The sequence below is a fragment of the Condylura cristata genome, unplaced genomic scaffold, assembly GCF_000260355.1.
Source record: "Condylura cristata isolate star-nosed mole 26May11 unplaced genomic scaffold, ConCri1.0 scaffold00026, whole genome shotgun sequence".
NCBI classification, from domain to species: domain Eukaryota; kingdom Metazoa; phylum Chordata; class Mammalia; order Eulipotyphla; family Talpidae; genus Condylura; species Condylura cristata.
In genome coordinates this window covers 17,504,316-17,576,404 of record NW_004567127.1, presented here as the reverse complement: position 1 = coordinate 17,576,404, position 72,089 = coordinate 17,504,316, and positions in this window count along the sequence as shown.

The following is a 72,089-nucleotide window of genomic DNA, read 5'->3' as shown; positions in this document are numbered from 1 at the left end:
AGAAATTATGACATGGAGAATTTTGATGGTTTACCCAAAGGCAAGACAGGTTACGAGACCTGACCATTAGTTCAGTATTTATTCAGAGTAGTTACAAGTGCTTCAAGTAAAAGAAGGTCAAGATTTAAAATCTCACTGGGCTTATAAAACAGGCCGTATACTGAGGTTTATATTACTATTTCTCTGGCCCTGCAACTTCATATGCATAAAGTGTTATTTTCTGACATTATGTAGCTTATTTTTAGGGTAAGTCCATTGTAGAGTTTGATACATATTTAAACTAGAAAAAGGAAATTAAATCTTAAAAGATCATTTATATAAGATTAGAGAGGCTATCCTAAATACACACATGTGGATAAGGGAAATGTTAGCTAAACTGTATTTCATATTGGCATCAGATTCTCTTCCTGCTCTCGGTCTGAAAAGCTTTTCAATCACTGTGTTCTTACTGAGGCAAAAATGTGTTTGGTTCACTGTTTTGAGTAGGCCCTGAAACACTGGTGATGTTTTACCACGTGCAAAACAATTCCGTAGTTCACAGATACCCAGGGAAGTTCTTGATGTTTAAGAACTTTAAAGATACCTGATGGATATGCATACATTTCAAAGACATTTTTTGGTCAAGCACCCCTGAGACTTTATAGCAAGGACCTCAGAGAAAATTATTCTTTTTATTGTTTACTCCTCCCCTAGCACCTACTTTGGCTAGATGAGATCCTTGGCCATGGAATTTCACTGGGTTCACATGTGACCCATTAGCTTTGGTCCATAATAAGCTGGTTGGGAAGTTCTGGCTTTGTTTGATAAGGAGGACTCATTTCTCAGAGAGTAGACCATCAATATCTAAGCGATAGCTTGAACCTTAGCACCATCCAAATTTGCAGCACCTTCATTCAAGTTTATCCAGATTATTCCACTTGAATTCCTTCCCCTTTCTTTCCCTCTCCTATTAGTACTTTTTTTGGGCCTAAGGCTATAAACCTAAGTTAATAGCAAAAGCATTCAGTAAACCTCTTAGGCAGAAAAGCTGATAGACTCTATTCTGAGATGAGAAAAATATATCTCAAGTGAGTTTTCCTTCAGAAACTAATGCCTTTTGTCTACATTTTACTGAATCATGAAATCCATTTTTCATCTCAATATTTTAGCCATGTTATAGGCCTACATGGAAGGATTCTAGAGAAAGAATAGCAATATTAGGGGGACTTTCATTCCTGAACTTTTTTACATTTGGTATTTTTATTCATGTTTGCAGTAAGGGGTCACAGATTTGAGGCAACAGAATTGTGGCGATAGATACTGTTGGAAGTATTTGTTTCCCTCTGCTATTTAGTGCCTAATTACTGTCAGTGATCAGAAATATTTTTCTCTGAAAGTTAAAGGTATACATTGACTAGAGAAAATGTGTATTAAGTTATAAAGAGTAAAATCTTGTACTCATTGCTTCAGCCTTAATTATTTATTTAACTGTAATAATACGGTATATAGATTGACTATAAAATAATAAAATAATCTTTAGACTCTGGCCATCTCAAAAATACATTTTCTTGTTTACTTCTTTATTCTGTTCCTTTAAATCTTGATATTTGCTGAGTAGGTTTCAACCAGAAATTTTTGCATCTCCCTCCATAAGAAGTATGAGTGTATATGTGTTTGGGGGTAAGTAGGGTGTCAGGATAACATCTATGTTTTCTTAACTTTTGAACAGAGCTTTCTGGAAATAAGGTAACTTCCCATTGTCTTGAATATTGATTTCTCTACATAATGTGAAGACACTAGATGTGAAGAAAGGACCCAAGAATTAAGTTATACATATGTCAACACAACAAATTGATATTTCCCAGACAAATGCCACAAATACCCAGGACTGTGTTGGCAATGGCAAAGGAAGAGTCAGGATTTTATTCCACCGTAAATAGACTTGTTTACAATAGCAATAAAAAGACTAAGATGGTAATATGAAATGTAATTTTCTTGTTTTGAATAAGGAAGAAATATCAGAACCATATCAGACTCTAGGGTAGATTTTGGCCAATACTGTAGCAAGTAATTTTATGTGGATACTTAAATTTAACTTCACTTTTATAAATTCATAGTTAATTTATTTTATTAAGGGAACATTTGTTTATAACATTGTTTATGATTTAGGGGAATAGGGTTACAACTCCTACACCTCCTAATGCATGTCAGCACGACATACCTACCATAAAAGTCCATTTATCCCATTGCTATAGTTAAAAGTTTACTTAGGTACCTTAATCACATTTGAAGTTTTATTTTTAAAGATTATTTATGCAGACAAGAACTGGGGTACAGGCCAGGAGTGGGGGTGAGGGTGAGATGATTCACCAGAGACAGAATGGGGAGCAGAATAGGCAAATCTATTGAAATACACTGCTGAGTGGAGCAGCAGGCAGGTCAAGAGAGATCTGCTGCACCATGTCAGTCACCTCCTTGGCCAGAGATTGAACTTGTGCTTCAATGGCTGTGGATAGCTTCATAATGCTGAGACTTAACCCCCTGCACCATCACAGAGACTGCTTTCAAGTTTTAAATGTCATTTTGCTTTGTTGGATAGCAAAATATAGAATATTTCTATACTTGCAGAGAGTTCTGTTGGGGTACACTGTTAAAAATTAATGGTAGGTAAGAAAACCATAGTCTTTCCCATAAAATATAGTGGCAAAAGAAAGCTATTTATTTTTGCAAAGTAATGATACAAACACTATGTTCTAGACTGTAATAAGAAATGCATAACTGTTGGAAAAGAGAAGAGTAAGATAAACTAGGAAAGCCTTTTTCAGGGTATATTTATCTTGGGTCAGATATCAAAAAGCACTTTCTCTGGTTGCTAAAGAGGCAACAGATCTCTGCAAGAGGCAGTGTTGCCTGTGTTAACAAGTGGGGTGGGTGTGTCTTAGCTGCTCAATAAAGGTACATGAAAAAGACACAGAAAATGCCATATTCAGTTGCAATTATAGACCATCTAACCTAGTGAGATTTTGCTATAAAATGTTTGTAAATTTGGAGACCCTTTTGGACTCTACTCCTGTTTAAAGGAGTAGAGTCAAGAGATGAAACAAAAAAAAATCTGAGTTTTGAGAGGTTTATTTGGTTGCTTATCATATAAAATTTCACAAAGATCATTTATGAATGACATATACAGAACATTACTTAAGAAATGCATATACAGGCCCTCCCTGGTGGCACAGCGGGTTAAAGCACAGCACAAAGAAGCTTAAACCACTTTCACATGAGTTCGATCCCTGCCCCGGAGGTGACCACATGGCGTGGCAGACCTCTCCTGACCCGCCCGCTGCTCCCCTCAGCAGTGTACTTCGTCGATCTGCCTGTTCTGCACCCCACTCTCTCTGGTGAATCCTTTTACCCTCCGCATCTCTAGCCTGTACCCCAGTTCTGTACAAATAAATAAATCTTTAAAAAAAAAAAGAAATGCATATACATATTCTCTAAGAGATGCTGTGAGAAGATCAAGAAATAATTGTTTTAAATAATTAAATATCTATTGTAGAACAGACATCTACCAGGAACAGAGCTCCTAATAATATAAAGGATGGTGTCTTTGAGCTTGATGAGAGTACATAGCCAAGGAAGGAAGTTGAGTGACTTAATGGACAAGGTAGGTTTTAAGTGAAAAAAAAAGATAGCTAACTATTGACAGTAAATATCACATGAAAAAGCTTTTCAGGTAAAGAAAACAGCCAGAAATAAAACCCAGAGCAATTGAGTTCATGAAAGGAACAAAGTGAACTGGAAAACACACAGGTATTAGAGGATCCATGGGGGGACGTGCTGGATCCGAAGCAGGACATGGCATTGAGTTCTTTTCATGGGAGGAATGAAGGAACCATCTGAAAATGAAGGGCCAGAACACATAATCATGTAAGATGGGATAACACTAATTGAAAGATCAAGACAGAATGTTTTTGCATTCAGAATTATGTAAGATGGGATAATACTGATGAGAAGTCAAGACAGAATGTCTTTTGCACTTAAGGGATGTAAAAACTTTGAAACCTCCGTGTTAGCAAGACTACAGTACCTATAAGCAAGCTTTATGGATGGATATCTGCTGTGTACCTAGCTAGCTTTATCATTGTTATTGTTAGAATTAAAGTATAGCAAACATTTTCCAACATAATTTATTAGGTCCTCTCAACTTAAACTTTCTATTATTTTATGCAGCTCCTGTTAGCATCACTAAAATACTGAAAGAAGGGCTTTGTTGTATTTAGATCATATTTTAATTGTTTTACAATGTCTAAATATTTTTTTTTAAAGATTTATTTATTTGTGCATACAGAACTGGGGTACAGACCAGAGGCTCAGGGGCGGTGAGAGGCTTCACCAGAGACAGAATGGGGAGCAGAACAGGCAGATCTATGAAGTACACTGCTGAGGGGAGCAGCGGGCGGGCCAGGAGAGGTCTGCCTCGCCATGTGGACTCCTCCGGGGCAGGCGGGAATCGAACTCATGCGGAAGTGGCTTTAGATTCTCAGTGCAGTGCTTTAACCCGCTGCGCCACCAGGGAGGGCCATACAATGTCTAAATATTTTATAACAACTAATACTTTGTGATGGATAAGTAGTCATTTATAACCACTGTTTATTTTTAGCAACATGTTACAAAATCAGAACACAGAGATATTTTTGCATTGAACCTCTTTAGGATAGCAGCAAGATGTCAGAATGAAAACCAAGCTTTCTTTCAGATAAAAGTTAGGGAGATGACATTATGCCTGGATGTATCTTCCAGAAACTAGAGTTGATTAGGACATGCTTTTTTTTTTTTTTTTTTTTTACTGAAATGGCAAGAATTAGTGTCACTGCCCTCTAAGGTCTCCCTACCTCTGCAATATTTTGCTAGCATGCAAAACACTCAAGGTTTGGAATTCAGTTTTATCTCATGCAGTTAATAGTACTTATGTTCTTGTATCAGTTTATGTCATTTTAAAATTAGGTCTAATATTAACTATATTGAAAGATGCTAATAAAACATAATAGTACTAGTATCTTATATTTTAGGACAGAAGAAATATTAGTTTTATTTTTTCTTCCCAACATGAACTTGACTTAAAGCTTTTCCAGTAGAGTGAGGTTGTGGAATCAATCAATCCAGGGTTCATGTCTCATTCTGCCACTTCATAGCTTTGCAACTTGGAAAAGAAAATCAACCTTTCTAAGTGATGGATTCTTCATCTTTTTATTATAATAAGATGGTGCAAAGATTTATTAAACTAATTGAACTAATTAAACTAATTTATTAAACTAATTGAAATAAAATACATAAAGTTTTAGCACAACATTTTCACATGTAATCAGCGTTCTCATAGTACCTGTTATTTTTAATAATTACCAAGCAATACTATAAGGATGAATGAGGCATGATCCCAGCCTTTAGGAAAAACAAGTTGGATAGGGATATGAGGCAGATTAACCACATTGTTATGCGGAAGAGAAAGTGATGGAAGACAACACAGATAGATACCTGGGAATTGAGAAGGGTGCACTGTGTTTGGTGTTTGTGCCCTTGACCTTAGTCAGTGGTCTAAGACCTACTGTCTCACAGCTTGTCCTGTGGTCTTGCTTCTTGTTTGCAAGATGCATAAAAAGAAAGCAGCCTCTCTGCTACTCTGCTTCAGCAAAGGTAAGGGAGTGGGATTTGGAAGCACTCAGGTCATATTCTTCCAATCCTGGGCCGTTGTTAGAGTTCAAGAAATGCCGAGACACAGAACCGTTGCAAAAGACAAGTACAAGCCTTTATTGCTAGCCCGGGCCAGGGTCCGATCCCCGGAGTGTACGACACAGCGGTCTCGCCCAGATGGGGTGGACCCCGAGCCTCTGAACAGAGGGTCTTATATAATGAAATTCGCGGGCTGGGAAATTTCCAAAGTTTGTAGTCCATTAGGATGAGTCACTCTCGGATCCTCCTTTGTGCAGGTGGTAACTGCAAGTAATGTCCTGCTGGCGTCTGGGCTTCTGATAACATCCAGGGCCTTCTGACAAAACCTGTTAGTGTTTAACCACAAGCAACATACCAATATTTTAACACTGGGTGACGCCAATGTTAAAGGAGAGAGCTCCTGGGAAAACAAAAACCCAAATTTGTACCTCTAAAAATCTCACTTACAAAAATATATGATTTTCTTGATTCTGATATATAGAAACCATACCATTGTTTTAGTAACTGTGTGGCATGAGAGGAAATGTTGTGAGGTGGGAGACCCACCCCAATTGCACAAATCACTTTATTTAAAACATTATAATGTCAAGCATTATATTACTTTATTTAAAATATTATAATTTCAGAAATGTCATAATATTTGACGTAAAAATGCATAGAAAATTAAAGAAGTATTGATTGTCATGAAGACGCTGTTAGAATACACTACATTTATATGTAGGGTAATTCAGTTCTACCACCAGATGTTGATGGCATATAAAATATTTACAGTGAGTATTTCTTTTCTTCCTATGTCTCTTTGATAGGCAGCTTCTGTCAGGGAAATTCTGTGGTCTGTAATAGAAGTCACAGGAGATTTCTCTCACAAGTTTGTTCAGGTTTGGCCTCCAGAACATTACCTGGGTAACTGGCTGAAGGACAGTTAGATATTTCTTCATTCCCTGAATAGGTGACTCAGCCACCTCTCTGACTTTTCTGACGCTTGCCTGGTCAAGGGTCAATCTGTACCCTGTGGCTGAAGCCAAAGACTGTTACAGGGGTGCTGGTGAGGATAGATTGTCTCAGGGAAAATGTGAACAAAGTATCAGTGCAGGTGGAGATTGCTAAGGAATATAAGGGACTGCAGAAGCAGCCCCCCATCTTCAGTGTTCAGGATTCAGCTTTTGGGATTTTAGTGTTTTTTAGATCTTCAGTGATTCCTAGGTGAGCAATTTCTGCTCCTGCAATGTTGATCTTCCAGAAGGCTGTTGTAGGCCTCAAAAGATGTGGACAGGCCCCCAGCAGCCAGAGGAAAAGTTCAGAGGCCTGGAGTTCGGTAGCTCCGTGAGTGAGCTGTGTGAGTGTTGTGGTTTGTCAGGTGGTTTAGCTGCCATAGCTTCTGTTTTGATGCTGTGTTGCGGCATCTCGGCAACTCCTGTTGTGTTTTTTGCTACCTTCATGAGTTGGAACTCAGCCTGTACTCTGGCCGCCTCATTTTCCAGATCCTCAGTGGCAGGGAAATTGCATCTTGGGAGCATTTGTGTTTAGCACTTTAAAACACTGGACATTGCTTTGTTGTGGTAAATAACCATGTTTGGTCTTAGTTTTTCTCTGATTTGTTGTTAAAAAAAAATCCCATTATTGTTGGTCCCTGAGCATGAGTAGTCTTGCAATTGTACACATGGATGAAAAACTCAGTCAGTGACCAGTAAACTATTTAGCAGTACCCCTGGCCAGTTTTAGTGCCCCTTGGTGTCTTGTATCAAATCATGAGGCTGTTTTGACAGTCTAATGTTATGTGGGGAGTGGTTGCCATCCCTGGCTGATCAAGTCTTTTGGAACTTTTTATTAAAGTGTGTGTGGTCCTCCCTGGTGGCACAATGGCTTAAGACACAGCACTGCAAGCTATCCACAACCATTTCAATGTGAGTTCGATCCCTGGTCCTGGAGGTGGTCCACATGGTATAATAGACCTCTCCTGACGCTTCCACTGCTCCCCAGTAATGTACCTGTCAATCTGCCTGTTCTGCTCCCCACTCTGTCTCCGGTGAATGCTCTCACTGCTCCTGCATCTCTGTACCCCAGTTCTGAATGCATAAATAAATAAATCTTCAAAAAAAAAAAAAGTGTGTGTGTGTGTGCAGATAGAATACTGGGATAAGGGGAAGACAAAAAGAGGCAAGGAAAGTCATCAGAATTTATATATGCTTTAGTTCAGAGCCAAATGGTATAGATGGTATTTGTTTTTGTTGTTGTTTTCTTTGTAGTGCCTAAACAATGCATTTTTAAAATTTCTGGTATTTTTTTTCCTTCTGGCTAATATCGGCTAACATATAATCCCTTCTAGCTCCATCCATGTTGCCACAAATGGCATGAGTTATCATTTTTGATCACTGAATAATATTCCATTATCTTAAATATACCACAACATTTTGATCTATTTGTCTATTTTGGGGCATTTGGGTTGTTTCCATATCTTGGCTATTGTAAATAGTGCTACAATAAATACAGGAAGACAGGTTTCCTTTTAACTTAGTGTTTTTGTGTCTTTTGGGTAGATTCCTAGGACTCAAACAAATGCATCATATGGTAGATCCTTTTTAGTTATCTGAGGAGCTTCCAGACAGTTTTCTATATTGGCTAGATCAGTTTACATTCCCAGCAGCAGTGTAAGAGGATTCCTTTATCTCCACATCTTCTCTAGCTAAATGGTATAGATGGTATGCAGACATTTATCTTATTTTTTAATACTTTTTCATGACTATACAACACATTTTTGTTAAGATGTATCTTGCATAAACTAGAGGATATACCAGTTCTTTCTCTTCTCTCCAGCTTACATGGCTAAGAGAAGCACTGTTCTCTATGAAATGTACAGAGATCGATTCCTGGTCCTAAGTGTGGTTTCACTGGCCTGGCAGACAGAAGAAGACATAATTCAAGAAGTGAACACCTGTTGTAAACAAGAGTACTTGGCTTCAAATCCAAGAGCATTCATGAGGTGCAAGGGTAAGAAACCAGAGCTTAAGGCAACAGAGACAGTTTGGGAGGAAAACATCAGGCTGCTGATTTATTTCTAACAGTATAAAGCAGCTAGTAAGGCATATAGTTATTAAATGCTACCAGAATTTTTCCATAGGATTTTAGAAATCACGTGTGTAATTTACTTAATAGAAATTACCTTGGTTTATTTTGAACCACAGAATAATTGAATCATACATCTTCACGACCTGAGAAAGGGAGAATTAATTCAATTAATAGAACTATTGCCGGTATTCAATCAACTTTTGAGCGTCCAAAATGTTGTAAAAATTTATTTAACAGCAAACTCATTCCCTCTTGAACTATTTAACTTTTCTAACACGTAGAGAATGTTAGAATATTCCATTGACTTCATATTTCCATCCATTTACCTTATATTGCTTTTCAAAAATCATGAGGAAAATATCTTTTACCTCATATGGAAGTTGTATTATATATAATCTGCTATGTAGTTTAGCTAAATTTATTTTATCAATGTATTTCAAGAAGAGTTTTTGGGATGAGGTAGGGGAAAGTTAGTGAAATTCAGTTTATTCTCCCATTACTACTGTGCAATATTCCTATAATAAATTAATGAGGCCAGCTAATATAAAATTAGTATAATTTCTTCAGCATTAATTTCACATCTACATGCACATATACATATAATTGTACATATATATGTTTTATATATATGAAACAATTTCCCACGGGAGATGAAAACATCATCTTTAATGTAACCATCATGGAGGAATGTAAATCAAAATAAATGATCATTTCTAAGTCATTGAATTCATAGAACTTTCAAGTTGAGATGACTTTTTTATAGTCTAGTTTCCATAAGGCTAGATTTACAGTTGCCTGGTCCTAAGTAGCTAATTGTAACTGGACTGATGACATATGCCCATTTTGAATGCCTTTTTCTATAAATCTCTGTGATGGGCTAGGCACCTTTCCTAAATAATTCCAATGCAGAGGTGTGTATTAAAAACAGCTTGTCAAGTTGACTAAGAGGGAAACTCGATGTTACCCAGTCCATCTCCCTACACAGACACATTTTGACACAGTGTATTTGAGTGCTAATAATGACATTAGAAGATGTTGGAAAGAGATCTAATTCAGCATGCAGAAGTGACTTTGCTGTCATCTCCTATTTTCTGTGCAATTGACAGCAGATACTTGGGGCTGCATTTTTATTTCAGGTCAAATTTCCAAGGCATGAGGCTGTCTGTTAGAAACAGATAAGACCAAAACCAATACGAAAGAACTTGTTGGAAGTGTCAGTGGTGCTGAGAATTTGAAAGGGATGCTTCAGCTTGCTGTTTAGGACATGACACAACAACATATGTTTTAGCATCAAAAATAACCAACCAGCAGCTCCCTGTCATTTTTCCATGGTTCCTACTGGGATGGTTAAAGTGGAGAAATATGATTTCTTTGAGAGATGAGATGAGATATTAAAACAAGAACAAAATAAAACTAACATTTTGTCATTTGTGTTTCCCTAGTCAATGTTTTTCAGGATATTTCAAACAAATCCAACTAACCAATATTTAATTATTTTAGCACAGTGACTTCAGCCATGCATTCAGATGTTATAGTTAAGCAATAAATAAAGCTCCCTGTGTCTAGTAGAAAAAAAGGTGGGAAATCAATAAGCTGAAAGCTTATATAATCATCTAGATGTGTTGACTCTCTGAATTAAATGGGAAAACAAAGGTGTGTTTTAAAAGTTACTTGGTGTATGGATTAGACCCTCTATATTTGCATTCCTCTGGATGGCAAGCTACTCCTGCTTCATTCAGCTTGTACTTACTAAGTTAATATTCACCTACTTGAGTTGTAACTAATGCCACCATTTTATCTCTAAGAGCGATTGATGCTTGGGTAAGCTTTTGTCACGTCAAGTTTAAATTTGTACTACTTCCGCAAAGTCAAGCATTTGTTTTATCAGTGATCCAGAAGCTTCAACATCAAAGTTAAAATTTAGAACATGTTCACAATCCTAAATTGACAAGATCCTCTCTTTCCTGAACAGAATTCCTAGTACCCAAGGGCTTCCTGTATTTCTAACACACACCCTGAACTAGAATGAGTTTCTCTTTTCATTTTTTTGTGCTTGCTTTATTTTTATTAGTGCTGCTATTTAAACATTTCCTGTGGCATTGAATTAAAACTTGTCATTTTATTTTTCTCCTCAAGAAAGAGTGATTTAAAACCTATTCATGCACATAAAGATATGATTTGATGTAATACCCTCAATCATTTATCATTGTAGATGGTTTATTCCTTAACATAGAAGCCTGGGGGAACCCTAAATTCCAAATGTTCAAACCACCTCACAGGAGACCTGATTTGCAGTTTGTAATAGAAGTGAACACTCCTGGACTCATGGACCTCAGGAGACTCGTGGCTCTTATTATTCCATTTCCAAACAGCTTTGCCTCAAACAGCAGTTTTCCTTTTTTTTTTTTTCCTCTTTTGCGTTATTTCTATGTACCTGAATATATAGTACTTTCAGTATTCTACATAAGGAATAGACTTTCCATTATCATCATGAGGTCTTTTATTAGCAGATTTCTTTCAAGAGTTTGTGAAATTAGCATTGCATTGGTCTATATTTATTCAACTTGCATAAGGTCAAACTATCAATTTATGGCTTCTTTCTTTTAAATATGCATCAATTATTCCTGCAAATAAAAGTTGTCTTTTAAGCATAATGTTTATTGGAAATGCTGTACCATTTCTGGGATTTCTGCCATTGCTCAAACTTTTCCAGAAAGTTCTCCATTTGAATTTCCTTTGGAGTCAGAATGCAATTAATTTTTAAGCATTTCCTTGTTGTTTAAATTATCGACTGATAATTTATAGCCACTTCCCATTGTTTTCCAATAACACTTACCCTTTCTATTAATTATCAGGTTTTAAGAATTAAATTCAAGTGACAATTCCAAAACAATAAATTACTACTGTGGACCATTAAAGAATGAGTCCATGTTCAAAACTTAGTTCTTAAAATGGAGAGACAAGATTATTTTAACCCATGGGACCATCAGCAGGGTAAATGCCTCTATGGTTTTGTGGGTCTAATGTATAAATTGCTAGATAAACTTTGTATATTTATTTACTACATGTATATATCATAGAATTTTTCCTTTCCAAATGCAAAAACTTTTGACCTTTCAGTGAGTACTCAGAGTTAGGATATTACAAATTATCTAGTATTTCTTGTTCCATTGAAAATGTTTTCAATAAATAAATTATTCCCCTAGTAGGTTCAGAACATGCACAGATATTCAAAAGCATTCTACTCATCAGCAAACCCTCTCATGCACTTTAAGTCACTTGGTGTCTTCCATTTCACATTGTTCTTTCCCAGTAGTTCTGCCACTAGTATAGAGTAGGAGACCGCCTCTCTGTAGCCACAGGAAGCCCCAGATATCTATAGTCAGAGGATGGCTTTTGTTCTAGGAGCTTGGTGTAAACATATACATATGATTCTCTATATTTTAATTCACTCTACAGACCCTTTTATAAAATGGTCATTTAATAGGATCAAATATTCCCTCTTTTGGAGAAGAAAACAATGGAGCAGTCTTTATTATTTGAGGCAATGGCTTGCAAAGTCTCCAAATAGTTAGCAGGTGGTTATGCAACAGCGTAAAATATAACACGGCCTCCCTGCAGTTTTGTCTGCCAGGGTTGAGAACCAGGAGGGGCCAGTTATTTGTTCTAGTAGGACTGCCTGCCCCTTCCCTCCACCCTCAATGACAAGGAGGAACAGACAGTGCATAGGTAACATGAAGGCACAGCAACATCATCTTCTAACTAAAACTGTTTGAAAACACTTCTGGATGTCTTAAACACTGTTGAGCCAGGGATTAAATCTGGAGGGATTTCTATGTCTCAGATTCAATACTTGTAGGCACAGAAGGGATAAGCCTAGTGAGAAGACAAGAGTAACCTTGTAGAAAGAGGTCAGATATCCCTGGATGAATCCCTTCTTTACTGCACACTGTAGGTTGCTGCTAGGAAATTCCTTTGTATGGAGTAGAGTGTCTGATACCTTTACCTCAATATTAAATCTCTGAGAAAAATCTGATTTTAGTTCAAGAAACTCTATTGTCCATGGAGACACTATGAAAGTGTAAACGTTAAACAACTGATGCCATTTGTGATTTTTAACCAGCTAGAATGGTTTCTTACAAAAGTTAATATTTATCTTGCCATAATATTTACCTCCACACAGTAAGTGCTACTATTTTCCCATGACTGCAATGAAGAATTGTGGTAAGATAAACTCACCTCTATAAGATAAATGTCAGATGTTTAATGAAAATCACTGGATGAGCATCCTGGGTTTACTTTGAATTTGTTGAGGTTCTGGACTTCCAGTAAAATTTAACTCGCAAAATTTTCCAAAATATGTCTCTGTGTTCAGCATCAGGGAGTGCAAGAAATGAATTCTGAGAGCATGAATCTTAGCAGAAGGATGGCTGGCCTGGGATGCAGAGATGCAAATTTTCTCCACTGATCAGACTTTGATGGGTTGAAAGATCCTGCCAGCCTCAATTTCACTTGTAAAATGAGCTAATTTAATTATGTGTTCTTCAAAATACTGTTCTGTTCTTGAAATCTGAGATTCTGTGTTATTATTGCGACCAGGTTGAAATCCTTTATCTTTTTTAAATATCATACTCTGATATATTTTTAAAAAGATTTATTTATTTATGCATACAGAACTGGGGTACAGGCCAGAGGTGCAGGGGCGGTGAGAGGATTCACCAGAGACAGAGTGGGGAGCAGAATAAGCCTACTGATGAAGTGCACTGCTGAGGGGAGCAGTGGGCGGATCAGGAGAGGTCTGCTGCGCCATGTGGGCCACCTCTGGAGCGCGGATCAAACTCATGCTGCAGTGGCTTTAGCTTCTCAGTGCTGTGCTTTAACCTGCTGTGCCACCACGGAAGGCCCCATACTCCGATATTTTAAGCACAAGACATTGGTTATGATTTTTAAGAAATCTGAGTCAGCTACTAACATGAATCCACAACATATTTGAGATAATTAGATAGACAAATGGAAAGTTAAGTAAGAGTTTATTATTTAAACTTAGGTATTTTCTTAAAACAAACAAACAAACAAACAAAAAAACCAAGTAGTACTTGGTTATTCTTAGACAATTTGATTTATCATTACAAGTATTAGGTGTGTTTTTCAGACAGGGCCCTGAAGGATCTCTCACCACTTTCTGATGAGGCAGTGTAGAGCTGAAGTTCTGGAGTGGGGTGAAGAGTCATTCATCTTAGCTTTAAGGAGAGCTACTCTCTGTCTAATGTACTGGATGTCCTTGTCAAATCTAATTCTAAGCTAAGAGTCTATTTCTCTAAAATGTTTCAGAGACTTGGGTTAGTCAATATAATTTCTTATGCTTTAAACACACCTGAACTAGCATCTCACTTGCCATTGAATCTAGATCTTTCCTCTCTTTATTCCAGACCTCCCACAAAGCATGCTTCATATAGAACTGCTATGTTCTGACTTGTGTGTTCCCCTGAGCATTTGTATGTTGAAGCCCTAATTCCCAGTGTAACTGAACACAGAGTTTCCAGGTTAGTATGATTAGATGTAGGGTAGACCTCTCCTGTCTATCTGTGACTAGCAAGTGCTTTTCTTCACCAGCCTTCTCCTTTTGCAAATCAGCAGAGGCAGCTCCCCATACCCCCTTTCCCCCAAGGCTGCCCACCTATGACTGTCCCTTTCTGGGCAGCTCTTTCTGCCTGCTTGTGTCTGTGTAAGTGTCCTTTACTTCCCTCCCCTTTTTATAATACATCTGCCTTTTGGGATAAGACCCAGAAAGAAAAAAAAAAAAGATTAGGTGCCATCATAAGGGTCAGGCCCTGATCCAATAGGATTAGTGTCCTTCTAAGGGGAAATACCAGGGAGCTTGTGCTCATTCTCATCCTTTCTCCCTCATCCCTCCGCCAACCTCATGTGCAGTATGTGAGGATGTAGTGTGAAGACAGCTAGAGAAAACCAGCTCATCAGAAACCAAAGCAGCCAATCCAGGACTTCCAACCTCCTGAACAATGAGAAAACCATTGTTCATTCTGTTTCAGTTACCTGCTCTTTGACATTTTGTGATGGCAGCCTGAGCAGACTAGACTGCTATGGTCTGAATTGTCTTCCCCTCAGAACTCATATGTTGAAGCCTTAATTCCCGGTGTAACTGAACATGGAGAATTTCCAGGTTATTATGATTGGATGTAGATCAGAGCTCCCACATGAGGGAGAGGCTTCTCTTCAAATCTTTTCAGGTATAGAAGTTTCCCCAGAGCAGCCAGTTCAACGTGAAAGATGGAAATAAAACCAAGCAAAGCACCTAACTAATCTCTAGCAACCATTGCTGTGTGTGGTCTTGTGTTGATCTGCTGTTGTGTTCAAGACTGAGTTGTGAGGTGACTGTGGGGATATAAGCTCCCAATGTGAACAGCAGTGCAAACACTGTGGTGTGTGTGTGCCCCCTGTATATTAACTCACCCGTGAATTGAAGCTCTGGAGAGCAGAAGTGCATACTCTCCCCACATCACACAGGTGGGGATGCAAAAGAAGAATCAGAAATAACAAAATTGTAGAGAGATAGGTGGCAAAATATTATTATTTTATAGAGGAGCAAAACTATGCAGCAGAAAGGTCAAATATGTTCAAAGTGACACAGAATAGTGGATTTCAGTCCTGGAATTATTAGCTTCTGATTTTTAAGCTAGTGTACCTGAGGTTATAGCATCCAACTAGGGAGGTCAAGGATATCAGTTTTATGTCCTGAGACAGTTTCGCCTCATGGCTCATTCCTGCTCTTTCGTCCCGTCACCTGGAGCCACTTGATGACTTTAGCCATAACTTCCCTCATCCTGGGAAACCTGAACCTGAAACCAGACACTAGATTAAAAGTCAGTACCTCTGGCTGGCTGTGCATTTCAGATTTCCTGCTCTCTAGACCTTTCTATAGTTTTATCTAATCAGCATCTCCTTTTATTCAATCCATAGTTCCTTTGTTGGGAATGACCTGGTGATCCCTGGATAAGAGTTCTAGTCAAAAATGTATGGAAGCCTGTTCCAAGAGTAAATATTAGAAGCAAACCACTGGGCCACTGAAGGGCATGATTGGTTCCCACACTGTGCATTGGGCTCACTGCTTCTGAAATGATATATCAATGTGTAGAGCTCATTTTGAAGTAGTAGCTTGACAAAGTGATGCCTCCTGAAAAGGGGTTTTGAAATAATTTAATTAATGGTTAACTTCTGTTGCCTTTCCCAGATTTTGGCACTTGTTGATCATGTCTTCCTTTAAATTCTCTCTCTTCTTGGCCCATGAATGAACCACCTACAAAAGTCACTCTCTTCCCTCATTCATTGTGTTTGATCCTCATGGAATATAGAAGAGATTTGCAACTCCACAGCTTTAGGAAATTTATAAAGTGGTAGTAAGAGTAATAAGCTCTCATTCTGAAAGCAGAACTTCAAGCCATTTGCCATCTCTTTAAGTCATGTATTGTCATGACTTTTTAAAGTGATGAGTCTTCTAAATTCTTTCTGATGCTACCTTTATATATTTTTCTGGAATTAGTTGTCCCTTTGTTTCAATATCTTTATTACTATGCCCATATTATTCTACATTTATTGATTGTTACAAGTTATTAGAAAACTGAATCAATTTCTGGTGTTTTCCAACATCAATCGTCTGGTACCAGTTAGGTGTCCTATAATTCCACTTAATTCTCACTCTTCCTGGAGCTAGGGCAGACTCAGGGACTGTATGGGACTCCGTATCTCAACATTGTACCCTTGTCTTGGATGCCTACGATAAGCCATTGTTGTCTCCAGTGCACCTACACTTCTGTGTACTTGACCACGTATTTGGGGGTCCTTACAACCTTGTCCGTGAATCACTGGAAGGACTCACAGAACTCAGGAAAGCACTACAACTATAATTACTGCTTTATTATAAAGGACACAACTCAGAAACAAAGGAAAGAGATGCATAGGATAAGATATAAGGGGGTAGGTAGAGTCCCCATGTCCTCCTAGGGCATATCACTCCTCCTGCACTTCAGTGTGCCCACCTACCCAGAACCTTCCAAACATCATTGTTCATGAGTCTCTATTGAGATTTTATTATATAAGTGTAATTACCTAAATCATTGAGATTAGAAGGATGGAGATATAATCATCTAGAGTAGAAAAACTGTGCTTGTAGATGTTTAGAGGGCAGGAGAATAGAGTTCAGCGTTTAATGTATTGAATATGAGATGCTATTACTTCAAAGTTGAATATAGGGGGGCATAAAATCTCGAAGTCAGATGAGGTTTGAGCTACAAACAAACTTTTGAAACTGAGTCACAAGTAAATTTCACCTACTCAGGAAGACAGGGTACAATCACCACAGGGGTGATGAAACAAAAGGACTAGAAGGATTGGAGGGTGAGGAGGCTGAGCCCTGGGGCAGTCCAACATTAAGCAATCATGAGAATAGGAGGAATTGCAAAGGAGACTGAAATGTAGTGTCTGGAAGTTAGGAATAAAATCAAGGACACTGATTTCCTTAAGTCACATTGAGGAAAAATTGAGGAAGGATAGATCATCTCTTTCAAATGTTGCTTAATGGGTCATGTAAATGAAGGCCTGAAATTAATCATACTAAACTTAGTGTCATTATCCATAAATATCCTTAATTTATGGAAAAATAACTTGGGCTACTCAGAAACAAAAGAGTAACTCTTGGCGACAACAGAATCAAAATTGAAGCCAAATACTCTGCTGAAAACTTTTTCATAACAATACCACATCAGTGTACATAAAGTGTGAATTTCTGTAAATTACGCCTAATCCCAAAAAGTCATACTTTTCATTAGTATATCTAGATATTATGTAGAGCTTTGCCATGTCCAGCACTAGTTTTGATGTCACTCACAATATCCAACACATTTGCTATAAAAGTCAATAAAGGTTTTTTTAGTGAAAAAAAGAATTTGAATTAAACCCTTGATGAAAGAACATGGATGTCATTGGTGACTAGTAATGACCAATTGTTTAATGACTGCCAAACTACTTTGACAGAGGGCTGGAGGGCAAAAGTCAGGAGAAAGATAAATACCGGAAGGTTTCACTTACATGTACAATCCCAACAATGGGTCAGATATGGGCAAATTAGAAAAATTGACCCTTGAAAGCAGAGGGTAGATCTGAGACACTCAAGAGAGGAAAGAGAGGGAGAGAGTAGAGAACAGAGGGGAAGGGAGAATAGTGTGTGTGTGGGGGTGGACAGGGAAGCACTTTCCCGGTAGAAAAACTACAGTGACTTCATCTGAGGGGAGAAACCTTATGTTGTGAAAAATTAAACATGAATATTAAAAATTATAAAAAGATAATTGGAGTGGTTTTAAGAAAGAATGGGGGAAGAAAAAGTAGAGAAAAGCTACTTTTCCTTGAAAAGTTATTTCAAGGAATTGTGTTTACGGAGCAGCAGTTGTTAGGAGTTGTTAGCAGGAGTTGTTAGGGAAAGACGGGGATAATAATGACTTATTTGTATCTGCATTGAAATTATTGTATAGCAAGGAATTAGGATGATTAGGAAATGCTGGGGAGAATTGTCCAAGCTCTGTCTTTGAGTCTCTAAAAGTAGGTGGAATCTAATATACAAATGGAAGTGTTAGCTTAAGCCGACAATGAGGATGCTCATTGAAGTGGGAAGGCAGCTTCTGGGAGAAGGTAAAATATGGCGATTGGAACTTAAAGAACTTCCCTTCTAATTGCTTTGTAAAACATAGGAGTCACCAGTGGAGAATGACTGTGGTTTAGGAGACACTGGGGTTTCCAGATTAAAAAGGTGTGAAATAGTCATCTTGAGGAGTGGATAAGTTTATGAACAAGGGGGATACTATATATTGAGATGTATCTTTTTTTATTGTAAGCTATGATATGAGATGACATAATGTAATGCGTAATATGATCACATATGATATGCTTGCCTGGCAGCATTAAAGAACCATGTGAAGCTTATGAATTAATAGACTCATCAAAGTGCTTGTATATTTCACTCCAGCCACATCCATTTGTATAAGAAAGGGTCAGTATAGCAGGAGAGTTGATTTTAAGCAGGGTAGTGGTTTTGTTGGAGAGTAGATCAGAGCAAGGGCTACAAGATCAAGGAGTCAGATGATTTACAAGAGTGGAAGGTGGAGAGGGAGAGGGGCAGATACTTTAAAAATGGAGTCATTAAAAGGCTGTAGGTTCTCCATTATTAGACGTGCTGGTGGGCTGAAATGTCACAGGGTCAGAGCACTAGAAAGGAAGAACTGCCAAGAATGGAGGTGATCCATAGAGTAAGGGGGATGACACTGGAATTATGGAGACATTTTGCCATTGGTGATCATAGGATCTGGAATGTGAACACAGGACGGGGGGGGGCAGTTGGGGTGGCTACAGGGTCACCGGGAAAAGAAACCCAAAGTATTACAGGTCCTAGGGGGTTATGTCTGGCTTTTATTCCCCCATGAATTTTGAGGTGACACGCAAGGAATGTTTCTTGTGTCTCTCATAATGGGAGAGAGTCGGGAAATGCTGTGAGCCACGTGCTTCACCTGAGAGTGGGTGTCTGTGTCCTACCTTCACAGGGTTGTTGAGCAGTGCAGGCAGGAGGGAGTGCGTTTTGGGCAGGGCTATGCACAGTGTGCAGTGTTGAGAGATGGAGATCACTTTTTTTTTTTAAATAACATAATAGTTTATTTTTGCATCATTTTGTGCATTTTTCCATCTCAGTTGTAATCCCTGTGGGCTTCCCATCACCAAATCACCCATGTGCCATCACCATAGTCCAGTGCATTTTCCTTCTCCCACTTTTTTTTATCCCATCCCCCACTCCACCCCCATAAAATGTCTCTGGTATATAGCTGCTCATTATTATTATTATTTTCTCACCTGGTCCATTATATTCCTGCTATGAGTGAAACCATCCAGTATTTTCCCTTTTCTTTCTGGCTTATTTCACTAAGCATGATCCCTTCCAGCTCCATCCAGGATGCTGCAAAAGGCATGTGTTTATTTATTTATTTTTTGGTTGCTGAGTAATATTCTATTGTGTATATGTGCCACATTTTTTTAATCCAGTCATCTACTTTTGGGCATTTGGGCTGCTTCCATGTTTTTTCAATTGTAAATAAAGCAGCAATAAACATGGGGGTGCAGATTTCTTTTTGAATCAATGTTTTTGTGTCTTTTGGGTAGATACCTAGGAGTGGCTTTGCTGGGTCGTAGAGAAGCTGAGATGGAGATCACTTTTAAGACAATCTTCTGCCCTCAGACTTCAACTGGTTCTGGGGCCAAAGCTGGAAGGCAGGTGTCTGTAAAGTAGAGGGCCTATATTTCATTGGTGAGTGACTGAATTCCTATTCGTTCCATGACAGGCCTCCAAGCCAGGGCTCCTATAACAAAAGCATTGAGAGGTCACATTGCTAGAAGAATTAAAAAAAATTTTTTTTAAATCAGAAGGGGGAGAGGTGATCTTTGGGGAGGGGGGCATTATTGAGTGCTGTTTGATGATAACCTCACTAAAGCATAAGATAGTAGTCAGCTGAGATTTAAAGCTGGACATTTTTCTTAGTAGAGAGGGGGGAAATGTGCTCTGAGAGTAGTGAGGAAGAACGTGGAGATCCTTTATCCGGGTAAGGACCCAGTAGAATTTGAGCTGTGTCAAGAAAACATCAGCACCATTTGAGAGGCTGCAGAAGAAGCAATGTCTCTCAGGGAAGAGCTAGATTCTAGTTAGAGTAAGAATGTGCAAAGACTGCCTAGAAAATAGCTTCTGATTACTAGTTAGGTTTCCTAGTGACCTTCCCTGTAGTATCCAAGTAGAAAGGGCCAGCATATTCTATGCATTTAGAAGGCTATCATCCAAAAAATTGGATATTTTATTTGCTATTTTGTTTGTACCCATAATACCAAACACAATAAAATATTTATCCTTAGGATATTTTCTTCTTACACGTTCTGACTGAAATGGACCATGGCAATGCTGTTTACTTAGTTAAGATTTTGACTGTGCAAATGATCTTTAACTACTTAATTGGCTTGGATAGATCAAAAGTAGGAAAAGCAATCTACATGCTGCGCTGTGACTTTATAGGCTTATATATTTGGAAGCTATTTGTAAATCATGTAGGTTACTTATTATTATAAGGTCAAGAATAGAAATTGTGAAGGTGTAATGGTCTGGTAATCTAGGGGAGTTTCTTGAGCTGTTCAAAATAGTTAACGAGTTATACAAACCAAAAGGAATAGGTAGCCTTGTAAACTGTGAAATTTTGTTTATTTTCACTAATTTCCTTTGTGTAATAAAATGCCTTTCATTTTGTTAGCCAGTATTTAAAGTTTTAGCTTTCTTCCAATTGATATGCTAAGGGCAATAAATTATACACAGTGCTGCTAAAAACAAGGCGATTTAAGGGGGGAAAGTAGTAATTATCAAAGACCAGAATTACAGTCAACATTATAACAGATAATGTTGGCCCACAACTCTTTGCCTGCCTGTTACTATCACAATGACAATTGGTACTTAAAAGCTGCAAAACATGCCCCAAATTGTTGGCTCTCCTGTGCCAAGAACCTGGAGGAATGTACAGTACTGGAATAAACCATATTACTTCCCATCCACTATAATCTAGGGTTCCATTGTATATAATTTCTCTCATCTTTTATATGTCCTCTAACTAGAATATGCTCTAATTCCGTTTATTAACCTCCATGACATAGTAATTCCCCAGAGTTCATGTTTTCTCTCTGTGGAAGTGAAGTTGTCTAAATTTAACCAACTGGTTAGTTTGTATTTTGTCTTTTTGTTTCCTTGCATAAAAGGTGGCTGATAACTTCTTCTCAGACATATAGCATTTACTCATCTAAGTAGAGTCAGCTGAAACTATTTTTATTTCCTTCTAATTTAGGCCACTTATATTAGCTCCATTGTGATTAGGCTTTAATTGCATAGCTAGAGATTAGGGTATTAATTGGGGAGACTTTTGCCTTTTCTGGATGGATGGATACATATGTACATATTTTTTGTTCATTGTACTCTGTACAGTGTAAAAACATTCAACTATAAATGGTATTCATGGGCTAAAGATTTGAGATAACTTTTTCTATTTGGAAAAAATTATAGTGAAATATTGTGACGGCAGTAGCTCACAAACAGAACCTATGAGCACCATAAAGAGAATTACTAAGTTCTCCCTCTTCTCACCCCTTACTTTCTCTTGCATTATCAGGGAATAGACACAATATTGTAGGTGGAGAGAAAGGACTTTGCTTTTGTGTACTTGAGATGCCACTGTGTTTGACCCTATGTTTCCAATGGGAACTGGGAGGTAGTAAAAAATTGTTTGAACACTTTTGATGTCCAATAAATAAGCAGTCAGGGGAACTTCATTTGGCTATGTTGACATGATGAAGAGATTACATTAATGAATGTAGCAGTCAGGTTGAAACATTATAGGTTAATGGGATTTTAGTGACTGAGACTAAACAGTAATAACCACATACCAAAACTACTTTCAAGGTCACTTGCAAAGGCTCACTTAAGAACAAGACTAATGTGAAAATTCTAAATACCAAATTTGAAATACTAATTTCTGGAAATCTCGGAAACCAAACTTGGTTGGCTTTTTGATGAAAAGTCTTATAGAATGTTTAGAGAACGATGGTATTTCAAATCAGTTTACTTGAAATGAGATCATTTCCACTGCCATTTGAAACATACAATAGTTGACTTTTCCTTAGTGGCTTTAGTGTCTATAACAGAATCTTTATTTGATTTTCACCCAGGTCTTGAGGTCACCATTCCAAACATCATTCTTCACTGGGGATACTATAGTTATCTGGTTTATTATCCTTTCAAATAACACATTTTCTATCTCATTTGATAGTCAATGAAGTTAATATGACTCTAGTAATAGCTATAAATGTAGCATATTGTACAGAATATATCCACATCTTTAGCTTTCTCTCTTCCATCCTCTTTGTGGGAAAAAAAATGACATCAACTTATTTCTTCATCTCATATATGTGTGTGTGTGTGTGTGTGATGTCATTTATCACACACACACACATATCAAACACATGAATAACTAAAGCTTTGTTTACAATTGTAATTTCTACAATACTTTTCCTATTGATAAGAAGCAGACTTAATTATGAAAGAAGGGAACTCTAAGAAGGAAAGTATAAAGAGATACAAGAAATTTAATAAACTATAATAACTTTGTGCTTGTTAATGTAACTTTATATGATGTCCCACACAGAGGTCAAGTGAAACATGAGATTTTGGTAAATCCTTTTGGTTCTTGAAAGTTAACCTTGAGAAAAAGAGCTACAAAGTATGTAAATGAGCTTACCATTGAAACTGAACCAAGGTACCCTCCATTTATTTTTATCTGAAGATTTACTTCACCATCTTTAAACTGTTTTGAATATATCAAAATTTGACCCACCTAATAATTGATGTAGCAATAGTAGAACCCTTTGATTTCATAAAGATTTTTTTTTTGGTGTCTACTCCTGATTTAGGCACTATGAGAATTATACAAAATTTTCAAACCATGATCTTTACTCCAATGTGCATCTTGTTGAGATGTAACAATACATAATGGAAATAGACTCATTTTAATTAAGTTGATTAGAAATACCCTTGTTCTCTAAGCATTCTACTGTAAGTCTTTTCATTAAAAAGTCAACCCTTTTCGGTTTCAAAACCTTTTAGAGATTTGTATTCTAGCTGCATAATATATACATACAGATTACATGTATGTAATGTATCATTGACATTAAGCAGATGATTTATGACTACAGATGCTGAAAGCTTTACTCATTAGTGAGGGGTGGACCCTACGATTCTGCAGTCATAAAACATTTCCTAGGGAAGAGATGCTGACTTTTGGATGGCACTTTGAGTTGGAAGACTATAGATCAGTGTTGTCTAATAAAAGTAAAAATTGAAGGAGAAATATGAACTATATTTAACAGTGTACTAAGGTTATAAGGCTAAATTTCTAGTGATAGTACTGAAAAAGTAAAAATAAAAGGGTGAAATTAATTTTAATGTTATTGGTATTTAATGTAATATATAAAACATTATTATTTTAACATATAATCCAAACTATTGATGCATTTATATGATTATGCATCATTTAATATTTCAACAAATGGCAAAACTATACACAAAATGATTGTTCCAATAAGCTATTCCATGTAATCTAGGTGTGTGTTAGGCTACTTCATCTAGTTTTGCATAATTACACTCTGTGACATTTATACAAATGATGAAAACCCCTAGGGATGCATTTCTCAGTGTGTATCCTTGTTGCCCAGCAATTTATACTGCATATAAAAAAATTACTTACAATTTTAGTTTTTGTTGTTTTTTTTTTTTTTTTTTTTAAAGATTTTTATGCATACAGGACTGGGGTATAGGCCAGAGGTGCAGGGACGGTGAAAGCATTCACCAGAGACAGAGTGAGGAGCAGAACAGGCTGACTGAAGAAGCATACTGCTGAGGGGAGCAGCAGGCGGGTCAGGAGAGGTCTGCCACACCATGTGTGTCACCTCCAGAGCAAGGATCGAGCTCATGCTGAAGTGGCTTTAGTTTCTTAGTGCTATGTCACAAGGGAGGGCCCACAGTTTTTAGTTTGAAGCTTCAAAATCCAAAAAATGTTTGCTCTGTTTCACAATCCAAAATATGTTTACACTTATAGAATATCCAAATTCAAACTAGTCACATTTCAATTATGGATGTAAGACATGACACCATAGAATATATGAAAAGAAACATAGGTGAATATACTCCTAGACATAAAGAGCAGAGATATATTTGAGGACTCATCTCCACTGGCAAAGGAAGCAAAAGCAAAATAAACAAATGGGATTACATCAAATTAAAATGTTTTTTTGTGCCTCAAAAGAAACCACCACAAATACAAATGGCAACCAATGGACAGGAAGAAGATATTTGAACATCACAAGTCTGACAAAGTGTTAATTTCCAAAATATATAAAGAAATCATACAACTCAACAACAACAACAAAACAAACAACCCAACCAAACCAATGGACAAAAGAGCTAAACAGACATTTCTTCAAAGTAGATATTCAGATGGCCAAGTCATGGAAACTATCTAAATGCTTATTGACCAAAATTTCTTTATCCAGGCAACTGGATAAAGAAATTGTAGAGTATATACTCAATGAAATATTGAGTTGTTAAAGATGATGAAATAGTGCTTTGTGGACAAATAGATGGATCTTGATGAGATTATGGAAAGTGGAATAAGTCAGAAAGTGAAAGAGAGTTAGTAGATGGACTCACTCATTTTGGGACTATACATAACCAAAGAAAATAGACTGGTAAACAATAAAGATTATTCTAAGGCTTTACAAAATTAAACTCTTTGCCAAACGGAGTAGGAGTACTGGGAGGAGGGGATATAGTGAGGAAGTAACAGAGTTTTGGCATTGAGAGGAGATGGAAAATGAGAGAAGCATGTGCACATATAAAGGGGTGAATGTATATTTCATTCCCAAAATTATGGTGCAAAGTAAATTAGAAAAGCAATAAAGCTTAAAGTTGTATGAAATAATCATTTATAATTAATAAATAAAATTCCTTTATCAACAAAAAGAATTATAAAACTGAGACCCAAGAGAGCTTTTATCTTGTTTCTAATACTAATCAGTAGTATAAATACCCTTAGTTTTCTCATGTATAAAGTGAATGACATGGATTATGGTCAGCCTTTGGAAAAATCTAGACCAGCATCTGTACTGTTAATATCTTACCACAAAGACCCCTTTTTTGTGCTACTGTCTCTGACTTCTTTTATGCTATAACAGCAGGGATGAATATTAGCAACACATAACCTAAAAATATTTATGATCTGATCGTTAGAGAAAAGGTACTGAACCCTGAATCTTATGATCTCCAAGGTCATTTCTTTCTCTGTTAGAAATACAGCTCCACCACTTACCAGATGGGTGACCCTGGGAGAGTCCCTTAACCTACCTAGGTCTTTTTTATTTTTATCTGTGAGACAGAAAGATAAAAGAAGAAACTACTTGATAGCTTTGTTTCTTTGACTAAGTGAGCTAATCCATGCAGAGAGTACAGTGAAACCCAAGAGTATTACTGAAACACATCAAAATATAGCTATCTTCATCATTAGTAGCAATGCTGTTATTTACTATTTTATTAAAAATAACAATATATCTAAAGTTAAATGCCACCAACAATTTATTTTTAAATACTAGGTGGCTTTTAACTCATAAGAAATTTATGACTAGGAAGTTCTGAAACTATCAGAAATAATGTTTTTCCCACATGCTGGGCCCTCCTCCCATATAATTTGGTGGATTTCCTCAATCTGTTGTTTTTTTTTTTTTAAGATTTATTTATTTATTCATACAGAACTGGGGTAACAGGCCAGAGATGCGGAGGGTGAGAGGATTCACCAGAGACAGTGTGGGGAGCAGAACAGGCAGATCGACGAAGTACACTGCTGAGGGGAGCAGCGGCAGGTCAGGAGAGGTCTGCCACGCCATGTGGTCACCTCTGGGGCAGGCGGGGATCGAACTCATAGGGAATTGGCTTAAGCTTCTTAGTGCTGTGCTTTAACCCGCTGCGCCACCAGGGAAGGCCTCCTCAATCTGTTTTTGATGGCTAGAGAGAAGTGTCATAGTTTATAAAAACAGAAACCTCTCTGTGTTTTCCTCAGGAGTTAAACAGGTCAGCTTAAATCAACATTGAACATAGTTAAGACATGGACCAAGTTAGGAGGAAGAAAAAAAAAACTATATTATGGGCTTGAGCAGAGAGATGGCATATTCACAAATGTCCTGCTCTAATAATTAATATTAGCAATAAAAATATAATAAATTAATGTTAACACAATAAACTCCATATATAGACAGGTAAGAGAATGTTACAAGTAGCTCAGTTGTCTCTGCCTTGATTCTTGGGTATAGCAATTTCATTTTTCTTTATAGTTCAGGTTCATTTTTCATAATCCTAAAGAGGTACAGAGACACTATTTTTTGGTTCTATTTAAGTTTTTTAACCAAACACACTGATCTTGGGGAATTTGTTCCCTGACTCAAGAACCCACCCGTGTAGTAACTCCAGTAATCTCTGTGTCACCAAGATCTGGAGAGAAGCTGAGTCTGCTCCAGGAGCAGTCACTCGCTTGAACCTGCAAAAGAAAACAGTCTCCACCCCTGACGTCCATCTACCCCAGAGTCCACTGACTCCCAGTGAGGTTCGTCTCTAGAACTGTGTTGCATCTGTTTCAATAGTGCTCCCAACAGAATAAATGCCTAAGAATCTTTCCAAAAGAACAAAAAGATAATGAGCTCTGATATAAATGAAGTGCAATATGCATGATTTTATGTCAGTATGACTTGATTATGAGGCTGTAAAAAATGAATTTTGTTGTGGTGAATGTCAATACTTAAAAACCCATAGCTTCTGAAGTGTCTCAAGCCAGAGGGAATAAAAGTGGAAGTTTCCAGTAGCTTGACTTTGCAAAGAAAGAGTGAGTATTGAAATAAAGAGGGCAGCAAGCTGGCTTATGTTCCTAATTTTCCAGTGCCTTATTCAATTTTAATCAGACAAAACAAGTTCTTGAAATATGAGTCAATAGCATTATTTTCTTAATTGCTTCTAAATTATTTTTCTTTTTTTTCTCCTAGACACTCTTATTTGCTGTCATTGTTGAGCCATGGTTTTGTTTTTTAGAAATATATTTTTGCAGACAGCCCACCATGGTAGCACAAATGTTGTTGTGATTAAAAAGTTTGGATCTTTAGATTTATACTTATTTTTAAAAAGAAAGATACTGGATGGTTTCACTCATAGCAGGAGTATAAGTGATCAAAACAAAAAAAAAGCAGTTATAATAAAGTAAAAATGAAAATCAACTAACAACTATAAAGTAGAGACATTCTGCGTGGGCAGAGAGGGGAACAGGGTCAAAACTGGTGTGGAAAGAGCGCATGGGACCATGATGATGGCACATGGGTGAAGTGGTGGTGGGAAGGCCACGGGGATTACAACTGACATAAAAAAAATGTACAAAAGGAAGAATGATATAAAATATGTATATGATATATAGTATATATCACATGATATAAAATATAATATGCATATATATAACAAAATATTTTTAAAAGATTTATACTTACTTTTTAAGAATTTGCTATCCTGTTGTATGAATAAACTCTGATACTTTGCCAAATGAAGGGAGACTAGAGATGATTCACTTATGAATGAAATGTGTAAAATCGCCCTATGTTTTGGTTTAATGCTAATCTTTAGTGGACATTCACCCAGGGCCTTCTGTCTTCATCCCTTCTGTGGTGGAGAGCTGATGTCATGGTAATTGGTCAGATGTTAGACCTGGGTATACTGAAGCAAAAACAATGCAAAACAAATAATGAAGGCATGGAAGGCTAATACTGTTTAATACCCACTGGGTTTGAGAATAGTTTCTTTCTTATTATTTCAGATGATAATCAAATTTCTGGTTGAAAATTTAATTTGGTCATGTATTCATGCACGCAACAGAATTTTACTGTGGCCTATTTTAGTTCTGACATTGTTCTAATCATTGGGGATGGAGGGAATATGACAGATCCATTTCTCTGTTCTTACAGATTTTACAGGTCAGGATTAAAAGTCGGCATAGAGACAAATGCTTGCTAAGTGAAGAAAGAAGATACAAAACTGAAATAAGCATTTTCTGCAAATACTTTCCAAAAGATAGTGTAATCTAATGTGATTTTCGTGTGTCCTCTTCCCTGTCTTTCCATTGCATACACAATAATTCTGCTATTTCTTTTCAATACCTGATTCTATCATAAAAGTTTTATCATGTCACTATAGTTTCTACCATACGTGCCTTATTGCTTTCCTTTATAGTTTTACCTATACTAATGTTATATATTTGAGTGTATGTGTAAATGAGATAGAGGAGAGACTTAGGATGTTATATAACTTTGAATTATGAGTGAGCTCCAGTTCCTCTTTCTAAGTAGGTTTAAATGAGAAAATGGGAAAAAGGCCAATAATATATGCCATTTTGAGGAAGAATTGGTAAAAAAAAAAAAGTGCAGAATTCATCTGCAGAAGCTGGCTGGGGAATTTATATACCCTATACCAGCTACCCTTTACTCTCCTACTACCGGGACTTGCTCTTTAACAATTGAGTTCCCCAAGGAAATCTTTCTTCACAATTATGAAGCTTTATTCCTGGCATAGGGTCCAAGTTCTGGAATGATGAACTTATTGCTTTAATCACATTAATCACTGGTGCTATTCTCATCCAAAAGTTAGAGAATCTTGAACTTTACACCATAGATTTCACTGATTTCAACCCTCTTATTTTCCATCTGAAGTCAAGGACAAATCATAACTCAAGCCTCCTCCTTCCCTAGCCATAAAATGTTTCACAATATGCTATGTTGATTTTCCTGGTTATGAAACTGGCTGTGCCACACTGATCAAAGAAGGGTCCAGATGAAACTGACTGTGGGGTACTGTCAGGGCTTCTCAGCCTGGATCCTACCACCAGCTTGGATTGAACAAGGTGCTGCTGTGCACAGTCTCTGGTAGGGGCCAGGCCCAGTGTTTCCCTGGTGGAGTTACTAGGGGAGTTTTCCCCCTAGTATTCTTATAAGCAATTCTAAAGGAACAGCAACCATCACCTATTCTTTTTACTTTCTATGTTAACATTGTGAATAATTGCAATGTCAGAGAAATTTGAATTAGACCGATCACAATATACAGGGTTCAAACATATCATTCACAATAGTATTGTTTCAAAATGTATGACATCACTTTGCACACATACTCAGTGTCAGTGTTACAGAGAAACTTGCTTAGTTTTTTTTTTTTTTTTTTTTTTTAAAACGGCATATGAGATGTCGAGCAGTGACTGGAGTTCAGACGTGTGCTCTTAAAATCTCCTCACAGCGTTAATTAATCTAAGACCCAGAGTTTTTTTTTTTTTTTTTTTTTTTTAAGAGAAGATTTAGACTGCAGTGTGGGTGGCTAGCAGTTTTTCCATCATAGTACAAAGAAAAAAAAGTCCCCATAGTATGCACATCACAGTGACAATTTCACCTTTCTGTGACCTTTGGAAGCTGTTATTAGAAAGTGGCTAGTTTCGCCAGTCATTTTTGTGTGTTATATCTAAGGAGAGATAAAGTGGGACAATTTTTTACTTTTGTGAATTGTGACCATTAATACCTGGAGTAAATATTACCTTATGCCCTGAGTGAATCACATTCTGAACAGGGTACCTGCAGCTGCTTCTCCTTGAACCTCTTCTTCACAATGCATCACCCAGGCCCTCAGGCCAAGAGGTCTGCAGAGAAGAAAGGGTAAAATTAATCTTGAACTATCTTAGGTTCTGATACAGAGATTTTATTATGTCTGAAAATTTCAAAGTTCATAGTCACAATCTTGCAGAATCTACCCCCAAAATGTACTTGACTTGAGTAGGAGATTAAAATAAGAAACATGTCATTTTTTTCAAATGTTAAAGTCACGGGAAGAATGACAAATAAATTCACATACTATACGTAAAATTATATGAATAGCATTTAACAGAATAGAAATAAACTATAAAAAATTGAAATATAAAACAAGTTGTGAGACTTTCAGAAGATTTAAGTATCTCAAACAAAAAATAAAGTTGGTTAATTTTATCCTTCAAAGGCATAGAAATCAGCAGATTTTCTGTACTTAGGGATTTGTAGCATGAATGATAAGAACAAAATACATGATACAAAACTCATCTCCAGAACTTGGGCTGGGAATTTCTACATCCTGTGCCTGGTACTCTCTACCATGCATAGGTTTCAATTCCCAGGATTTCCTCTTGAACAATTATGAGTCAAGTATGAGTCGAAAAAGCTAGAATGAAAACAGCTACAAATATTTTAACAACCTGCACATTTGCAAAAATACCAATTGGAACAAATTAACCTCTCTCTCATAAAGGTATCTCAGGAAAATTATTTGCAAATCAATTTCTACAGGCGTTCAAACATTGTTCTGATTTGTGTCTTTCTGGAAGCAATGCTTTGTTGGTATTTTTCAGTAATTGTGGATATTGCTTCATAATAATTAATTTAGTGTGGCAGCTTTTAAGAACCTACCACCAGTATGCAAACTAGGCTTTGCTAGCTTAGCTAGTTCCTCTCTCCAAACCAGTGCTTGCCAAATTACTGTATTAAGTTAGACTCTTTTCCATTAGCTTCCATCCCTCATTATGAATTATGATACTAGACCAACTGTCAATATCAGTTTAGCCCTGTCCTGATATATGATCTCAGTTTCTTCAGAGAAGTATTTGTCCCTCCACCGGCCCCCAACCCCTTTGCATTTGTGCTTTTCAAAGGTGAGAAGAACTAAGTAGAAGTCCAAGCTGGGGGAATGGAAGTGTTAGGGAGATAATTGGGTTCCAGTCCCAGCCCTGCAACTTGCTATTTATATGACTTTGAAGAGTGTGTGCTGCTATTTCTCCATGTATGAATAGAGCTTAAAAGTCTTCACTAAGGGTTGTGAAGATTATATGATATAATAAGTGCACTTAAACTACATGGTTCTGTGCCTGCAGAAGAATAAGAAGTTGATAAAGAATAGAGAGATTAGATGTTTTCATTACTTTTATTATTCTCATAGACTACCTGGATTCTAACACCTGCCTTTTTACATCCGTTCTCTTGTTCTGCTCTGTGATTTTATCACAGAGCCTCAAAATCCATAGTCTTTAATATAACCCACTCTGGCAATAGGGAAACAGGTCAGAGTGACTTTGAAGCTCCTCAGCTGATAAAAAATTCACTCCAGAACGAAAACCCTAATGCCATGATCCAGACAGAGGGGTAAATGTCAAGTTGATGAATCTTGGGGGTGCACATTTGCATTCCAAGTGGGAGCACTCATGGAGCTGTGACTGGCTCACAACACTCTGAATACTTTATTGGTAACTTAAGCAATTAAGAAACTGACCCCCACTTTGACCTTTACTCATCTCCTCTGTTGGTAACCTGCTGCCTTAAAGGGAGCTGGCGTCTTCTGAGGATCCCTGTTTACTGTGCATACGGAGTTCCTTGACGAGTTCCTTGCCTTTAGAAGTTTTGCAAACAGAACTCTCCCCAAATGGGCCCCTACTCTCTGAGGATGTACTGGCTTGTGTGCATGTTCCTCACTGACCAGGAAAACTCGTATTAATCTTCATAAGCAAAAACACAACTGCAGGCTATTTTCTGGTTCCTTTGTTCATATTTTTAATAAAAGTGTGGGCTGGGAGAGTGAAAGCAGAACTGCCCTCTATGCCCTCTCCCCAGAATCTTCGTTACTAGCAGAAAACTTCCTGGACTGTCTGGCTGTCTGCGGCACTCCACCAGTACCTACTCACCCACATTAAGAACTTGGCACCACCAAGGGTCTTATTCTCCAACTTAGGACTTTGAGCGTTGGGTGTAGTCTGGAAAGTAGCCTGTTTCATTAGAGGGTGGGAGTTTGAATGGCCTGTCCTAATGTTTGGTGTTAAGTAAGTATATTTTAAATGGTTAACACCCTTTCATTAATTTATGAATTTGATAGCCCTACATTTTATTGTCATCTTTTATCATTAACTCTGATCAGGTTAACATATTGCCTTATTTTTTAAGGCTTTACTTTAAAAAAAAAGAAAAGATTTGTCATTTGTTTGTTTGTTTGCTTAAGCATGCATAACTGGGGGATGGGCTAGAGGTGTGGGTTGTGTGAGGGAGGATTCACCAGAGACAGAGTGGGGAGCAGAGCAGCCCAATCCACTGAAATACATTGCTGAGGGCAGCAGCAGCAAGACAGTTGAGGTCTGCTGCATCATGTGAGTCAGCTCCCTGGTCTGAGGTCCAACATGCTTGATAGTCTGAGACTTTAACCCCTGTGATATCAGGGAGGCTCACGAAGACTCTACTTTGAAGACTCTGTGTACTTTGATGGTGAAGTGGCTTAGTAACATATCAATACATCTGAGGATGTAAGAACCTATCCCCCTAAAGGATGTATGGTCCTCGGTAAAGAAAAACTGAGTGAATGACTAAAAATTCCACTTTAGAGAACATGTTTAGAGAGGGACTTCTCTCCCTGCTCTCCAGTAGCTAAGCCTTTAAAGTCTTCAGAATATTTGAGGGGAACCCCTCTGAAAACATATTAACAAATTTACAAAGGTGCATCCCCAAGGTTTTAGAGGAGGGCAAAGATACAGTAGCTGCCTTTAGTGAGTTAGAGCTTTTTCCTGGCCTCTAAAGTACTTCTCGTCACAGTGCCAGTCCATCGAGGAGCACTGTACTCCCTGCTTCCCACTGACACCACACCCCAAAGTCTTGGTCTTGTAAGTGGAAATCTAACCTTTATTATACTTATCGTTACATTCAAAGTCCATGTCAAGTAGAATTGTATAGATTTCCAGAGTTTTCCCAGCAGCATTTTCTTCCCTCAACATTTGGAGAGAAAGCGCTGTTTTTCTTAGGTAGCAGAGGTTTGCAGCCAGACAGAGCATGCGTATAAGAAGTAGAAATGTTGGGCCCTCCCTGGTGGCGCAGCGGGTTAAAGCACAGCACTGAGAATCTAAAGCCGCTTCCGCATGAGTTCGATTCCCGCCTGCCCCGGAGGTGACCACATGGTGTGGCAGACCTCTCCTGACCCGCCTGCTGCTCCCCTCTGCAGTGTACTTCGTTGATCTGCCTGTTCTGCTCCCCACTCTGTCTCTGGTGAAGCCTCTTACCGCCCCTGAGCCTCTGGCCTGTACCCCAGTTCTGTATGCATAAATAAATAAATCTTAAAAAAAAAAAAAGGAAGTAGAAATGTGTTGTCACATTAATGAGTTGAATGTTGATGGGGTACCCGCCACCTTGGATTGGACAGTGGCGTGCTGCAATGCGTGTGTGGCTGGGAGAAGCAGGAACACAGTGGTGAAGGCTTGAGCATGCTCTAACAAAGATTCAAAATTAAAGATCCTGGGCCGCTTTTCAGTGAAAATGAGATATCTCATAGACGGTCCACCTTGTTTTGGAATCCCAGCATCAATTGCAGCCCACAAAATACACAGCCTTTATTTATTTAGCGTGTTGGTATTAACTGTGTATTTTGACTCTTGCAATTGTACCTGTTGCTACCCCAAATGTTTCATTTATTTAAACTGTTAAAATGGCTTTAGGTGATTTATGTGTGTGTATGTGTGTTTCCCTTCCAATGCTGCTGCTTATCACAGACAATGACTTGAAATAAAATATCATGGTAGCTACTTGACCTGAATCTACTTTTAAACAGTCATTCTGAATTCCTGAAAATACAAACGGAGGTGCCTTCCAGATTTAGCTTTGACTATTGAATTAAGAACAGTATGAATTTGCCGTTGCTATATATATTTGGATGATATTATATATGGCCTTAAGATCTTATCTTAGAAACTGGGTATCTTTTATGACTCGCTCCTTTGCTTTTTTGGCTTTCTGACATTTTCACAGATGAACAATTGTTCAATATGTAAAGTTTAAATGGCTCTCTTCATTCAATAAAGTATTGTATTATTGAATGAATTACAAAGAAGCAGTATCCTTTGCACATTAACTTTGAATCTGATTCTTACAGCAAAATCCTGGTTTTCTTTCAGATGCTAATAATATACTGTCCCAGCAAAGAAAGGTTATTATCTAAAAGAATTTGGTAAGACTTGGATTGCTTTCATTATTTATTTTGCTTAATAATGATTTCTTATAGTAGCAGAGAATTTTTTTCCTTCTTATCTATTATGGTAATTTTGACTCAGTTGTTGCTTTTCTGTCTTTGGTAATTTGAGATGTTATTATTGATTATGAAATAATTTAAAATCCGTATCTTCTGTTGTGAATATACTCTTATGGTACTTGTTAATTGTTGATGGCTTTTTTACTTTTTCAGAAAAGAACAAAATGAATAGCAGTGTTGTCAGTATGAACATACTTGATATTAAGTAGTTTAGTGTAGTAGAGAGATTATTGAATTTGGGGTAGATAGTGTTAGCTACTTGCTGCTTATATGACTTGGCATTTATCTACTTATTAGTGGGACAATCTTGAGTAAATCGCTAACTTATTATAATCTCAATTTCTGCAAATGAAGATAACAGTTCTACAATTCTGTGGGTGTCACATAGTACTGAGATGAAGTCAATGGAAGTAGGCTAGTGAAAACTGTCAGTAGTGCAATATTATAAATATGCAAATTAACAAAATATATATGTGTGTATTGTCAGAAAAACTTAAAAAAACCCTTTTCTTATTTTGATTGTAAAATTCTTAAGAATTAATGTTTTTGAAGCAATTTGATATAGTCTAAATAGGACTTCAAATACTTGAGTAATTCTAACTTCCACTGAATTGCTCTGAAATCTTAACAAGTCTACATTTCTGTGCCTTAATCTTTTCCCATCAGCAAAATTAGTCCTTCCTTTTGTCCCTTGCTGAACTATGGTAATTATAACATGAGGAAGAAAGTTTGAAGGAATGTCACTCAGTCATGAACATTATGGTTTGAAATAATAAATACTGATAGTTCTTGAAAACTGGGACAAGAGTAGGTATTTCAGGAGCAGGAGCTTCACAGATAGAAGTGAATATACAAGTGTAGAAGAAATAAAAGAGCAGAATTGGAGGCACTGAGGAAGTGCAAAGAAGACAACTGTAACTTCTTGCACTTAGGGAACAAAGGGGAAAGGCTAGAATTGTCAGAGCTAGAAATCTTGAAAAAATGCAGCTCAGACCTCTGAAAATGATGTGCATAGCAGTCTGGGAATTCCTTAGAGATAGTTATATAGGAATAGTACTGAGTTTACCCAAGAAACTGAGAGAAAGAACCAACTTCTTTTGCTGTTCAAAAGAGTATATTGTTAAATAAGCACCTCTCTGGTGGCAAAAGGGATGAAGTCTCAGTGCTAGTAAACTGTAGCATGAGTTCAATCCCCAGCCAGGGAGCTAACCCACATGGTGCATTAAACATCGTGTGTCTCACCCTGCTGCTCCCCCCAGCAGTGTATTCAGTGGGTCTGCTTCTTATGCTCCCCACTCTGTCTCTGGTGAATCCTCTCACCCCCCACTCCCACCCCAGCACCTCTGGCCTACCCCCCAGCCCTTGTATGCATAAGTAAATCTTTTTTTTCTTTCCAAAAAAGAGTATACTGCTGAAAGGATGCTGATGAAAATGATGAGAATAGCAAGAAAAAAGAAAAATCCTTTTTTTTTTTTAAACCTTCTTACCGAGTTTTCCTTCTGTCCTGAGCTCCCTGTACGTGGAACTCTCTAGGGAGCTTATTGGAAAAGGAGAAACATACTTCTCAGAGCCCAACCCTCAGCATACAAAAGGGATTCGGGAAGGGTAGATCTGGAGTTGAGAGACAGTAGCTTAGTAACTAACCTACAAGTTTGTAGAGAAAGGTAAGCTATTTGTAGTCTCAGCTCTGAAATTATATTCATAGTCTGCTCTTGTTGAGGAAGAAGTAAGAATGATCCAGAGGCTGGAATGTACTTTCTTTTAAAAAAAGATTTATTTATTTGTGCATACAAGAACTGGGGTACAGTCCAAAGGTGTGGGGCCAGGGGTGAGAGGATTCACCAGAGACAGAGTGGGGGACAGAAAAAGTCGACTAGCCAAAATACACAGCTGAGGGGAGCAGTGGGTGAGTCAGGAAAGATCCGTTATGCCATGTGGGTCACCTCCCTGGCCAGGAATCGAACTTGTGCTGCAGTGGCTGCTGATAGCTTCATAGTGCTTCATTTGAACCCCTTGCACCACCAGGGAGGCCTCACCAGACATTTTTATAGACGTAAAAACTGATGTTTAAAACAGTTATGTGAGTTGCTAAAAAACATATTTGATAACAAGGCTGATGCTGGCTTCTGAGTTTCCTAATTCCCTGGTCTGGTTCATTGTACCCTGCCACCCTGCCAGCTGGATTTGTTATTTCACCCATGTTTGCTACCAATATGTTTATTCATTGACCTTAGACATTGCTATGAAATTATAAGCAGCTATATTTTTATTATGCATCATGGTGATAGTTGCTGTCATTTCCTAAGATATTAAACCTAGACCTATGTCTCTTTGTCATGTCATTATGTTGTTACATTTGGCTATGATAATTACTGGATTCCAGGTTTCTGTTGGTAGTAAAATGATATGTTGTGTCTCACCAGCTGAGGAAACAATACTCATTGCTACCAGAGATGGATACAAAAATATAGTTTTGCTAAATTAGGGCCAGTTGACCAAATCAATTCTGTTGCTGTCCTAAATATTACAAAGAATACAAATGAGCCTTTTAAGACTTTACAAAATATAAACCTTTTATTTTCTAGCTGTGTTCTTATAGTCTATATTCAAAATATTTTCATGCTCTTTTAGTAAATGTACACTTCTAGTAAAAGTAGAGGAAAACAGAAATTCAACAGGTCACATTATAAAAATTAACTGCATTTTACAAATACTGGCACCTGCTTGAATTTCTAACCCTTCAATTTTTTTATAATTCAATTATATAAATTATTTTAAAAATACATTACTGGAAGTACGTATTGTGTTGACAGCAGTGTGTGTGTTTTAGATGTGTTACAACACACCCACCACTAAAGTGCCAACACACCCACCACTAAAGTGCCAATGAGCAGACCTCATTGACCCCCCTTTGCTCTAACTCTCGTCTTTTGGAGGTTTCAGTTCTGCAGTCAGATGGAAATGGTTTGTTTGGTTCCTTTTCTTTGTTTCTTGATATTACCCAGTGTAATCACCTGTTATTTCTCTTTCTTCTAACATTTCACTTGATGCAGTTCCCTCAAATTCAATCCATGTTGTTGCAAAAGATGAGATTTCATCTTTTTTAAATAGCTTAGAAGTATTCCAGAGAATCGATGCACCACATCTTCTAGTCTTTGGTCGTTGGGTACCTCAGTTACATGCATAGCTTGGCCAATGTGTGTAGCATAATATTGAACATAGGAGTGCATTTATCCCTTTGAATTAGCACTTTTGGATTCTTCATTAGTTACTAGGAGTAGGGTCACTAGATCGTACGGAAGATCATTTTTAATGTTTTAGAACCCCCTGTAGTAATTTCCACTGAGGTTAGATCAATCTACATTCCTACCAACAGTGTATAAGGATTCTTGTTACTCCACAACCTAGAAGTCAGTGATCAATCTTGAAAATTTCATCATAGGTGGCTAAATCCCAGCAGAGAACAAGAGGCTCAGGACCAGTCTATGTCCCAGAAGGACTCCAGCACCTCAATGGCTAGTATGGGGTTTGTGAAGATTCATTTGTGGAGAAGAGAATGAGGTATAGCACAGGGAGATGGATTTGCTTCAAGCCAACTAAGACTAGATCTGAAACTCAGTTCTAACAAGCAGGCCTGGTGGGAAATGGATACTCAAAGGTTTATTCTAGGTGTACAATGTGACACCATAAATGTGTACTTAATACAGGCTCTGGCAGAGTGGTTTTTAAAATCTAACTGCATGCAATCTATTGATTGATAACACTGTATTTTACTACCAAATTTTCAGAAACATGACATATATATCCCTCTTTTAGCTAAAAAAAAACCTACTTTCTGTTTTTTAAAAGAAAATATAGCTTATTGAATAAATATATTAGTTTAAGGCAAGATATTTTGATTAAAATTTTGAATGTTAAATAAGATACATTGGGGCAAAGAGGAAACAAACTTTTAAAAAGTCAAAGGAAATGCGTTTACTCTTTGAGGGAAGAAACATTCTGGTGCAAAGGAACCATTTTGTAACCAACCTATTTATATCAGAAGTGTTGTCAAATTTGTCCTAGATGCTAAGTGGAAAATTGGTGGTTTTAACTTGCCTGTTACACCTCCAACAAATACAAATATTATCAAGTCTCTTAGCTAAAGTAAGAAGAGTATGAAAATGCACACTAATTCCCTCAAAGAATTCCAAAATCCCCAGTTATTCAACTCTGACTTCCTAAGTAAGCTAAGAAAAGAGTACATGAGGAAATGTACTGATGGCTATATAATGTAAATTATTAAGTAATCTGTGGAATATTGATATATGCTTTGTTGGTAAATACTTTTATTTTGTAAAATTTAAAGTACACTTGTAAATGAAATTTTTGAGATAAAAAATAAAGTCTGTCAATAGCAATACATCCCTTTACTGTGATCTGTCTGACTCCTTTCTGTCTTACTATACTCAAGTTTGCAATGTACTCATGGAGAAAAAAATCCTTTGAGCCACATTTTACTTTACATGCCAGGTTCAGAATGGGGGGAAGGGGTTTCACGGTACCGGTAGAGTTATAGACATCTGAGCAGACAAGAATGGCCATATTGTTATATTGCACTCCCTTGATTCCTAAAGACTTCAAGACCAATAGTACTTCATTAAAAAGTTCTAGACTTTTTGGTTAAGTGTTGAGTTCTGTGGCAGAGCTTTGCTTTATCTTTATTCAGAATTTAATAATAATCACATAAAAGATACCTTCCTATTTTGAAAAATCACGTATCTTTTAAATCACTTTTCAGTGATAGGAAAACTAAAATATAAATCTGTATATCACTACAATAAGAATTAAAAATGCAGTATCATTCGATATTGTTAGCGATATCTTTATTCACTCATGCATTTATTTATTGAAAGTCTAGAATGATCCACTTTTCCTGTCCATTCAATGATCCAGATTTTTCATAGGCTGTTAGGGTTTATGCTTCCTGTAAATGTGAACTAGAAAATGCTCCAGGCAGAGGCTCTCAACAATCCTAACATTTTCCTCCTTTGCTTCTATTCCTGGGATTGTAGACCTACTTGCCTATTGTACAATATCTGAAAACAGTAAACTTTCACATTTTCCTAATTTTCTAGTTGTTATAGTGAGAAAGTCCAGTACTAGTTAACCTTCATGAGCATGGAGGAAGAAGTGTAAATTTCAATTTCACCATTGAAAAGAAAATAAATATCACCACTGAAATATCATGGCTTTTCTACCATCATAGTGCAGGCTTTAATCCATTTTCTAAAAAATAGGTAGAGTCATTTTTAAATGGCTTGTAGAAAGCTTGTGTAGAAATGGCAGAATTCACATACATGCCTTCTCTTTTCCACACTTTTCCTTATTACTGATGTATTGCAGGAGTGAAACACATTTGTTGCAATTGATGAGCCGATATTGGTATATTATTAATAATCGAACTCCATAGTTTACATTAAGATTCACATTTTTGAGGCCCTTCCTGGTGGCCCAGCGAGTTAAAGCACAGCCCTGAGAAGCTAAAGCCACTGCAGCACGAGTTCGATCCCCATCCCAGAGGTGACCCACATGTGCGGCAGACCTCTCCTAACCCGCCCACATGCCTGTTGCTCCCCTCAGCAGTGTGCTTAGTCAGTCAGCCTGTTCAGCTCCCCACTCTATCTTTGGTGAAGCCTCTCAGATTCACCACCTGCACCTCTGGCCTATACCCCAGTTATGTATGCATAAATAAATAAATCTTTTTTAAAAATTCGCATTTTGTGTTGGACAATTATATGGGTTTTTACAAATGTGTAATAGTATGGATTTACAGTATCATATAAAATTTTCATTACCTTAAAATCCCTTGCACTCTACTTATTCCTCCTTTCCTTTCTTCCCCAACCCTTAGCAGCCACCACTTGCTTTATTTTCCCTATAGTATTGTTTCCAGAATGTCATATAGTGGAGTCATAGTATTAGCTTTTTTAGATTGGCTTCTTTCACTCAGTAGTGTGCATTTAGTGAACACTGTGCTATGAACATTGTGTGTTGTGAATGCATGCTTCAGAAAGCACACACATGGAAACCTTGTCTCCATGTGTTTTTCATGACAGCTCATTTACTTTTAGTGCTGAATAATATTCCATTATATGGATGTACTATAGTTTATTTATCCATCTTCATTGCTTCTAAGTTTTGGCTACTATGAATAAAGCTGCTATAAACATCCATATGGATGTTTTTGTGTGAACATAAATTTTCAATCCATTTGGAAAATACTAAAGAGAGCAATTGCATGATTATATGATAAGACAACATTTAAATGTGTAAAAACACTGCCTAACTGTCTTCCAAAGTGACTGTACCATTTTGTTTTCCCATGGGCAATCAGTGAGAGTTCCTGTTGCTCTATGTTCTCACCATCATTTGACGTTGTTAGTGTTTTGCTATTAAGTTTAGATATGTAGTAGTATCTAATTTTTTTTGTAGTATCTAATTTTTGTATTTATTTTAAATACCCTAATAACACATGATGTTGAACATCTTTTCTTATGCTTATGTGTTATTTCTGTGCATTCTTTTCCCCTTTTTTAGTTGGATTGTTTACTTTCACATTATTGAGTTTTAAGAGTTCACTGTATATTTTATGTATATTTTGTATACTTACACATTTTAAAATATTTTTCCATTATATGTTACTCAGTTGTTCCAGCAACATTTGTGGAAAATGCTGTTCTTTCTCAACTGAACTGCCTTTGCTCCTTTTTCAAAGATAAGTTGACTGTGTTTGTATAGGTCTATTTTTTAGCTGTCTATTCTGTTAATTTAATTTTCTATTTGTCAATATCACACTATCCTGATAGTATGCATATATACTTACTATAATTTAAGTTATACAAGTATCTCTAACATACAATGCATAAATCAATAGATAACATATGGGAAAATATATACTATCATATATATATAATATATATTCCAAATACTGCACCATCAAAGGCATCCAGAACTCCCTTTGTATATAAAACTATTTCAATAATCAAAATATTATAATATTACTTCTTACTAAATATGTAGGGTTCTTCTGGTAGAAACCAGGTTCTACAAATATTCACAAGAAAATTTCAGGAAGGCTGATCAGGGTGATTGTTTGAGACTGGTTCAGGGCAAGCTTGAGCACTAGAGGTTTTAATGTGTCAACAATGAGAGAAGAGACAAAGATGTGTCTGTTTTATAAGGTCAAACTTGTTGATGTTTGAATTATAGTATTTAGAAAAGGTGAAAAGGTGTCTCTAATCAAAATCATCTTAGGTAACATAAGAAACTTAAGTCATAAAGCATACTTACTGCATTATGAATTAACATAAAAATCACCAAAATAAAACCATTTCTTTTCTAAATGACTCTGCTGGTATAGTTTGTTATCAGTTTCTAATGATAACTAGCTTTACCTGTAAACTGAAAATTGCATTGCAAAAACCTACAACCCACTGAGTTAAATGCATTTCATTTGTGACTGCTCAGTGAGCAAGGAAAGACCCAGGGGCATTTTAGGAGTCAGAAAACCTGCCTTTTTTCCTAGATGTCATAATTGTAACTATAGTACAAAGAATAAATGATAAATGAGACAATGATAGATGAGTATGGTATGAATTATATTTAGAAACTCAAATATAAACACATCATATTATGTTGTGCCAGGATTTTTTTTCTAGCCAAGAGAAGGGAGCCTATTCTTATAAAGCAAATTGAAGAAGAAAAATTGAAGACACTCACAAATGAATAAAAATGCATGTGAAATTCAAATATGCAAATGATAACTGTTCCTTTTGTACACACTGTAGATAGAAGAACAGAGTACATGATCACAGCTGGGCTGCATGCTGGGATCTCATACAATGTAATATTAGCAGCCACCTTCAGGTCAGGCACACCCCAGATGTTCACTTTGCCTTTTCCTTCGACCCTTTCCCTCCAGTAGCCCTTCATCCTAGCTTTCTTCATTTTTTTAAAAAGGGAGAAATGAAGACAAAACCTATTCTGCAAAGAAAAAGTATCATAAAGCAGAGGGAAAATCCTAGGCAGTCATTTTTAAAAAAAGCATTTACTGTAATAATTAGAAATTCTTTCCTTCCAAACCAGCACCACTTAAAAACACATATTCTGCATTTTCAAGTTCATCATTATCTTTTGTGCATGCTATTGCAGTTGATATGACCCTAATATTTTAAAGGTTGAATACCAGGGTAAAAATTTTTTTCATTGTTTAATCTCCACTCTTTTGTGTTTTATTTTTGTATTTTGTTTGTATAAATGGATAGCTAATTATGCTGTCACCTGAGTATCATGCTCATGATTAACCCCCCCAAAAAGTATCCAATAAAGAAAATAGTTACTTCTTAATATATAGTTGACTTGTAACTATAAATAAAATTATTTCCCCCCTCAATTCAGGGAGGTGAATGAGGTCCTCCAAAAAGATATGTTACAGGTGCTAGTTTCTGGGTTGAGGGTATTGAAAAATGAGATTATCCTGGATTTTCCAGGTAGACTCTTAATACAATCACATGTATCTACCTAAGAGAGTCAGAAGGGGTTGGGAGGAGGTAACATCACCATCATGGCAGAGATTAGAGTGATGTGGCTAAAAGCCAAGGAACTCCTGAGCCACCAGAAGCTGAAAGAGGCAAAAATGAGATTTGAGAACCTTCAGAGGGTGTGCTTCCTGCTGACATCAGTGCTAGGTTTCTTGCCTCTAGACCTGTGAGAGTAGATTTCTGTTTGTTTTGTGACACCCAGTTTGTGATCTTTTCTTAAAGTAGCCACACTCCTGTGCATTTAGATTCTTGAAAATAATTAGCTAAGTTTATGTTCTAACCTGGATTCTCTAGAAAGCAAATCAAGGATACAGATTAGAGTGTGGATGTTTCTGCTAGGAAATATAATATGCTACTTAGCAGGGATGCTGGCTCAACATTTGGAATTTTCTGGAATGCTGTAAGGAAGAATCTTGTATTTGTTCCTGGAAAGGTGAAAAGAATGCAAATTTGTTTGTTTGACTCCCTCCTAGCTCCTTTTTCTATGGTCAGTTTTCCCCAACAATGTAGTTCTGAGTTGAGTGCTCCAGCCTCTTTGGGAACACAAGATCAGATACTACTTGATGCGATATTTTATACATGTCCAGAAGTCAATGGGCGAATCAGCATGTAGAATAAGCTCAGCATGTGGCACACAGAAGCCATTCAGGCTGTAAGCTTCAGTTTGGGGAGATGGTGGCAGGAGTGGCTGGTAAGTATAGTGGCTTTGGTCTAATTTGTACATGATACTCTGTATATCAACAGATACGAACAGATATGGGACAAACTGCTCTTGGTCATTATGGGAATTGATAGTCATACAGCTGTGCTATATTGGGCATTTAGACTGGGTCCGAGAAAAGGCTTTTCAGCAGGATAATTATAAAATACAACTCTGTCATTGATGGAGTGATCCTTAACATGCATTTTTTTCTGTTTATTTCTTCCCATCTAGTCTTCTCATTTTATTGTTTTTCAGTGGTGTGCTGATAAAATGCTTTACAACTAGTTCTTTATACCAATTTATTAATATAAAGGAATCATAGCAAGTAATTTAAAAATAAAGTTATATATACTCTGTTAGGAACTTCATTAGCAAGTAGATTCTCACAAAATGTTCACTTTGATTTTTGCTGACTCTTGTAGAACAGCTACTCTATGATTGCAATGATGAATGAATGGAGTTCTGGGTTATGTCAATGAGTAAGACTGATATGAAACAATGATGGTATATATTGAAACTTCATTTATTCATCAATGCCACAAGTGAGTTCTTCACTGAATTGGAAGATAACTAAAGTATTTTACAGTTTATTGAGCTATTTACAAGGTAATGGCTGGGCACATGGCACATATTTAAGTTTAATCCTCATTACTTACATTTATCCATCAACATCATCTAGACAATCAACTACACAATAAGCCATTCCCCCGATCTGTAGTGATTGCCAATTTTAGCACTATACGTATTCCCACCTTGGCTTATTTCAAGTTGCTGATGTCATATCCCTAAATGTGGAGTTTGTAGCACACAGACATACATTATTTCTGTTACAAAGACTTTATAGGTATCAATAAACTCAAGCATAGATAGTAATAAAATACATTAAAACAAGAAAATGATGGATTTTGTGTGTGAGACCATTTCAATATGATTTATTTAATTTTAGCAAGTATATATACCTGTTATAAAATGTTAGTTTTTAATATTGTCTATGCACAATAAACAGCTTGCACAATACAAAAAAAAAAAATTCTATTGGTTCCAGCTAGCTGGTGTGACTGGTTCTAGTAGACTGCTGGGGATACCACTGAATTAAAGGAAAACTGTTAATGTCACCTCCCTGGGTGGTTGTGAGAATCAGTTAAGATATTTTTAAGTGAAAATATTTTAACACATATAAAGGTGCTAAATTGATGAAATGTATTCTTACTGAGAATAATGATCAAAAGGCCCCAATTCAAGAATGTTAAGAAGCAAATATTTGGCTTTGTCTCTCTAGAAAAAAAAGTGTGGATCAAATTGAAACAAAATTTTAATCCTAACTGCTCTGTATGTTAGAGAAAACTTGACACTTAGAATTTTCTATTGAAAATTTTGTCTACTGAAAAACACCATATTAACCATCTTCCAGCTTTTTTGAAAGTAATTATAAGTTTCTCTTCACCACATTTACTAAATATGGCCATTTGCTATCAAATGAACAGAGAAGAGTGGGAAGATCAAATCAAGGCTTTGGTTTTAGTGATCTAAATATGGATTGCCTAGTGTTACCATATTTTCGTTCCTGTTTAGTACCTATTTATTATTTTGTTAATAATATTTACAATAATGACTCATATTTGTATATTTCTTTAACATATTGAAGCACCTCCTTATTGAATTAATTGTTGATTACCTTGTAATCTGAACTGAGTAGAGACTGTTTTTTCATTTGGGACTCACAATAATGTTTGTGAACTAGAAAGAAATATAGTAAATCTCCTTTACAGTTGAGGAAACCAAGACTTGAAGTGACTATGTGATCTTCCCCAAACTCAGAGCAGCTGTTCTCAATAACCCTGATCACCTGTCTCCTCATTCATTATTCCTTCTCAGAGATATTGAATGATTATTTGTTCTCAGCTGAATCTGCATGCTCATTTTCAGAAACTTATCTAATTTTGGAAAAAATATCTAGCATAAATAGTGGCCAAATGTAGTCAACTAGTGAAAGCTATTCATTCAGTCATTGTTCAAATTATTCTTACCAAACATATGTTGCACCTGTACTGTGCATGGGTTACTGTTTTAGGTGCTATAATTAGAGAGCTCTGGTCATTCAAAAGCGTTAAGTTAAATAGGAAAAAAAAAAAAGTTTGTTCAGGAAATGACTGGAGCATTTGAAGTCACCTTTAAAGTCACCAAAGCTCTTGAATCTCTGGAGGGTGGTAATTTGCATCTGTTTTTACATCTGTTATTCTGATAACTTCCATTATATGACAGGAATTTAGTGCTATATTAAGGTGGACTATAGTGACTCAGTAAGAATTTTTAGTGCCAACACAAAAAGATTCTTATTAAATTTATTTGGATTCTTAGGAAATCATGCCATGTCAAAAACATTTTACAATGTTGAAGAAAAGTGTTAACAACAAATTGACTTTCTTTTACCCTAATGCATATATATTGTCCTACAAATATTTTAATGTTTCCTTCCATGTCTGCAGCACACATAAACATCTATACATAGTTTATACAATAGCATTATTGTACATTATTCATTTGTATACTACCCTTTACATAATCAGTATAAAACATAATTATTTTCTAATGTTTCCATATATGCTGCAAAACCCTGTTTAAATAATTGTATAATATTTCATTGAGTAGATGTAACATAAATTAACTTAGCTATTTCCAATATTTCATTATTATAAGGATTACCATCATGAAAATCGGCACCAAAACTCCTTTAAAGCTTTTAATTATTTCTTTATACTATATATGAGGAAAATATTTTAAGTCCTCAGGGTATGGAATTTCATGAAATCTATTTCCATTTTATTTTTCTGTGCACTTGAATCAAACGTCCTTCCAGTAGTCCCTGTAGGGGTAAGTATTGCCTTATGTTTTTGACAAAATTGAACATTCTTTTAATCTTACTCTTCGATAGATACAAGATATAGCATGGTTTTGTTTAGCTCTTCTCTGATTAGTAATAATTTTTACTTTATATGTTTATTTCTCCTTTCTATGTATTTTATGGCTACTATTTTGTCACTCAATTTATTTTTACTTTGTTCAATTTATTTCTTTTGAGGATCTGTTGAGATATTTCAACTTCTCTGGGACCTACAGAAAAAATTTGAGGGAGGAGGTGATATATGATCAGATCTGTTTTCTTTTTCTACTGAACAGTGTAAAACATTTTGAACAAAACATATGGGGCTAGATTTAAGCATATTTACACAGTACTAATCTCACATGTACTACATTTCTCCCTTTTTAAATTAAATTAAATTAAAATTTTTTTAAGCTGCCAAGTGGCACAGACTGGCAATATACATACTCCTTAAGTTACACAACAGTCAAGCAACTAAAGTCACGATTTATGTATGTATGCCCAATTAGAAAGGAGGCTTGTGCCAAGATAATAAAAAAAATTGCCATAACTAAAGTTTATTACTATTACATGAGAAGAGATACTAGAAGAACTTCTGTTTGTTCCAGTTTGCCAAGAAGATTAGTAAATGACACCACTGAGATTTGATTCCATAAATTCCAGGGTCAGACTGCTCATGAGTCCCTTGGCAGTCTAGTTACCATTAACTTTCATTTGACAACTTGGTGTTAACTCAGCCTTGTTCACCAGGAATCCCCATCCTGGGCCACTATTTAGAGAGTCCAGCATGTTAAGTTTGTCAAATCAGGCAGATAGCATGAATGCAATAGAATCCTCCCTAATGAACTACTGCTTCCCAAGACTTCTGTTTTTCTGCTTCTTTTTGAGTTACAGTTTGTAATTCTGGAACCATTTACAAGAAATAGTGCTATTATAGACCACTACTACTGGTCATGGTAGTAGAGGAACATTCTTAATGCTAGACAATTCCTATTACTCTTAACTTTGTTATAGACAGGTTTAGCTGTGGCATAAATGAAGCATGATACCAATTCTTTCCAATGGCAAATGTATAAACATGGACACTAGCTTTGTAAGTTTCACTTTTGTGAAAATATTTAATAAGATTATTAAAATTTAAAATTATTTTAAAAGTGAAAATCATTAATTTAAATAACTTCTATGAATATTTTAATTTGTATTAAATACAGCCATTTAAATACTTTAACAACCAGTTAAAATCACCAGTTTTTATTTAACTATTTTGATTAGAAATGTGATAGTCACTAACTATAATTTTTTGTCTTTTAGTTTTAAAAAATGGTTTTTCATATTTTAAAAAGTTAGAAATGTTTGTTAATTAATTTTTACTTCCTACATTGATTTTGTCTGATGTAAATACATTTTATTTTTCACACTGAATACAATTGCATTACACTTTTTAATTTTATTGATAGAATAAAAGTGATATGGATTTTTTTTCTATAACAGTATGTGATGGGCAGGCTAAAATCAAGAAAATGTCATGCAATCAATATCTAATGAGGATTTGTTTGTGTTTTTGCTCACCCAAACATTGTGGGTCTGTCTCTGCAAATGTTTGATAATCATTAAATATAGTTGCCTTCGCCATGTTGCCAGTTCTTTAGTTATAGAAAACCACCTAACTTTCAATTTGCATATATCTTTCAAGTTCATTGCCATAAAGATAGTTTTTCAAGGTAACAGGAAGAATAATTTTTATTTCATAGTTTTTAAAGCTAGACTTAAAATTTTTTAATTTTTTTAGAATTTTTTTTTATCACCACCTCCATCTATGTTGTTGTCCTGGTCCCTGCAAATATTGGAGGAGAGCTTCCTGATCCCATGAACATCCCCGCTGAGGTGTTGAGATTCACAGCGGTCTGCCACACAGCCCCTTCCTATCCTCAGCTTGGCTCACTGTTTCTCATCATTCAAGACTTGGCGTCAATGTCAGTTTCTCTCAGTACCTGATCTGAGCACAGTCGCTTCCTTCTCAGTGTTTCCACCACAATTTGCATGTTTTCTTATGGTTATCCTCTGAACTGGATCCATTTCCTTCTCCACTGTGAGCTTTTGAGGTCAGGAGTTCTTTGAACACCTCAGTAATGTTAACGATTTTCCCTGAGCCTGTGCCCTCTGTAACTATTTAACATTCACCCCTACTCTCCATCTGCAGAGAGATGTTCATGTTCACACATGGCATTTACTTGTGAGTGATGGGACATACAGGCACAAGCCCAAATGTACACATACACATCTACAAATTTTTTGGAATGTACTTTCAAAATCAAGCAATATGTTCACGAAATATAGATCTTTAAAATTATGATCTTATTCCTTTGTAACTCAGATGCAAACTTTATTTTCTAATGGCAAATATAAACATTATTGTATGTTTTTAGAGTTGAGAACTCTTGCCATTTTTTCAAATTTTGTTATCACTATTTTAATACCATAAGCATTTTTGCTTAATTGAAACACAATTTATTAATACTAGGGGGTGAAAACATAAAAAGAAGTAATTTGCACTTTCAGTTAGATTTCATTCAAAGATATCTTATAGACTTCAAATATGAATATCCCAGAACTTTTCTCTATACCAATAAACACTGAGACTAAACCTACCTTGCTTCCCCATGCTAACCAATTCTCTGATCAGCCTTACTTTCCTATTTCTGTGCCAAATACTGAGGCCAGGCAAAAATAATTTAACTACTTGCTCCAGGAAATACCTGCTGCTATAAGATAAGACTTTAACCAACTGAAAGATATTACTTATCAAAACTAACAACTTGCTCATCCTGTTTCAAAGTCTTTACCTCACTGTGCCCTGAAATCCAAGACTATACTGTCATAATATCTGCAGTATTCCAGCTAATATGCTTCCTAGGGTGCCCTAATCGGACCATCCAGATTCTCAGAACTGGTCTCCTCCAGATGCTCTGCTTTGACATGCAGAGTAGTTTGAGCTAATAGCAAATTCCTTGTGGCTGAAGAAGAGTTATTGTCCTTGTCTAACTTCTCTCCTCCCTAATGAAGAAGATATTGTCCTTTCCTAAGCTTCTGCTCGTTTCCAAATCAGAGTGGCAATTTCTGTTCCCCTTTTATTACCCAGAAGACTATAGCTTAGCTTGGCGGGAGAGTTTGGGGGGAAAGTCTCATCCAGTTGTAGGTTTATGAGTCAATGTGTTCTCTCCAAGAATCAATCTTTATTCTCAATGAAAATGAACCCCTTCTTGTTTATTAGGTGAAGTCTTCCCCTTTCCTTGATACCCAGATCCCTAAATTATGTGTCTTTTTTTGACACAGAATTAATATCCCTGTTCTGTTCCATTATTCTTTGGAATTTAAAATCATATAAATTCTCCCTACATATGTTTTTAAGTATTGGCATTTTGCCCTACTAATCTCTCTGATGTTCATTCATCTAACAAGTGTTAGAAGAACCAGGGATGTAGGAGAACTTACCCCTGTCCCTCAACATTTCTTTTCAAGACCTTCTTTAAAGTCACCCTGTAAGTGTTATTGTAAATAAATACCCTTCCCTGACATCTTCTTTCTCAGATTAGACACTATTAAGTCACCATCAAGGCGATGGTCTTCTTTACTTTGTTATATCTAAATTTAGCTTTGCTTGATTAATAGGGCTTTTTTGTTTGTTGGATTTGTTTTGTTTTGTTTTTGGTGATATTTTGGCTACTCAATAGTAGAGTGTCTTTGAGAACCTACCAAATCATGATGTCTCAAGACTCTGGAATTGGAATAGCAATTCAGATGAGACACTATGTATTTCCTTGGTGGGTCGGAGATGTCATTTACTTATAGTCAGGTCTCAAATTTCTCCTTGGCATAAATTTTTTTGTGTGTAAGATTCTTTGATCTGATTGTATTTTAAAACATTTTTCTTGGAGACTAAAAACATCACCATTTATCTCTTGATCCTCAACACTTTTTAATGAAGATATATAGTAAGATGATCAAAAGAGAGGGATGGATGTAGATGTGATACATCCATCCTTGAGGAGTCAGAAGGTCTTACACCAGACTTTGGGTTGCCTGGAAAGTGATATGATATCATTCCTCAATCTTGTTCATCCATATGAGACTGGTTCAAGGTATCCCACATACCTCAACATCATTTGAAATGACTAATGAAATGATTGCAGATTGAAGGCCGCAATAGACAGAATTTTTATGTCGCTCCAGAATTCTAGACAGCACCCAAAAATAGATCCTTAAGCAGATATGACTTCATGATTTCATTTTCTTTGGACAACCTTAAATCAGAAATTAGGAGGATCTAACTTGAGAGCAAAAACTGGAATGAGAACTAGCTCTATTGTTGAGTCTCCAATTAGTCACTGTCTTTCTTAAAATAGCCTTAAAACAAAATAGAATCAAGTCCAGAATAAATTAGAAATCTTCAAGATAAATCATTGGATGCTCCCATCCCAATTACAGGACTTGGGTAAAAAGATTATTGATAAGGACACTTACAGACAATATAAGTAGAAAGAACAATGAAAAATTAATTGAATCATGATGGTTAAGAAACTAAAGGGAAAAATTAAAGCTGATGGATAATGGCAAAGTTCCCAAAAGGAAATAAGTGTTCATTTCCCCATATTTAGCCTCAAATTTGCATGGGGAAATTATTGTAAATATTAAAGGACTCTCTGTTGATCATTGATATCACAATCACTGCCAAGTGTTTCTCTTAGAGTTAAAAATATAATAATCACCATGCATTCCTTCATCTAAGTCTGTAACTATCACTCTGACTTTTAATCAAAGAGCATTTTTCTTCACTTGTGATAACATACCCATGAACAATAAACACAGATGTAGTTGGCAAAGGGACCTTGACATTAAATGTTGAACTATTGGGAATTTTTCTTGAAATTCCAAGAGCTATTGTAGTTATATTCAGTAGCTAATTTGGATATTGATATATTCATATATTTTTGTATTTTAAATAATATAGTACTGCATAAGGTTAAAAAAAATTCTACTTAACATTGGCAAAAGTATTAGCTCCAAACTCTTTTTGAGTCATACTGACCCATCCAAGTATGCATAAACTTGTTTAAAATGAGAAACTAAGCAAGGCTAAATCAGTAGTCGAAAGAATACTAGAGAAAGGACTCATTATACCTAAGACCAATCCTTGTAGTTCTAACTTCCCACACAATAAACTTAACAAGGTGGGATACAAAGTCATTTAGGACTTAAAAGACCATAAGCAGAGTAATTCTTCCCTCTTCTCTTTCTTGTGTTATCAAACCCATTTATTTTATCTGTGGTGCGGTTACATTTTTACAATAGATCTATGTTCTGCCTTCTTTATTGTTTTGAGCTAAGGAAGTTAGTACCTATTTGCTGTTTTCTGGACAGTCAAAATATAGCCGGGCTTTTCCAATTCTGGCAAAAATGGAGTAGTGCCCTTCTTCTCAGGCTTTCCTGCCTTTGTTGTATGGACCAAAAAAAAAAAAAAAAAAAATTACAAAACAAAGTGGGAGGTCTCCACTTGGACACTTAAGAAGAGATGGCAGTTAACCCTCTGGGTCTCCTTATTGCCTCCTGTATATCTCTCACAGTGAGCTGCAAAAGTATCTAGCCAAGAACCACCAGTAGGCGTGGACAAAACAGTCCCAAAAGAAGCTTGTTTGCCTTGCCTTTCTCTACCAAGGGACAGAAGTGGCATGAAACAACACATTTAGCAACATGTGCCTTATTTCAGACAAACATCAACACACATCAAAAAGTTGTATGCATCCAGTGTCGTTTCAACGGTACTGAGTGAGGAGCTGATCATGTTTGCTACTCTCCCACCCGGAGGAATTAGGTGATGATATCAGATTCCCCTGCTGTAGGGCTGTCAGCAGACCAAGAGGGAGTTAAACGGTCCCTTTCCCAGTGGCAACACTAACCAGTGGCCAGGGGAGTGTTGGAGAGATTGAGGAGGGAGCTGAGCTACCATCTACTATCTGGTGGAAGTGAAAGAACCCTAACTTTTCTCTCTAGGCAGTGCCATTTGGATCCCCATGTGAGCGGAGACTGCACCCAGGAACAAGCCATCACGAGAAGGTACAGGGAAGATAGTTACCAGTAGGCTTCTATATCTGCACCCACTATCAGCCAGGCCCAGGACATAGCTGAGCCTAGTCCCCGAAGACACCCATGAGATCAAACAAGGTTGTGTGAGTTGGGGTGGGGCCAGTTGGCACTCCACATTAATAACACTCTAACTGTGGTGAAACTGGGGGTTGGTGGTACCCTAACCTACATGCCCGACTGGAGGCAATGAAATGACAAAAGGCTGTGTGAGACAGCCCTACTCAGCACTCTGGTTCCCTAGCTTCCCTGTAATTCAACAGTCCCAGTGAAGAATTGAACCTCCCCTTCAACTAGCACAAAGGAAGCTGTGCACATGAGGTGAGTAATCAGTATTCCCCCTCCCTTGGTCTGTGCAGAGAAGGTCCTCTTCCTCATCTGGATCATGGTAAAATGAGGTGATGGGGTTAGATAGCATTAGTGGTTGCAGTTGTATGCCACTAACTTCATTTGAAACAGAAGATAGCAGGGGCTTTCCTTGGTGGTGCAACAGGTTAAAACACAGCACTAAGAAGCTAAAGCCACTTCAGTGTGAGTTCGATCCCAGATCCCTGAGGTGCTCCACGTGGCGTGGCAGACCTCTCCTGACCTGCCCGCTGCTCCCCTCAGCAGTGTACACGTCAGTTGGCCTGTTCTGTTCCCCACTTTGTCTCTGGTGAATCCTCTCTCTGCCTCTGTATCTCTGGCCTGTAACTCAGTTCTGTATGCATAAATAAATAAATCTTAAAAAAAAAATGGCAGAAATGAATTTGTGTCCGAGAAGAATGGTGCTGCTTTAATAAATGTTAATACATGGTATTGATTCTATAAGTAGGTGGTAGGTACAAGTGACGCAGAATTCAAGAAATTGCCAGTGGGGATGAAAGCATGACGTTACTGTCAAAACTGTTACCTGCAGCAACGCGGAAGGTAAGGAATACAGCTAATGAACACCCTGGCTTTGGTAAGGTGATTTCCATGCAGTGCTGAAGGCACTTCTTCTAGAAGTTCATAATAAAATGTGAAAGGAGAAAAATGAATGAAATACTTTCAGGGGAGAGTTAGGGGACATATAGAAGTCCCAGAAATTCTATACAGCCAGCAGAAGGATCTGAGAGAAATAGCCTGTGGCAAGCATTAACTTCTGGATATTTTCAAGGAAAGATAAATCCAAGAAAACAGCTAGTAAAAACCCCTTGTTAAGACTCCAAAAATATTTAAGTCAACGCATCAAAGACTCTTTCAGATGACAAAATGTTTTCTTAGGATCTTAATTGTAAGACTCATACATTCTCTCCATCAAACGATCGGGACCTCAAGGACTGTGGTTAGGACTATGGTGCCTTAGAGGTGGGTGTGATGTGGTAACACACCCCTGGAGGAGTGACCCTATACTTCTAAACCATATACAGTGTAATAACCAAAGTTGCTTCAATAAAAATAATTTAAAAAGCAATAGAACGTCTAAGCATCTTAAGAGCATTATTTTATAGTAACTTCAAAGAAGACCCAGAAGGAGTAGGTCCTATTCTGAAATGATTTGTGGGTTAGTTTTTCTCTAATGGTGTGGATTATGAATTGATATATAAAAAGCCACAAAGGTCTAAAAATAATGCAGCAGTAGTGCACTGAATGGCCCAGCATGACCACATGTACGTCTCAGGGCCACGTTATTTGCGCCATTCCTGTGTCCTCCATTAAGGTCAAGGACCCAGTGGACAATCTTGTGTTCCTCCAAAGGTGTAGGATCCCTGCTTTTATTATTTTGAAAAGAAAAAGGAAGCCCAAACCTGAAAAACAGTAAACACTGGCTCAGGTCTCTCTCACCACCCCGACTTCCACACACCGCCCCCCCCCACCCCATGTGCAGTGACTGACTCTCATTTAGCTTGATTTACCCAATTTATTCATATCAATTAATTGGATAATGAGTCACCAGCAGTCTTTAGGTTCTGCAGAAACATTATCCTCATTTCCTAATTTACTTCATGGGAAATTATGTATGTAAACATTTTCTCAAAATCAGAAGAGTTACACATTTTTCAAAACATATAATTTTTTTTTCACTTCCACCCCCACTTCAAAATGTGTAAAAGTGTTTTGTGAAATCCTCTAGGGCCTTTGTCTATATACAGCTCCCCTGCCCTATCCTCAATGTTGTTTGGCAGCACTCTCCTTAAGATGCAGATTTAAACCTGATCCCTCACTTCCAGGCATACCAGCCATTATAACTCCATTGCCTTCAGGATGGGGTCCTCATGTCCTCCCTGCTCTGGCCTGCCCATCGATTCTGTTGATGGCTGAGCACCCAGTTTTAGCCTTCTGACATTTTTCTGACTTGCATTTTCTTCCTTCTCCTGGCTATACACAAATTGCTCCCATTGTTAGGATTGCTCCAATCTTTGGATTGCAGAATCTGTGGACATTGTTGTAATGATGTTTATCTCTGGCAGGACTCTCTTTCCTGGTTTCCCTAGTGATTTGCTAGAGTGTTCCTGCTCTAGAAGCAATTCAATAACTGAGTGCCAAATAGTGGAGTACTGTGCGAGGAAAGTGACTACATCTTATAATTAAGGTTCCTGGTACCCAATGCCATGTATTTTATCTGTCAGATCTAGGTATCGTTGTCCAGAGAGGATGTCATCATAAGAAAAATCATGTCATTGGGTCAGTTCAGTCACACGTTAAGACTTTTGGGGTTTCTAGTGTTGATAGTATCTAAAATAAAATGTTTTTTTTTTTTTTTTTTGGTTGGGGGTCCTCCCCAGTAGTGCAGCGGGTTAAAGCACAGCACTAAGAAGCTAAAGCCACTTCAGCATGAGTTTGATCCCTACCTCAGAGGTGACCCACATGCAATGCAGACCTCTCCTGACCCATCCACTGCTCCCCTCAGCAATGTACTTTGTCAGTCTGCCTGTTCTGCTCCCCATTCTGTCTCTGGTGAACCCTCTCACTGCCCCTATACCTCTGGCCTGTACTCCAATTCTGTATGCATAATGCATAAATAAGTAAATCTTTAAAAAAAAATTTTTTTTTTATTAAGTCAAATCTGACCTTGGACAATTAGACTTGAGTTAAATAGCTGTCCTGATATTTATGTGGTTGTTTTGTTGTACTGAAATCTTAGGAACTGAGTAGAAACAGATATCACAAAGGACCCTGGATAAATACAAATTCTAAAAGAAGAGGAATTTTTTTTTTCTCTTCTGAATGGCAGTGTCTTTATTCATCTTTGTGTTCTTTACCATCTAGTCATGTACTTAGTAGTGAATAGTCAATAAATGGAAAGTCTTAAACATAGTTAGGTGCTTGGGCTTTATGGCAGATAGTGTTCAAGCTCTGTACCTATTACTTGTCAGTAGTTTCTTGGGCAAATTAGTCAAGCTCTCCAAGCCTCAAATTCTTCCTTAGCAAGATTATGATAAAATGTTAAATCCTTAACTCATTGTCTGCCAAGGATGAAGGACACAATATATATTCATTTTATTATTCATACTTATTAAAAGCATGCATGAATTTGTGCTGAAAAAATTAAACCATTTAGTTTAACTGGTGATAAAAAAAAAGGTGTTATATTTACTAGCTCACCATATTTCATCTTTCCATGTCTGTATCTGTTCTGTTTCTAGGATAAAATTAAATGTAATTCATGTGCTAATCATATAATAATATGCCTTTTAAGGTAGTCACAGTTTAGCCTGGATGAAAGCTCAAGTGTTTGTTCAGGACCTTCCAAGGTTAACTATGGAGACAAACTTCTGTTGTTTAACTGTAGCTATGGAGCAAAGAGATAGCTATCACTTTGAGATAATGGCGGGACCCAAACTCTCTGTTCAATAAACATCCAGTATCTTCTTCATGAGGAGATACCAGTCACATGTTATTGCTTCCCCTGAAAAATGTGTCCAGTGCATTCTAGGTGTGCTGTGACAGTCTCCTGGAAGGTGCTTTGCTTTCTTCTGACTGCTTACATCACACTTTGGTTCCTACAGTTGCATCGTTCTTTTCTTTTATGTTTTTAAAAGATTTCATTTATTTATGCATACAAAAATGGTATACAGGCCAGAGGTACAGCAAGAGGATTTATCAGAAACAGAGTGGGGAGCAGAATAGGCGGATCTACAAAATACACTGCTGAGGGGAGCAGCAGGCAAGACAGAAGAAGTCTCCTGCACCATGTGGGTCACATCCAGGGCAGGAATCAAACTCACACTGAAGTGGCCATGGCTTGACTTAGCTTTGCAATGCAGTGCTCCAACCCACTGCTCCACCAGGGAGGGCCTTATCTTTCTCTTCATGAACACTGACTCAAGTCTCTCTCTCTCTCTCTCTCTCTCTCGCTCTGTCTCTCTCTCTCATGTGCAGTGGCTGATTCTCATTTACAGTCTTCAGGTAATCATTTAGATCAAGAGTCTGGAGATAAAATCTCTTATATCTTGACTAACTTAAAAAATTTATTTCCAGGAACAATACCTTCCACTATACACAACTGATAGTTCAAAAAAGAACAAAATCTAAATTCTACAGCATTTTTCTCTAGAGCAGCATTGCTGATGAGATCAATACAAGCCTTCTTTTTAAACTTGCTGTGACTGTACCTTCCCATTTCTCTCCCCCGATATTATTTTTATGTAATATAGTTTTCCTATTTGATCTCTAAAGATGTTTATGATTTTTTGCTTTTTTTATTGCTTTTATGTATTTTTAAATGTCACTGTACTTAAGGAACTTGAGGAGGATACCCACATACAGACATTCACATGTGCTCTGTATGGTTTTATGTCTAAATGCAGAAAATAGCGGCAAAGTTTCCTTTAGTGACATCTAGTTCCAGAAGCATATTCCCAATCCTGACTCCAGAAACTATTCTAAGTCAAACCCAGGGCTTCATTTTCTCTTCTCTCACCTACGTAACTACAGGTGGCAAGGTGAGCTAGTCATATACCCTTTACGTACTACGTATTTTCAAAGCATTTGGAAGGGTACTAATCAACATGTCATGACATTTTTGATGGGTGATATAAAGTAAGGAGAAAGAATTGTCTTTAAAATGGAGAAGTAAGAGATTTTTTGTGTGTGTGCATGAATCTTTTAGTAAGATTTCCTACATCCTCCTGTATCCTCACAATTTTCCTGGAGTAATGACACAGATATAAAGACTCTCCTAGATGTAGCAATTTTAAGAGAATACTTACATTGTGAGATTGGAATGGCCTGAAGCAATGCCTTTATATCCTTGTCAAATCTCATAAACTGAAAAGGTATTAAAGAAATGGTGTTGGGGACTTTGAGAGAAGAGAGTCTTCTTTTTTGATTCTCTTTCTTCCTGTTCTCTCAACATTGCCCTGATGGGCATGACACTGCTACAGGGGGTGGTCTTTGAAGAGCCAGGCAAGTGATACTCTTCTTCCAAAGACATGCTCCAGGTAGACAGCCTGAGAGCATGCGTGGCTGGCTAACAGTCAGGGGGCTGCTGATACGCTGCCTTAGAAGTGGGAGCTGGCATCTGTTAAACTAAATTCATGAACTTTCTCTGAGAACATAGTCCAGAGATAGTCTGCTTAATGAAATAAGTCAGGTAGAAAGCAAACTATATGATATCACCCCTAGGTGCACATAAAGAAAGAAAACAAACCAGTGAGCTAAACAAAACAAAAATAAACTTTTAGTCTATGAGGCCAAATTAGTGGTTAACAGAAGGGAAATGGCATGGGTAGGCTGGGTGAACAGGTCAATTATATGGTAAAGAAAGGAATTATACTTGATGGTGAATTTAATGTATGTAGTGTATACAGATGTTTAGTATACCTGATATGTTATAAACCAGTGGTACATTCAATCATTAACATTAAACTTCAGAAAAGAAAGAAAATGTGTCAGTAGCTTTCTTGAGATGAGGAGGACATTAAATGGCATAATAATAGCAATAATAATAATATTAATAATGACTGATATTAGTAATGATGACTAACTCCATTGAGCAGTTCTTTTGTGCTAGCAGCAATGCTAAATACTTGTTAAATACCTTAATATCCTTTTATATAATTCTAGTAATAGTGCGGTGGAGTTAATGACTATGATGGTCTCTACTTCTAGAGAGAATGTGGTTTAGATAAGTCAACATACTTGGCCAGGTCACAGTTAATTAAGGTAGCAGCGATCAAAATGAGTCATTGGAACTCTCATAAGCACTCATCTGTCATTTGCAAATGCTAACTACTATTTGCCCATGCAGCTAAGGAAGACTTTGTTTAAAAATTTTTCAAAGAAAAATTTATGCTAGGAATTTAGAAATCCAAGTTGTCAGATGATGATCACCACTTTCTTCAGAAGGCCAGACATGCACAGGTGCTCTGTATGTGAATTGAGTCAGGGAGCAGCGGCACAATAAGTTGACTAAGCAATTGACTTGTATCACAGGCATTTAATTAGATTAATCTCTATTTTTCAGGGATCACTAAGTTTTTGAACCAATTAATGTTTTGCATTCCTTACTTGATCTCACCCATCAAAAATGTCATGAAATGTTGATTGAAAAAAAAATTTGAAAAAACAGTACATAAAGGGTACATTATAAAGACATAAGCTATGCAACCTCTGTCGACAGACACGGTACGGATGGAGGGGAAATGCTCTGAAAAATCAGACTTTCCACGCTAACTTATGTTATGACCTCCCTTTTTTATATAATCGTAATATCAAAATATTCTGAGCAACCTTCGGCTTACAATTGGATTGCCTCAGCCTCAGGAGGCGCTACCTAGCCCTGACAAGCAAGTACTGGACCAGGGTGAGAAATTCCTCTTGAAGTCAAGTCATTAAACAACTGGCTGATTAATAAAGACAAATGTCTGTTACTGCAAAGTCTCTCACTGCCAGACTGAGGAAAACCCAAATCTTATCACTCTATCTCTTGCAGCCTTCTATTCAGTTTCTAAATAACCACTCAAGCTTTCTAGTATCTAGTCTTTGGATATGGAAATTCACCCAGGTCGCCTATGCAGAGCTAATCAGGTTTTCTACCTTGTACACTTCAAGAAAACTCACTTAAACTTTCTAACAAGTTTTTCAAAGAAGCTTACCTTAATTCGATTCACAAGAAATTTCCTCTTCCTGCCCTCACTTTACTTTACCCCCTAGGATGTCTCTATGAAAATAAAAGCCTTTAAGTAATAGATAATGTTTCAGGGACTTTATTTTGGTTAATCTTCACTGTGGTAAATATAGTAATATTAGTCTTAAACTTTGTGAATCTATGTACCTATTTTAACCTTGATAGACTGATTTAAAAAATGTTATAATCTCAACTGAAGGTCAAAAGGACCCCAGACTATTCTTAGAAAAAAGGTGATTGTGATCTCAGCCCATTTCATATGCTAATGTCATCCCTCTGGCCTGCCTGAAGTGTATAAAATAAGCCTCTGCTAAAGGTAGAGTAGGAAGACTTGCACCCAACTCCCATTCCTGTGCCTTCTTCGCGCCCGCTCTCCTTTTTTCCCTTTTTCCCCTTTTTCTAGGAATCTCTGCTCACAGATGCCATTTCCACCTTGAGACCCTGCCTGTTCTGCCCCCCCAATAATCCGTGAATGGTGACAAAGTGCCGCGCCAGCACGACAGCAGAGATGGTCTGAGCGAAGGACGTCAGGATTAAAGCACACACTTCTTGGTCAGCAAGCAAAGGCACACTTTATTCTTCTCTCCTTCCCTATTTATCCCCTTCAGCATGGAGCCTGGGGCTGGGGGTAAGGGGAAGCTCTCAGCAAGTGCATCAATAACATGCAACAATAACATGGGGGTCAGAGAACACAAGGTAGCAAACACAAGGCAGGAATACTTCCTGCCTCCTGTTTTTCTGTTCCAGCACCCATGGCTCATTCTTTGTTTCCACACAACAGTGTGCATATGATTCTGTGGGGGAGGTGGGGAGGTCTGTCCAGGCAAAGGACCCAACATAAAGTCTCCGACATCATAGATCACCTTGCCAGTTATAGTGATATAGTCTGGAAATACATACCAAGTGCATATAAACCCACAGGGGAACGTAGGTGAGAGAAGAGAAAATGAAACCCTGGGTTTAAATTTTCAACCATAGGCTCAGGCTCATAAAAAGTGGTAGAACAACACTGTGGTGGGGGATGGGGTTGAGGGGTGTCAGGGAAAGCCCACTGTCTTTGAAAGAGCACCAGCTCTGCCAGTTCCTAAGGAAAGCTTTGGGGGAACCATTTAACCTTGTCTGCCTCAGTTCCCCCTGTTTAAAACAAAAAGCCACTCAGACTGTAACAGAGTGGTCCCTAGGAAAAAGAGAAGTTCCAGGTTCCCTGCCCCACCCAGAAGGAGGGTGGAGCTGAGCAGAGAAAAAGGAGAGAAGAAGAGAATGAAGCTGGATGGAGAGCAAGGAGGAGACCTGAGGAAGCCACAAAGAGCAGCAAGCCTGTGAGGAAGAAGCCGTGCTTTTTTCCTGACCCTGGACTGGTTAAGGCAGATGTGGGTGAGATACCTGTAGGGAGGTGACTGTGGCGGTGTTTATATTGATTTTGATTTTGCTCTTTTCCTCCCAGATTTGTCTGGCCATTTCTGACCCTTTCCCATGAGTCCTGGCCAGAAGGTGTTTTAGGTTTGTGGCGGGATTTCAGGCCTTGCTTTGGGCCAGTCCCTTTTGGGTTGACTTTTGCTCATGAGGGGATGAGTAACTTCAGGTGTTTGATTTAGAAGTTATATTCTTTGTGTTCTGTATTGTATATTCACTGTATTAAATTCCCTTTTCATTAAAGTTTTATATGTTTTGTCTTGTTGCGGCGGATGGCAGAACCCACCTAGAGCCGGCAGGTTTTGGGGCTTCAGGGGTGTCCCTCTCCCCCTGTCCTCTAACAGATTTGCTGTCCTGTAACCAGACTATAGCTGTAACTGGGTGGTCCCTAGGAGAAGGGAAGTTCCATGTTCCCTGCCCCACCCAGTTACATAGCTACATAATAAGCTATTCTTTGAATGCTTATTATGCACCAGTATTGTCCTAATATTGGGGTGTAACAGTTCTCAATGATACTGGGATGAAGTTTCTAGAACTTTCTACTGTTTCTCTGTCTCCGAAGTCTGGCTCTGTTCTGAGTACTTAAGAACTAACAGCCTGCCCTCTTGGCATATATTCTAGGGGAAAAAATGAGTCAGCACTATATAGATATACATAACTCAGGTATATAATGTGGGAATAATAAGGTCTATGAAGAAAAGTGAAGTAGGTAAATGTTATAGTGAGTCAAATAAGCCATTGTTTCAGTTAGTGTTGGTATCCTCTTTAAGGATGTGGCATTTGAGTAGAGACACTTGGTCAAACCATAGTGCCTAACATTTCTTTGAGAACAAGGTGTAAACTGGGAGGAAGGAGGAGTATATGGCAGCATGATAAAGAAGTTTCTAGAACTTTCTACCATTTCCCTGACTCAACAGGCTGGCTCTGTTCTGAGTACTTAAGAATTAAAATAGCACAGAATTCTATTTGGCATTCATAGTCTTCTCAAGAGAATGTGTTAGAAAACTACAGAATTACAGTCCTGTGCAAGTGCTTTTAAAAAAAGTTTACCTGATGCAAATTTAAGTCTGAATTTACAGTAAATGCCAATCTAACTTCATAACAGATTATTATGGAATACATAATAAAACAGAAAAAAAAACCAAAATGATGATTTTATGCGCCTTTATCATACAGTGGTGTAGTAGATAAAATGTTATCAGCCCTATCTTGCATGTGACACCCAAGGTTACATGGATAATAAGGAAGACAGAGGGTCTTGGGCCTGGCCTCTCCCCAAGACAGGACTTTCAATCTGGCATCTTAGCTGCTACTCAAAATATATACTTTGCTTCTATATACAGACTTAAAAACTCCTGAGCATCATTATGAATGTAGGTCACTTACGCATAGAGACAACCAGGTGGAGGTTCCCTTAGGGATTCTGAACAACACTTCTGTCAATAAATGTGCGAGAGTCCCAGTCAATGACTAGAAGTGGCAGAGTCAGAGGAAGAAAGGACCTGTGGCCTGAGGGAGCAAAGAAGAAAAGGTAAGTATAACAATGACAAAAATAGCACATGAATAAATATCCAGAGTATGTTTCTCTTTTCATTTCCCTTATGGAAATATCTGGTATTGAACACTGCATTTTCTCACAGATAGCTCCTGAACTTTATCACGAGCTTTTATGTGAGAAGAAAGAGGGAAGCTCAACGAGGGAAGCATGTTGGAAAGTCAAGGAGAAAGAATGACCACTGGTTCTTAGGCCTGACTTGACATTAGGACCACCCAGAGAACCTAGGAAAATCCTAGTGCTTGGGCAACATCCCAGATCAATTACTTCAGGAATTCTCAGGGTGGGGCAAAGGCATCAGCATTTTAAAATTATCCCCATGTATTCCCTGTTGCAGCTGTTTGAGAACAACTGGAAACACAGGAAGAAAAAGTACATAAGGAAAGGAGAAAGGTCTGGACTAAAGGAATGAAAAGTCTTGTAAGTTGAACTCAGGTAATTTTAAGGATTGAAAGGGGATGATGATAAAGAGAAAGGATTCGGAAAATTGCCTGCCATCTATAAGGGTGATCCTGAAAGTGGCAGAATTAAAGAAATTTTACTCTGCAGTAATAGCATATTCCTTTTCCTAGATCCAAATCATCAGTGGGTTTAGAAAATTTAAGTAAACATCAAAAATTCTTTCCTAGGCTTTTTTTTTTTTTTTTTTTTCTTAAGAGATTTCTTTTGGGCTCTCCCTGGTGGCACGACCCGTTAAAGCACCACATTATGAAGCTCATGGAAGCCAAAGCAGCATGAGTTCCATCCCCAGCCAGGGAGCTGATCCCCATGGCATGGCAGACCTCTCCTGCCCCACCCGCTGCCCCCCCTCAGCAGTGTACTTTCATGATCTGCCTGTTCTGCTTCTCTCTGTCTCTGGTGAATCCTCTCATCCACTACATCTCTGGCCTATACCCCAGTTCTGTAAACATAAATAAATCTTAAAAAAAAAAAAAGATTTATTTATAATATGTTGGGCACACATGCACTGTCACTTATGTTGAGGTTACAGAAGTTTGAGGGTATGACCAAAAATTAAAAATAATTATATAAGGGCCCATTTGCTTTCTGATTATATAAGAAGTAGTAATTAGAAATAATCTTAATTAGAAATAATCTTAATTGTAAATAGAACTACTGAACAGTGAGCATATGCCAATATTCTTCTATTAGACATATTAAGTTATGTAAATGCCTCAAAGTGTGGTATTATTATTATTTCTATTTCACATGTGGAAGTAAAGCAGTGGGGGGGGGGTAAAGAAAATTTCTCAGTTCATGGGCCTTCCTGGTGGTCTAGGGTTAAGTCTCAGTGCTATCACCCTGATGGCTCACTACCTTGCCCTGAGTTCCTTCAGCCTCCTGGAAGGTGGCCCTTGTGGCACAGCAGACCTCTCCTGTCTTGCCTGCTGCTTCCCTCTATGGTATATTTTAGTCTGTCCACCTATTCTGCTCCCCACCCTGTCCCTGGTGAATTCTCTCACCTCCCAACCTCTGGCCTATATGCCAGCTCTTCTATGAAATAAATATGTCAATAAAATCTTTTAAAAAAATTTCCTAGTTTATGGAATTAGAAAACATTACAGCCAAAATTCAAGTCGAGACATATTGATTCCAGGGACTGCTTTACACACCAAGATTGCCTGCCAAGAGGAAAAAGAATCATGCTAACTCTAGGAAAATAACATTTTTGAAAGATGGATTACAGGTTTTTAAAGTAGGGAAATCTCAGAGGACTACAAGAGAATGGGATTGGGAAGAGGTATCAGAGGTAAAAGGGAGAAAAAGATGATAGAATGGAAGAAGGCAGTACAAGGGAAGATTTCTGGTGATGGTTGAGTCCCAGTGATTTAAAAATCAGAAGGAATTAGTAAACCAAACAGAGAACTACCATTCATAGTAACTTACAATAATGATACTAGTGAACTTGGGTTCAGGTTTTGAAAATTAATAAGAACACAATACGTAACCTGCTGAAGAAATTGAGAGGGAAAAGTTTAAAGAAGGCTGCTCAGCTTTTTCTTTTAGTAAATGAACATTACTTCAGTGATATTTCAAATATAACTAGATAGATATGTCATAAATTTCTGTTAGTCTTCCTTCTATATTTCAGGACACATAGGCACTTGGAAATTTATCTGCTGTTACTCAGAAGTTTGATATTAAAAAAGAATGAAAGTATTTAAATTTTTAGTAAAAATCTATACAAAGCAAGATAAATGCTTTATGACAACTTTGAATGAAATTTAAAATTTTATGGTTTTTAATCTAGTAAGACATTAAAATACAAGGAACAGAAGCAGCATATGTAAATGTTGCCACAAATTAACTTGTTGAGGAGGATAATCAAATCATCTATGGTCCTTGGTTATTTGGCTTCATGACATCCTCCTACATGTGTTTAAACTGTTGAGTTGCAATTAGATGCTCAGGCTTCTGCCTTTATATCTCGCCATATAGCATCGTCCACCTGAGGGCGCCAGAGAGCACTTGCTCATCTGGGCTGTTGGAAATGTTAACTAACGGCAGGTGTCAGGCCTCCATGCTGGGTCCTCTCCTGTGTGTCCTGGGGAGCAATAAAAGTACTCGCTGACACCATCCTCCCCTCATACAACCCCTCCGAACAATTCTGCCCTGTGGAGCATTTAAGCACTTGCTCTCAGTTTGGAGGATTTTCTTGATTATTTCATGTTACTAAACAGTGACAGAACCCTTATAGTATATTTTTTGTGACTGAGCTTTAGAATCAGTGAAACCTATAATTGAATCCTCACTCCTCCACAAGTAGCTTCTACTTCCTTGGGGGAGCTTATTTAACTTCTTCTGTGGAAGGGGAATAATTAATCAAAAGGCAGTTAAAGTGCCTAGCATAGGGCTTGCCATGTAGGATATTTTTGTTGTTGCTTTTGAGAAATAGCTGCCCCTTCTATCGAGAAGATGGAGGAGTTTAAATGGAAGGCAACAATATTGGGGCTGTGTCCCACTACCCAGTCATTAAATCAGAGATGGCACTGTTGAGGGGAACAAATGCCCTGGTGAATTCCACCCACGGATGTTTTGTGGACTCCACCTCAACTTCCAAGCATAAGAAGTCCCAGGCGCCTAGGACTACAACTCCCATCATGCCACGCGCATACTGCACGACCCTTGACTTCTTGGTGGGGATTTCTGGGAGCCAAGGTTTATTCTTGATCGATTAAGGGAGGTCACGTGGTGTGGAGGGAACTTCGTTTTGCCTGTGTTGGGGAGCACAGGGTCCCAGCTCAGCCTGTGTTACAGGTAGGCCCTACTAACCAGTTAATCTGCATTTCTCACTCTGTGCTCCCTGTCTTTAATTTCCATTGTAAAGGCGCTTTTTATTAACTTTTCCATGTGCACCTGCCCTTGAGGCTTGCTTGTTTTGTTTTGTTTTTAAGCGGGTTTTGGGGGCGGAGGAACTCTCAATGCTGGACATCCCGTTTCCTGAAGTTGGGGTTGCCGTGTAACTGCGTCAGTTTCTAACGGGTCTGGAAGTTATGTGAATGGGGCTGTTCCCTCCAGTGAGGAGCCTCCACAAGGACCTCCTTATGTGATCAGCATTCGCCAGACTTTTATGGGTGCTCAGGGTCCAATTTGAGGCCTTTTGTTTGAAACATGATATCGAAAACTTGGAGAGAGTTCAAAAGAGACTGACTAAAAATGATTGGTTTAGAAAATGGGTCCTTTGAGAAAAAACTAAAGAGAACTGGGTTATTTCATATGAGGAAAAGTACTATGGGAGGTGGGGAGATGCTGGGAAGTATAAACACAGTGGATTTTATTTAAATTTTGATTTAGACCATTAAGTTCAAAACCTGCGCTTTAAAGTGTGGTTCTCATGAAAAGCCTTCTCCGGTAAGTGCTAGTTGTTTACAATTCAGGTAGATGCTTAGCTAGATGCCTAGATGCTGGTGGGTTTCCCCCCTCCCTCCCCCATAAGATGTACGCTATATAATTTAAAACGGCAATTTATTTTTTTCAAATTACGTTTTTAGTTACAGGAGAAAATGGGGTTTTCTTTCTTTTTTGAGAAATTATTGAAACCATTTGAAGCACATAATTTTAAATTCTTTGGGAGGAAAGGTGAGTTATCTCTTAATTCAGACTTGTTTCTGCTCTAGTAAATCAACAGCCTTCTCCCCAATAAGGCATGCAAAATATTTATTTTACCCAAAAATAATAAACTCTGCATATTATTTGTACATTTGTTTCTGTCAGCAAATGACATCTTTAATTACTTCTTGGCAAAATAAACATATATTTATTATTTCAGTCACACTTGGGAATTGCACATTTTAAGAAACAAAATAAATATCCTTCAGTCTGGTCAATGGAGGAAAAAGTTGAAATGTTAAGCTCCATGATGTAGTCTTGTTCTTTTCTGTTTTATTCCTGTCCAGGGAAAACAGGAGCCTCTGGTGTTTTTTTCCCCCCAGTTCTTAAATGTTTTCTCAATTTAGAACAAATTAGTTCAATGGAAGTAAACATTCGTCCTACACCTGTGAAAGCGACTGTTGCTAAAAATTGGATTATTGCTTTAAAGAGCTGGGGTGAATTCAGGTGTTTAAGTACCTTTCCCTGTCTGCTAAATGTAAGAGTTTCTTTCAAATCGAATGAACAAATGCTGGTCTTGAATGGTTCCCCCTTCGTGGTAAATTCCCCTTGTGTGTTGCTGTCCCAGTGGGCTTGAGATAGAGCAGGAACTTAGCACAATGTGCATCCTGCTTCCATTACCCCCATCTAGCATTTTTAAAAAACAGCTGTGCATATTCCAAAACCCACTGGACTTAAATCCTGTTAGTTTGTCTCATACCAGCTGCCACTAGTAAAAACTTCAGTCTTATCTAACAGATTAAGGTCCGTGGTTCTTGTTAAACAAATTGGCCAGATCTTACTACCCTTTACTTGGAAATTACTGTTGCTTTTGATTAGCTAAATCTCATCACCTGCGTAAAATTGGCCAAATCTCATCACTCTGCCCCCACAACTAAATTTATATATATATACCTATATATATCTCAGCAGCTTCAAGACTCAAGTTGCAAATTTCTCCCTTGAAATTTATTCGCACTCTTTCTTGAGCATGTACTCTCCTTCAATAAAGTCTCATTTCTCAGGTTGATTACAGCACAGACTTTCTCCTACAAAGAAGTCAAGACCCTTTGGGTCCCTCAACACCCCTGAGCCTCAAAAGGTTTTGCTCAGGAGTCTCAGTGTGCAAGATGTCAGTAAGATAGGAACTGGAAGTAGTGTGAGGTGCCTGAAGGTGCTTAAATTCTACTTTGTAATCTGCACTGTGTGATCCTATCTAAACTGTAACCCATTTCAGTAGAAACTGGCTTTGCATAGGTCTTATATATTTTTAAAGAAAAAATAATCAAGAACACCTCAGATTATTAAGCGATTTTGTTTTAAATAAACATTTTTTTTAAAGATTTATTTATTTATTTGTGCATACAGAACTGGGGTACAGGCCAGAGGCTCAGGGGCGGTGAGAGGCTTCACCAGAGACAGAGTGGGGAGCAGAACAGGCAGATTGACGAAGTACACTGCTGAAGGAAGCAGCGGGCAGGTAAGGAGAGGTCTGGCTCGCCATGTGGTCACCTCCGGGGCAGGCGGGAATGGAACTCATGCGGAAGTGGCTTCAGATTCTCAGTGCTGTGCTTTAACCCGCTGCGCCACCAGGGAGGGCCTAAATAAACATTTTTATTTACCCTGAGCTTATGTAGTGTGATGGTATAAAGTACACGATAAATTTGATATTGTTTGGTTTACTGATTTCAGGGGAAATATCTTGTCTTGCACCCAAGAGTATATTTGCCCTGATGCAGCAGATGCTATCATCTATACCACCTATTTAGGTGGTGGAACCTATTTAGAGCAGGCAGGCTTGGGGGCTCTGGAGTGTCTCTCACCCTGCTCTGTAACAAACATCACCTTGAAGTAATAATATAGATGCATTATGATTTTAAATATTCCAGATGATACTGGTGGCACACTTGCAAATTAATGTTAGCATGACTCTGGTAAATTCTACATTATGAATGAGAACCAGATTTTCAGTGAAATTGGTCATGGTCATTCAAAGAAGTAGAGCCTATAGGATTTTTATCTCTCTCTGCCTGACTATGGCTTTTGGAAAGGTGTTAGATACAGAGAATGGGGATTTTGGTTCACATCTGTGAAAAATTTCACCAGAGCTCCCTTTCAGTGGCACAAGTTGGTTTACCCATGAAACACACATTTAGTTATAGCCAGAAGGGTAGGCTTATTATATTAAAAAAGGAAAAAAAAAAGATATTTGCACAGACACATGTGAGTAGAAAGATCTTTTGCAAGGGACAACATTTTTCTAATCTGAGGAGAGGGGGTTCATTTCTTTGTTGAATTTTTAACTGTTGTTGGTTTAATTACTTCTGGGGTGTGACTACCTTGATTTGAAAGGGCAGGTGATTCTGTATATTGGCTCTCAATCTACGTTTCCCCACCTATGGTACATGCCTTGTGGGTGTTTCTGTAGCAGGACTTCGTAATGACTGACATATTCCTTTTTCCCTCTTCCTGACTGGGGCAAGTTTTCACTTTTATAGCTAGTTCTGTGATATATTGTTCATCTCTACCCCTAACTTCAGTTTCTGGTCTTGTAATGCCTCCTTTCTCCTCCCCCCCTTCTCTCACTCATCTATATTTATCTACTAATCTTTTACCTATGTTCACCTATCTATATCATTCGTCTATGTATGAAGAAAACAATTATGAGAAATTGATTCACATATATGAGGTAGAGAAATTCCTCAATCTGCCATCTTTAATCTAGTAATGTCAGTGGCATAAGTCACTTTAACTCCAATGGCCTGAAAACCAAGGAGGTGTTGGTAAAAGTCCCAGTCCCAGTATAAGGGCAGAAGACAGATGTACTGGTTCTGGACATAGGCAGGAAGCGAAAAGGGGTAAATTCCTCCTTCCTAATCAGTTTTGTTCTATTCAGACCCTCAACTGATTGGAATATGTCCACCTCCATTAGGGAGGGTAATTTACTTTTCTGAGTCTACCAGTTCAGATGCTAGTGGCAGCCAAAAACAACCTCACAGATACCCCTGGAGAGAATATGTAATCTGGATGGCCCTATCGCCAAGTCAAACTGACAGAAGAAAAATAACTATCTTGTGTAGTAAGGAAACTCGTGTTAAAGATGGGAGCTTCTTGTGAGAAAGATGTCTTCAGAGTTTTCAAGTATTTGCTAAAAATGTAAAGGGTCTTCAAGGCAACTGAATGAACTTAATTAAGCACAATGAGCATTAATTATATTTTCTTGCCATATTAAATATTGCTATGTTTATTTTTGGATAATTTCTCATTAGCTTTATTTGATTTCACAGTATGACCTTCCCCTTCCACAATTTCATTTTTCTCATATGCTATCCAATCAGTGAATTTGTATTTTCTGTTACTGAGAAATCTCTCACTTAAGAATTTGATATTAAAGTCCACAGAGACATTAAAAGATTTTTTATTTTAGTCTGTTTTTGAGGTATATATACTGGTATGTATTTTGTAGTTTTTCCTACACTTAAGTGCAAGTTTTTCTTTAATCTCTCGCAAATGAGTTATCAGATCTACATAAAAAGAAAAAGTGAAGTGTACAATTTAGAGAGTTGTATCCTCTTCCTGTGGTAATGAAGACAGTTGCTTTATAAGGTAGGATCAAAGTGTGACAAAATGCTGTTTATATTTTTGTTTTACAAGCCGCCTTATTTTTGTTACAATTCATATTATTTAAAAAATATTCCCCTTTGGTCCTTTGCACTGTTATTCAAAATGAAATATTTTTTTTCATCATTGATTATATTGTTTCAAGCCTGGAGCCATTTAAATTAATTTTTATATACTGTACTCAGTTTAGTAAAATATTTAGTGCTTTTATAATGGTGTAAACCATTAGGCTGTAATTACACTAACCTGGAACAGAGACTAATAGTTCTGTTGGAATATAACAATGATGCATGATGGCCTTATTAATATAATAGTCATGAAACACTAAGAATATTAAAAAAATTAATCATTGTTACAGTCTGTATTTAGTTATAGGTTATAAAGAAAACCACTTATAATTTTACTACTGTTCTTGCAGTCTCTTGGAGAGAGGCCCTAACCAATTTTAGTAAAGGTTCAGAAAGTTTTGAGCATGGTTTCAGTACACCTTGACGATCTAGTTATAGATTAGTAAATTTTAAAATAAGTAATGTTAAAAATAGGCTATTTAGTAATTACTGAGGGGTGATGTATTCATTCAAATGCATAACCCTATGACTGCAGATGTCTGGAAAATGGATAGATCAGTGAGAGTTAAATTTTACATCTTACCTTAAGCAGATGTCCAAGGCCCTGCTGTTTATAAGGTACTAACTTTCTGGGAATTGAGAGATACATAACGCTAAATCTAACTGATCTCATCATTGGGAATTCTAAATGTTAGGAAGAAGGAAGTATATTCATTAGTATATAAAATGTGTAGCTTTTGACAATCAAAACCAATCATGATTGATAGCAATGGCCTTGAGATAGAATACAGAAATTTCAGGATGGGAAGGAACTTCAGATTAGCTCATGCACTTTCTTTCTAACTTCTTTATCACGTGGAGTGGCAACACTGACTTAGAAGTCACAGTTCCATTTCTTCTTTTTCTCAGATTGGTTGGTTGAGTGACTTATTTTTTGAATAATGTTATTGTGGACAGCAGAGTACATATGCCTTTTTGCATTTGTGTGTTTGTATTGTTTTGCATACATATTTATCTGTGACTTTAGACCATATAGAATTCCCATTTGTAGGTTTTGAGGGACCCCCCTACCGTTTTCCTTAGAGGCTCCACCAATTTATGTTCCCACCAGCAGTGATTGAGTGTTTTTCTCACATTCTTACCAATACTTGTTGTTTTTTGTCTTTTAATATAAGTCTTGCTCACAGGGATAAAGCTATAGCCCTTTGTGATTTTGATGTACATTTCCCTTGTAAGTGATATTAAGCATTTTTCAGTTACACCATCTGAATGTCTTCTTTAATGTAGTATCAATTTAGGTCTTTTGCCATTTTTTTGATTCTCTCTCCCTCCCACCCTCCGATGTTGAA